General features: G+C 46.8%; 2 protein-coding genes across 3 annotated transcripts in view; one reads left to right on the forward strand and one right to left on the reverse strand.

Moving 5' to 3' along the window:
* Window positions 1-6,353: 6,353 nt before the first annotated feature.
* On the forward strand, window positions 6,354-32,710 carry LOC119373783 (uncharacterized). Its single transcript, XM_037643839.2, has 5 exons — window positions 6,354-6,489; window positions 19,787-19,926; window positions 19,987-20,048; window positions 22,465-22,557; window positions 32,453-32,710. The coding sequence occupies exons 1-5, from the start codon at window positions 6,391-6,393 to the stop codon at window positions 32,644-32,646; spliced, it is 588 nt and encodes a 195-aa protein (XP_037499767.1). The 5' UTR covers window positions 6,354-6,390; the 3' UTR covers window positions 32,647-32,710.
* Window positions 32,711-56,232: 23,522 nt separating this feature from the next.
* LOC119373745 (uncharacterized) overlaps window positions 56,233-72,089 on the reverse strand; it is a 16,968-nt gene continuing 1,111 nt past the window's right edge. The window contains exons 2-5 of one of the 2 annotated variants that reach the window (XM_037643811.1): window positions 64,356-64,495; window positions 64,233-64,294; window positions 58,394-58,486; window positions 56,233-56,466 (exon numbers count right to left, since the gene is read on the reverse strand). In XM_037643811.1, coding sequence (XP_037499739.1) covers window positions 56,249-56,466; window positions 58,394-58,486; window positions 64,233-64,294; window positions 64,356-64,495 — 513 coding nt within the window. In that variant the 3' untranslated portion in view covers window positions 56,233-56,248. Of the gene's footprint in view, window positions 56,467-58,393; window positions 58,487-64,232; window positions 64,295-64,350; window positions 64,496-72,089 lie in introns of both variants that reach the window. The other variant, XM_037643813.1, reaches the window with a different exon arrangement.

The following is a 72,089-nucleotide window of genomic DNA, read 5'->3' on the forward strand; positions in this document are numbered from 1 at the left end:
GAATATGCGATCGTTTTTTGGCTCCCTCTTGTAAAGAGCGAAGGCGTCACGTTTGCCCTCGGTCACCGCAACTGTGACGTTCTATAAGCAGCCATGTACTTGAATTAATGCTTTGCGCCAGCGCGTTTGTTCCGAGAAGCACCTGTCATGTGACGCCTTCCGCAACGGTCCGCATTTCATAGCGTACGTATATAGACGGTGTGATAAAAAAGTCACAGTTTCTCCGCAAGGGCAAAGCAATGAATGCGATAGCAAGAAACTAATGCTATACGAAGTGAGGCTCGCCAATGGATACCCTCAGTTTGAACAGCGCTCCTGTTGCAAAGGCGGCCGAAGCAGCGAAGGAAACTAGCGTGCTTCAAGTGTCGAGCTGTGACACTTGATAGTTCGCGCTCATCTTCTGCTTGTTCGTTTAGCGGCGTCCCTTGAGCTCGAGTGACTTTCGTACGCTCCGTAACATGGGCGCGGACATCACGGTGAGAGCTTGAAACACCCCTCTTTCCCTCAGCACGAGAGAACCGCGCGAGCAAACAGCGGAAGGGCAAGGTTCTCCCTGCGCAAATAGAAGAAGCGACCGAGCTCGCCGACGACTTTAAAATGCGCCCGTCGCGCTCCTAGCGCCATCTCGCTGGTAATGAAGAAACGCTTATAAGCGCCTGCCGTCTCTGAGTCCGTCCAGCGGTAAAGGGTGTGTATATAACGCTCGCCGTTAGCTACGTAGCGGATCTGCGTTTCGTGGCGTAGTGGATAGCGCCACTTGCTGCGGAGCAAGATGTCCCTGGTTCGATTCCGCGCTTCGGTAGCACTTTTCTGAATTATTGCTTGGGGGACCTTTTTTTATATATATACATACTTATACATGTGCGGTGCATGACGGCGACGGCAAAATCCAGCCGAAACTGTCCATGTAATTGCTATAGCAATAAAACGCACAAGGAAGCGCGACAAAAACACGAGCCACGCGCAGCCATGATGTGCGAAAGAATGGAAAGCCATGCTTGATGCTTGTGTTGCTGCGGCACACCTGGCTGATCAAAGCATGCGACGAGCGTAACCTCCTGGAATGCGTCGAACAAAGAAGAGCGGAGGAAAGAAGAGGCGCAGAGCGGTGGCCGCATAATATCTCCTGCAAGTCGCTTTGTGTAAACAGTATGCTCGATACTGTGCACGGGTACTAAGGTTATTTCCGTAACTTCTATTTTAAAACTAATTTGTGCATTTTTAATAAAGGTTAATGTTGTAAAGGTTACTTCATAACTTCTATTTTATAGGTGCATAAGTTTGTGAAAATGTGCACTTTTACTACAGGTCATCGCGCCGAGTGACATGCACCCAATTCACACGTGATCGTGGGAGGCGCGACTCGCTGCCAACTGGCGACGCTACACTCTGAGCACGTAACGTTTACTGAATCTGGCCCTCTTTGGCCATCAAATGGCTCTTGCGCCAATAAACACCACATATCATCAATGTTTACTGCAGGTGCACATTTTGACAAATTTGTGCATCTATAAAATAAGGGTTATCGAGTGATCTTTGCATGATTAACCGTTATTAAAAATGCACGAGCTTATATTTAAAATAGAAGTTACGGGAATAACCTTTAGAACCGGTTCACAATACCGAGCGCTCTCACGTATACACTAGGTTACATTGTACAGTGCATGGTATAGCGTTTAGAGAAAACGGCTTGCAGGATATTTTAAACGGCCACCGCTCTGCGCCTCTTCTTTCCTTCGCTCTTCTTTCTTCGAAGCATTCCAGGAGGTTACGCTCGTCGCATGCTTTGATCAGCCAGGTGTGCCCTAGCAACAGAAGCATGGCTTTCCATTGTTTCCCACTTCCCGGCTGCGTGTGGCTCGTGTTTTTGTCGCGCTTCCTTGTGCGGTTTTATTACATCGTCTATATTCGTACGCTAAGAAATGCAAACCTTTGCGAAAGACGTGCCATGGAAGGTGCTTCACGGAACAAGCGCGCTGGCGCATTGTATTAATTCATTACATGGCTTTTTATAGATTGTGACAATTGCGGTGGCCGAGGCCAAAACTTTGCCTGCGATCAATAAAAGAGGGAGCTAAAAAAACAATTGCATATTCCAGGCGACTTGGAGTTAGCATGCACTGCAGTAATGATGCCTGAACCGCGATTATTATTAAAATGCGGTCGACCCGTCAGTATCAATAAAGACCTGAAATTTTATAACAGTATTATGATATAAGTGTCAGGCTATTCTCTATTGGTCTAACTTCTATGCAGTCTAAGCATTAGGTCGGCGTGATTATAACACTTTAATTATTTTCCTCCTGCTCGTGTACTTTCATTGACTGTGTGATTCGTGCTTGTCAAACTATGTGTTATGTGACAGTAAATTCCAGTCATCTATTTGTTACACGGCTATTTGCCATTTTGTTCACCTAAAATAATGGGATCGGCAAGGGAAACGTCGATACTGACAAAACGTGAAGCTGCCAAAGCAGGGAAGCTGCTAAATGCGGTAAAGTTGTGTGCGGAGAATTAACATTGCTCCTCGCGGCGACGAGTAGTCAAAATAGTCAAAAGTAGTCAAAACCGCTCGCCATACGCCGTATTATGTCAGTTTTACGTACTGATATTGTAGATAATGTAGATATATGCATGCGTACACATAGAATTTTACCCACAGCGCCTATCAAGAGCCGGAACACTGCTTTTTGAGATACGCAAATTGTATTGCCAAACACCCGCGTAATTGGATCAAGAGAGGATACTTCTCTGACGCAAATGGCACAACTCATAATTAAGAATATCAGTCAATCACCTTCTCTTCTTAATTATCGTTTTCACCACTTCCAGTCATGAGGACAATAGAAACACGCCGGCAATTTTATCGCCTACAGACGCAACACAAATACCACCCATTGGCTCTGGAGTTATTGCGAAGCTATACAAGCAATGTTCATGAAGAAATACAAAATAATCTCTACATACTACCAAGGAACAAATTTCCGAGCTATGAAGTTGACTATCCTCCGTGGCTTCTTACAATACCAAGCATCGAATTCTAAGTAGATGGTATCATCAGGAAAAGATATATGTTCATACGAGCTGCTCAACAACTAGCGCTTAAATAAATATATATGCGGTATCCGGCATTCATATATGTCGACCCAGATGACTCCTATATTAAAACCTTCTACACATCAGCGTTTATTATGCACATGTTAATATTAAAGAATCATGTATCTCGCGCGACGTCAACTACAACAGCTGAGCAATTTTCCATTATGTATGCCATAAAATTTATAAATTCTGCAGCACACGCGAAAAAAAAAAAACGGCCAGTTTTAGCGATTCGCAGGCAGCATTAATATCACACTCAAGCACAAACACGACGGTAATCAGAGATAGTATAACATAAGAAACACTTAAGGAGCTCGCCAAAGCCAGCAAGGCAAAACATGAGATAAAATTCCCGTAGATACATGGACAATGTAACATTCCTGGTGCCGATGAATCTGCACGACAAGCACATTGTAAAGTTACCATGGTTTCTCTACCAATCTCGAAAATTGAATTTCGCGGTATTATAACGGCATCATCATTACGAATGTGTAAAAACACTTGCTTTGACCAAAGTTGAAAGAGCTGTGATTTATGCCTTAATCATCCGTTCATTGAATTAAAAACTGCGCTAACATTAGATACAACTATGGAAACGCTGATACACCGGTTAAGGCTAATCACCGCATGCACACAAGATTTTCACACAGAATTGTTTGAACTGAAACTCCCGAATACGAAAGAGGATTCGTATATGAAAATGTACTTCACCTTCCTCTGGACTGGCTACGTCACAGCGCCACGAGACCCCGTATTAAATCGGAACTAATCGCATTAGACTGCAGACCGTTCATTGATGAAGAAACTACTGGGTCCATGGCCAACCAGAGCTTTAGATACGTGCAGCTTAAATGTGTTAAATCGATTTATTGAAGAGCACGGCATTATTGGCAAATTTTAAGGAAATTGTGTTCATATTACATCACGACAACGTAAATCTGGGCGAGTTTGTAAGATTTCATCATAGAGCAGGTAGCGCAAGAAATACGGGGACACAAGAAAGCAACATGAACACCTGAAGAGCGCTCGTTTGGTGTTTATGTTGGTTTCTTGTGTCTCCGTATTTTTCGCGCTGCCTGCTCTATGATGAACATCTTACATTAGGCACCTTTAGCTGAAAGTTTACCAGCCGCTCCGGTCAGACCTTGGTATGCTAGCGAGTTACAAGCCAACGCGTGGAAGGAACTGTAGCAGCGGAACGTAGAACATAATCCATCGCACCGTTTATGAAGTCAACCGAGCAGAGAGTGAAGGTGCGTCCACTCGTTTTCGCCGTCGTCTTCCAGAGCTGAGCGCGTCTTGGCAAGACGCACTCGTCAAAAACGCGAAATCTATGCAGTTCCCTGCACTCTCTCGGGACGCTACATATGCACGGGGCTGAGCGTAAGCGACGCTTAGCTAAAAGCATATATTATGTCGTTTGTCATAGGTATGTCCTACTTATTATGTGTATTATTATATGATATGTACTATATGTGATGAAGTCTATTATGTCTTGACTGTCATGTTGCCCACATATGCGGACTCATCCCCATAATGACGAGGCATGTTGACTGTTATGTTTCTCTTATGTGCGGGTTCGATTCAATGATGACAAGAGACATTATCACATACATTATTAAGTTTCGGGCATAATATTTTACGTTACGATGGTGCTGTTTGATATATGTGTGTGTTTACATGTGCTGCTCGTGTGTTTATCTTCCATGTAAAACGGTTTGTGTGTTTATTTCTTGTGGTTTATGCTCGACCCGCTCAAAAGCTAAGGAGTAACCGGCCCCCTATTTGTGCGCCGACATCTTTTTTTACATCATGTAAACAAAAAATACATCGCGAGCTAAGCACATAAATGTTCAATATGAACGCTGGTAAACGCGATGCATATTCCTACTTATGAGTCACGTTCTCGAAAGAGGCAGGAATATTGTGTTCGTTTTGCATTTTAAAACAGTTCTGCTCAGAAAGTCTATTGTGTCCATCCATATGTTTCAATCCTTTACAAAGCGTACTGAAAATTCTAGACGTTGAAAAACAACACTTCGGAAGACAACGGTGAACAATATAGCCATATACCGGGTGTTCAATGTTTAACTTTATGGTTTTTTTAAAGTTCAGCACTGAGAAGAACGTGAAAACTACCTTTGCAGATAGGTTATGTAGTCAGGGGGCACAAGGTGACACAATAATTATCATGTCAGCCGCCAATTAACTAAAACAGAATAATTATATTTTTAATACAAAAAATTAATGTAACGTTACAAAAAAGTAACGTAAAACGTGAAATCTCGTTTCCAGTCCCCTATTCACGAAAATCTCGGAGGCCATACATTACGTTTTTGTTCAATCCCGGGCAGTAGTGCTGGAACTAACTGCGCTCGTTGTCAGATTTCTTCTATTTTACTTCACATTTTCCGTTACTTTTTGAACCAACACGTAGCAACTGAAGCTATTTTTAAGAAACAAATGAAAACCAATACAGTGTAAAAGGTGGCACTAAGAATAAAAACCCACCACTTACAGCTGCGATTCGAACCCAGGCCTTTTGAGTGGTAAGCGGGCATTCTACCACTGCACCACTTCGGCGGAGCCGCGCGCAACTCTTAAACGACGACACATTTCAGACTACCGATCGCAGCGCTGCAAGCGGATTGATACTGCTTGGGACTCACTTTTCGAATTGCTCGTTCCGAGCACTCCCCTGATCTAGTAAACTCTAGTACTGTTGCCTGAAGTCAAGCTAGTGTCGATGTCGGTAGGTGCGTCATGGAAAAAATTACTTCAATATCAAAGTAAAATACCTTATCAGCATTCGCTGAGCTTCACACTTGCTAAGAGCCAGCTCTGCGTAGAGGAGATTTGTATGACAGAGTAGGCTCGCCTTCGAAAAATGGTGTTAGTACCCCTTTAACACGCTGAGCCTTAAATCGCACCGCAAATTACGTCATGCATGCTGTGCGAGAGGCTCCCTCGCACGTATAGGCGAATAAATCCAGCGCACCTACAATGTCACAATAACACAACAGGCAAGCGCCTCCTCATTCTGCGCAGTACCGATTCCTAGAAGAGAGGGATAAACAAGTGGAGTGAAGGACGGCACAGAAAATATTGTTGCTGAAATGTTGTGGCTGTTCCTCGATCTGATGTATAAATTCTCTCATAGGTGAACAAAGACTCAAGTGAAAACGCGCGGCGCTGTGTCGCAACAACCATTTGAAATATATATAAAGATGTTCTCATGTTGTTTCCACATGTTCATTTCGTGTGTTTAAAGGCTGCTTCAAGAGTAGAATAATGAGAACGCAGAGCGTCCTCTTTGTACTTCTGTTTACCATATGCTATATGTTGGGAACTAGCCAGTCAGTCTTTTTCGGGGACTTCAATCTTCAAGGGGTGAGATGTAAATTTTGTTGCCTATACCTCGTTTCGCTTGATCATCAAGCGTTGTGATTACGTTGGCGGAAATTATACCGCCTTATCTGTTCAGTTAACGGAACCTAAACCTGTGTGCCAGCAATAGTACAATCGTACAGGCGCCGATTAACGCCGTCCTTTTTATCACACAGTTTGAAACATGATAAATGATTGCAGTTGCACTTCAGGCTCGTCGGTCCTTTCAGTTCAGACGGCGCCCAATGTTATGACTTGCGTATCGACAGTTTCGCATCTGCATGTAGAGGTGTGCTAGTGATAGCCGCCCTAACTTTGGTGCTTGAAATTCTGCCAGGCAGTGTCATAGGGGCATTAGAGGATGCGCGGCACGCATTCGCAATGAGTCTGCTCGTTTCGTTATTTTTTTCGCTGAAATAGTGAGTGATGTCCTGGCGTATACAAGGTTTAGAAGAGACGGAATAGTTTTCTGAAAGGCTCTCCCGTAAGGGATATACAGAGGGAAAATTAAGAGCCTAGGAAGAGTCAGCTTGCAAAAACATTTTATGCCCTACTTAGTTGTTACGGCGTTGTGCTTGGTAAATTGCTGTCAATAATTTCGAGCAGAGAACTATTTGTTACAATATTCTCAGTAATCGTGTGTACATGTTTTGTGCAGTTAACTCGCCGTCAACACGTAGAGCGTAGTTCACAGAATAAATTCTTAAAAAGAGAAGAAACTATTAGCATACCATGTACTCGAATATAGCGCGCTTTTCGTCTGCGAACAACCTTTTCGGTCATAATCATCATGGTTTTCGTCCCCGTCTTTCTTCTGAAACCATACTCGCCCTCTTTCTAATGCTAATGCTGTTGAATCTATCCAGAATCACACAAAAGGTTCATTACCTGAATTACTCGACTAAGATAGGTATTACTACAGTAAAAACTTAGGTTCTTGTTCCGCATCTTGCCCCTAGCCATAAAATTTCACGTTTGTGTATTTATTAGGAGTTCTTCTATTCCTCGCCATAAGAAAATACATTGATCAGTCCAGTCCATTCGATATCGCTTCATTGTCGTTCGAAAGCCATATATCCGGTAATCACTCGTACAAAAACCTCCTAGCAGTTCTTTCTTTCTACAAATGCCACAAGTCTGGAAAGACCTCGTACATATCGCGGTGGTAACGAATTTCGCTGAATTTAAAGCGGTCGTAATGAGGCATCATATAGTTATTAGAGGAACTCAGAACGGCAGATTTTTTTCCTCTACTCCCGCCCCTCCACATCTCACGTATTACCCTGTGGTACGCCTGACATGCAAACAAAAAAATGAAGTGATGTCTTTTCTTCATATAATGATATGTACCTGGATGCAGCAGCTCTTTACTGCAAACGATATGCTCATACTTGTAAGCTCTACGGGTAGCTAGTCGCAAATTGTTTCCATAAGTGTGAGCGTTCTTGTAAGGCCGTCATTAAGGAAATATTAAGTTTTCTTAGTTCCAAATACAAATCAGTCAACGTTACGTCGCATTTCTCTGGAAGATATATGCAGTATTTATTATATTGCTGCGGACAGCCATCAAAAGACTATTAGGCTGAAGACGACGACGACGATTTGGAGATTGGTTTAAATTTAACTGCAGAAAATGTTCTAAATTTCGGTGCCTCTGTTTTGGGACATTGTCATAGAGAAATTTTTGATGCTGTGTGTAATTTCATCTTAGCAACTAAACGTATTCCAACATAAGGTCTAAGAAATACTGGAAAAATTCTCGCGACATAATTATGAAATGTCATTAAAAGTAAGTCATAGACCCAAATTTGGTCGAGTCAGGTAAACACAGCTGTCTGGTCGGCTCAAAATTGTAATTATTATAATTATCCTTCATAGGCTATATTACCTTTTTGTAATTAGATTGCTCTGTATCTTCGCGTTTTTTTGTACTCTAGTAATAGGGAGGTTAAAAAAATTACTGTAATTATCATCCATGGCTACAATAATTTTTCTTGGCCAATCCCCCAGAGTGGGTATGTGCCAGAATTAGTAGGCTCCAACCAACCAACCAACCGACTGTTTTGTGCCGCTGCCTTGTCCAAGTACTCTCTTGTAAAAACAATTGTTTACAGCCTCTAGTCTTCGTCTCTTCACGTAACATTTTGGTGGACGTGCTGAGTACTTCCCTTCGTCACGAAGCTTCGCAGTGGACGCCACCTTGAGCCTTCGAACATGGCTCTGGAAAATGCGCCGACCACGCCGGCTCCAACACCTGCCGCCAACGCGACGTACATCAACGTCACCGCTCCTCGTGACCCTGGTGTTTTCTCTGGAGCCAATGGGCAAGACGTCGACAAGTGGCTCAGCCTTTACGAACGCGTCAGCACAGGTAACCGGTGGGACCCTACTCTCATGCTTGCCAATGTGCTATTCTACCTCGACGGCACCCCGCGAGTGTGGTAATAGACGCATGGTACTGAGCTGACAAGTTGGGATCTATTCAAAGAGAAGATACGAGAGTTGTTCGGCAACCCTGACGGTCGCCAGCTCGCTGCGAAGAAGGCGCTGTCGACCCCTACGCGCAGACGTCAACAGAGCCGTACGTCATGTACATCCAAGACGTCTTGGCTCTATGCCGTGCAGTTGACCCGCACATGACGGAACAGGACAAGATTGCTCACATTCTCAAGGGTATCGCTGATGATGCGTTCAACCTGCTCGTATTCAATAACGTGTGCACTGTTGATGCGGTCATCAAAGAATGCCGGCGCCTGGAACTCGCTAAAAGCAAGCTCATTCTTCCGCAGTTTGCTCGCTTGCCTAACACCGCGCCGACGTCGTCCTGCGCCGATGTTCCCCGTTCTACAAGCAACGACGCCAACGTTACCCGAATTGTGCGACGAGAAATTGAAGCTGCTTATCCGGCTACCTGCGAGCCCAGCACTTGCTCTCCTCCTGCAGCTCTGGTTTCGATGATTCAGGCAGTTTTCCGTCAGGAGATTGCAAGCATGGGACTCCACTCTGTCTGCTCGGTAAATCACGTGGACTCTCGGCCGTATCCTCCGACTGCACCCCCTTCACCAACCCAGTTCCAACCATGTTTCCGCAACGCTGAATGGCGCTCTGCTGACGACAGGCCCATCTGTTTCATCTGCCACCGGATGGGACACATCTCTCGGCATTGTCGCAATCGCTGGAACTCTCCTGCACAGCACACGTACACTGCTACAACCGCGCCTATGGCTCTTACCGTCCCTCTACAGCACGTAGAGATCACACTGCCACTGAATCTATTGCTCATAGCCGCCCGTACTCACGCTCACCTCCGCCCCTACGCCGGTAGTCCCGCTCACCCCAGCCCCGTCGCTCCAATTCGCCAAGCTTCAACGCTCGCTCTCAACCGGAAAACTAGATGATGCAGCGCCCGGACGTGCCGCTGCATTGCTCCCTACGCTGCCAAATCCTCTACTGACCCTTTCGCCCAATATGAACCTCATTGAAGTACACATCGATGGTGTTCCTGTTCGTGCTCTAGCCGACACGGGAGCCCATTTATCTGTGATGAGTGCTAATCTTCGGACTCGCCTGAAGAAAGTTCTAACACCAGCCGCGAAGCCAGTTGTCCGTGTCGCCGACGGCGGAACAGCTTGTGCAATTGGCATGTGTACAGCTCGAGTCGACATCGCCGATCGCTCTACCATCGTTGTTTTCACCGTACTCGCCCACTGCCCCCACGACGTCATTCTAGGCTTGGACTTCCTTTCTGCTCATTCGCCGCTCATAGACTGCTCTACCAGTACTCTCCGCCTTGACCTTCCTTTTCGAGATCACCCTGTGCAACCTCCCATTCGCCTAACCGCCGCAGACTTCGCTCGCTTACCACCCACAGCTCTGACCTACGTTGACTTGGTACCATCCTCACAAGTGCCCGACGGGGAGTACATTGCGACTCCTGTCAAGAATGTTCTTCTCTACCAAGGTATTACAGTGCCTCGTTGTGTATTATCTATTACATCCAATCGCACATGTTTGCCGGTGATCAACTTTGGCTTGCCCCGCCACGGTGGTCTAGTGGTTATGGCGCTCGACTGCTGACCCGAAGGTCGCGGGATCGAATCCCGGCCGCGGCGGCTGCATTTTCGATGGAGGCGAAAATGTTTGAGGCCCGTGTACTTAGATTTAGGTGCACGTTAAAGAACCCCAGGTGGTCGAAATTTCCGGAGCCCTCCACTACGGCGTCTCTCATAATCATATCGTGGTTTTGGGACGTTAAACCCCAGATATTATTATTATCAACTTTGGCTTGACAATGCAAGTGCTGCCACGAGGGATATCCTTGGCACATATCAGCGCCTTCGGCGATCCCTCCATAGCATCATACGTTGGAGGATGGTACTACCGAGCACACCGACAACTCACAGTCCGCCGCATCTGTTCTCGACGACCTGAAGAAAATGATTGCGCCAGATCTACCCCCAAAGAGTGCTGACGACCTCTACTGGGTTCTCTTTTCGTATCGCGATATTTTTGATCTTCACGACCGTCCTTTGGCACCAACTACGACCGTGAAACATCGCATAAATACTGGCGATGCCGCTCCTGTTCATAGGCGTCCGTATAGAGTGTCACACGCAGAGCGTCAAGTGATTCAAGCAGAAGTCAAAAACATGCTCACCAAGAACATCATCGAGCCATCATGCAGCCCATGGGCGTCATCCGTTGTCTTAGTGAAAAAGAAAGACGGCTCGTGGCGATTCTGCGTGGACTACCGGCATCTCAACAAAGTAACAAAAAAGGACGTTTACCCCTTACCTCGTATTGACGACGCCCTTGACTGCCTACATGGTGCTCGCTACTTTTCGTCTATTGACCTACGCTCTGGCTATTGGCAGATCGCTGTGGATGATATGGACCACGAGAAAACCACTTTTATCACACCTGATGGTCTTGTAGCGAGAGAGGTAGACGTGACGGCGGCCAACGTGGCCGTGTCGTTGTCTCGCTACTTTATTAGAAGGCCCTGGTAGAAGCAGAGCGGCAGCGGCTGCCGGCGTGCAGTCCCCAGGAGCGTGAGCACGTTCTACTACTCGCGCCTCGAGCTCTCCGAGCATTAGCTGCGCGAGAGGCGCGGCGCGTAAGTGGTAAAATGGTGATGATGATCGTGAGCGGTGATGAAGATGCCGCTACAGATTACTCCCCCCCCCGCAGAAATAAAGCCGAAATGAAAAACTATGGGGGCGTATATACAAGGCTGGTGACGCGAGACAGAATGTCCGTGGGCAGTCCAGGTCGTCAACGGTGAAGGACTATCGGGAACCCTTGTGTCTCTGGCGGGCGGTTCTGGGAGAAGCGCAGCGGCCGGAGAACTGGGCGAAAGTACGCTGGGGTCGTGCCCAGGCGGGTCCCACGACGACTTGATGGTGCCTTTCGGTAGCGAACCGGGTGGCGCGAGTCAGCGCGGCTGGCAGAGGTGCCTGCAGATGGAGTTGAGGGCGGGTGCACAGGGGCCGGTGCGGGCGATGTGCGCGAAACAATGCGAAATGGCACAGTGAAGCCTTGACGAACAACCATCGACGAGTAGCTGCTGCGATGGGTTTTTCCTATGCGGGCACAGCGCTGGCGCGGATGTCGGTACGTGGACATTGTGACCTGAGCGATGTCCAACTGGTCGACTTGGCCGCTTACGTGGGTAGTGGGGGGGTAGTGATGAAGACGTCGGTGGCGGCGCAATGCCGACCTCACGTTTGCATTGCGGCGGACGTGCTGGCACGAGTATACAAGTCGACGGACGCGGGAACGTCGTGGTTGCAGAACCATGCCACGCGCAATGCGAGTAGTGATTAGGTGTACGGCACGGGGTAGGTAAGCGCGTCGGGCAGCGGTAGAAGACGCTTTCGCCGTGTCGAATGTCATGCCTGCATTCAAGGTACACCGCTGCTGGTTCGCGACCCCCGTTAAGAACTCCGGAGGAGGGATGTCATGGAACACCGCAGGCGGAGGCTCTGCTAGAGGTTCCGACAGCGCGCGTGTGCCCGCGCCTGTGCCCGGCACACGTGGGCTGGTGCGTAGGTCGGCGTGTTGGATGTCTGCCTTTGCGGCAGGCGTGGCATGTGCGGGCTGCTCTGCCATCGGCGAACCAGGCAATTCGTCCTCAGGCGCTTCCGTCATAGTAGCAGCGTCCTGCAGGTCCGACCGGAGTTGATAAGGGGCACGCACTTCTGCTGCGGTAGACGTCGATGGCGACGCTGATCGCTGCTGGCAAGAGGCGCAGAGCTTGGAAGTCGGTGCAAGATCGTGCTCGGGTACCGTCGACGGCGAAACCACCGCGAGCGAGGGGCGAACAGCGGGCCAGACGTTGTCCGTGTCAGCTTCCAGGTCGTGCGGCAAGGTAGCCAGTGTGGAAGCTGAGGTCAGGGACGTATCGAGAGCCGGCGAGGACAGGGACGACGGGCGGATGGCTGGCATGCCTGATGGACCGTCGGCCGAGGGCGTCGAAGAAACGCGGCTTGTGGCGGTCTGGTCGGTGGCAGCAGCAACGTCGTCGGGCGCGGAAATCTCGGGCGTGGGATCCTGAACATCGTCGGGCGGGTCGTCCGGCGCGGGAACCACTGCGCTGGTGGCCGGACGAGAGGTGGATAGAGACGTAGCCGGGGAAGGTAGGTCGCGGTCATGCGAGGGCTGCGGGCCGGATGGTACCGCTCGCGTTGGCGGAGGGGAAACCCGGAACTCACGGGTCCCTGGTAGCGGGCGGTACGTCTCGCCATAGCGAGCCAGCACCGCAGCGCAGAGGTCGTCGTATGGCTGCGGGCTGGATGACGACGCGGCGGACAGATGACGCAGCTCAGCTTGGAGGGCGTCAAGCAGGATATCGTGCATCAGTGGCTGTGCGGTGACGCCGTTCACCGCGAGGCAGGCGTCGAGCTGCCAGAACCACGCTCGTGGGTAGGCCGGGTGAAACGGCTGAACTGGAGGGCAGAGTCGCGGTAGCATGGCACGGGGCCGCTCGGCGAAGGGCGTGTTCTCCGGGTCACCAATTGTAGCGAGAGAGGTAGACGTGACGGCGGCCAACGTGGCCGTGTCGTTGTCTCGCTACTTTATTAGAAGGCCCTGGTAGAAGTACAGCGGCAGCGGCTGCCGGCGTGCAGTCCCCAGGAGCGTGAGCACGTTGTACTACTCGCGCCTCGAGCTCTCCGAGCATTAGCTGCGCGAGAGGCGCGGCGCGTAAGTGGTAAAATGGTGATGATGATCGTGAGCGGTGATGAAGATGCCGCTACAGTCTTTATCAATTCAAGGTGATGCCATTCGGACTATGTAACGCCCCGGCCACATTTGAATCCATGATGGACTCCCTCCTTCAAGGATTCAAGTGGTCCACATGTCTGTGCTACTTGGACGACGTTATAATGTTCTCCCCCACTTTCGCGAGTCATCTAGAACGCCTATCTGCAATCCTTCAAGTTTTTCGCCGAGCCGGTTTGGAACTTAACGCATCGAAGTGCCACTTTGGTCGTCGCCAGATTACAGTGCTTGGCCACCTCGTGGATGCCAATGGAGTACAGCCGGACCCAGCCAAAATCCGCGCTGTTACGAATTTCCCGATTCCCAAGTGTGCTAAAGATGTACGCAGCTTCATTGGTTTATGCTCGTACTTCCGCCGCTTTGTAAAAATTTCGCGGACATAGCACGACCACTTACTGACCTTTTGAAAAAAGAGGTGCCATTTATAAGGGGCGACGCCGAAGCTTCCGTGTTCGCTCATTTGATCCGGCTGCTTACAACGCCGCCCGTTCTGGTCCACTTTGATCCTTCTGCGCCGACTGAAGTTCGTACCGACGCCAGTGGGCACGGCATAGGCGCAGTACTAGCCCAACGACAACACAGTACTGATCGCGTCATCGCCTACGCCAGCAGGCTCCTCACAGCTTCGGAGCGCAACTACTCTATCACGGAGCGCGAGTGTCCGGCCCTAGTTTGGGCGGTTGCGAAATTCCGCCCATACTTATACGGCCGACCCTTTTCAGTCGTAACGGACCACCACGCGCTCTGCTGGTTGTCTTCACTGAAGGACCCTACCGAACGACTTGGTCGCTGGGCGTTACGCCTTCAAGAATATTTTTGTACTGTCATCTACAAGTCTGGTCGCCTGCACATGGACGCCGATTGCTTGTCCCGTTATCCGGTAGACGAGGCCGAAGACACCGACCACGACGCACCCAATGGCATCTTTTCTCTATCTCCTTTCGAGAACATCGCAGACGAGCAGCAACGCGACCTTTCGCTGCGAGAACTCATCCACCATCTGCAGACATCGCCCAATGACGCTTCAGTGCGCGACTTCGTCCTCCAGAATGGTGTCCTATACCGTCGTAACTTCCATCCAGACGGGCCGGAACTTCTTCTAGTCATACCGAGACAATTACGTCGAACTGTTCTTTTTGAACTTCATGACGCTCCAACTGCAGGACACCTAGGTGTATCGCGCACGTACGACCGCATCCGCCGTCGCTTCTATTGGCACGGTCTCCTCCGTTCTGTTCGACGCTACGTTTCTGCCTGTGATTCCTGTCAACGTCGCAAAACGCCCCAGATATACCATGCTGGTCATCTCCAACCAATCGACGTTCCCGTGGAGCCATTCTTTTGTGTTGGACTTGATCTTCTCGGCCACTTTCCTACGTCATCTACCGGGAACAAATGGGTAGCCGTGGCGACTGATTACGCTACCCGATATGCCATAACACGAGCTCTCGCCACCAGCTGCGCCACCGACGTCGCGGACTTTCTCTTACATGACATCATCTTGCTCCATGGCGCTCCACGACAGCTACTCACTGACCGTGGCCGTAACTTTCTCTCTAAAGTTATCGCCGACGTTCTGCGTTCCTCCGCCACTCAGCACAAATTGACAACCTCATACCATCCGCAAACGAACGGTCTCACCGAGCGGTTCAACAGAACCCTCACGGATATGCTGTCGATGTACGTGTCGAATGACCACCATGACTGGGACATTGCTCTCCCTTACGTCACGTTCGCATACAATTCTTCTCGACACGCCACTGCCGGATTTTCGCCGTTTTATCTACTGTACGGTCGTGAACCCACCCCGCCATTTGATACTGTTATTTCTTTGGCTGCCACCCCAGCTACCGAGTACGCACGTGATGCCATAGCACTTGCCAATCATGCGCGCCAACTTGCCCGTACTCGGCTGACTGCCTCGCAAGACACACATCGACATTACTACGATGCCCGCCACCGCGACGCACGGTTGTCGCCTGGCGCGCGCTCGTGCTGCTCTGGTCTCCTTCCCGTCATGTTTGACTTTCGGAGAAGCTCCTGTCTAGATACACAGGACCCTACCGCGTCATCCGCCAAGTAACACCCGTAACCTACGAGATTACTCTGGTCAGTCCTCCTTCACCTTCTGCCGCGGTGTCAAGTGACATCGTGCACGTCAGTCGACTTAAGGCCTACTCCAGTGTATCTGACCCTTAACTTTAAAAGCTCCGGGACGGCGCTTTTACCGCCGGGGGTCATGCTACGGACAGACATCAAAAGACGATTAGGCTGAAGACGACGACGACGACTTGGAGACTGTTGTGTGCCGCTGCCTTGCCCGAGTACTCTCCTGTAAATACACTTGTTTGCAGACTCTAGTCTTCGTCTCTTCACGTAACAATATTATCAAAATACGTCAGAAAACATTTCCTGCTTTTTCTGTGCAGTTTTTTTCCGCATCATTTGCGCCACTCTAAAAAGCAAAATATAACTTCATAAGTTACATGCATATAGCATTCAGCTAAACTTTTACGATAAATCACTAAACACTATTACCCACCATGCGAAGGTAACAAGAACATTACGGCAGATCCCACGCATCGTGGGAGTCTAGTTTCTCTTAAGCGGTGAGCGAGTAGCCTACGCCGCATTTTCTTGTTTTGAGTCAAGCGTTAGGAGGCGAATCTGCCTCTTCGTGTTTTTTAAAGAATTACGCGCATGTTGTGGGCACAGATGGCACATCGACTTCACTCACGCATGAAGAATAGCTTGTTGTCCGACGTAGCTGGAGCGCTCAGGTTGAAGCACAGGTGTCAATTTTATCGAAACGAAAGGCACGGTACAATGCAATGATGAGCATATTAAAAGTTGTGGTCGCCAGAACATTCCTCTGATATCGAGCACCCCTTGTCAATACATAGCTTGCTGAGTCATAGGAGTACATATATTATGTTTATTAGATTGTTACAATAGCGAATAGACAACACTGTAATCACAAATGACGTTGGGCCGACATCACACCTCTACAGGGTCTTGTTTTGAAAGCAGTTTCAATCAATGGCTTTGTCATAGAATATACCCGACTGTCACACGGAATTCGTGGGTGCGATTCGAGCTCGAACCGAGATTTTTCTTCGACAGGGGCTCCTTAAGGTTCTCGCGCAAACGCAGTGGCGTAGCCAGGGGGGGTGGGGGCACACTGGGCCCGTGCCTCCCCTTGCCCGCGAAAAAATTTTCCCCTGGGATACAGGGCACAAAAGGACACTGGACCTCACTTATCTGCCCAGAACCAATGTCGGATCAAGGAGGTGCCCATACTCAAAGGGCACCTCATCGAGCCGTCCAAGAGTCCGTGGGAGTCACCCGTGGTGTTAGTGAAGAAGAAGGACGGGACACTGCGCTTCTGCGTTGATTATCGGCGCCTGAACAAAATCACGAGGAAGGACGTGTACCCCCTCCCACGGATAGACGACACCCCGGATCGACTTCACAACGCGACGTACTTTTCGTCGATGGACCTCAAGACCAGCTATTGGCAGATCGAAGTATACGAAAGAGACCGAGAAAAGACCACTTTTATAACAGCCGACGGCCTCTTTGAGTTCAAGGTCATGCCTTTCGGTCTTTGCTCGGCACCTGCGACGTTCCCGCGCGTCATGGACACCGTGCTGGCCGGATTGAAGTGGCAGACGTGTCTTGTGTATTTGGACGACGTGTTTTCCTGGACCTCCGACGAGCACCTCCGGCGGCTTGAGGCAGTACTTCAAGCAGTTAAGACCTCTGGACGGACCCTGAAGCTTGAAAAGTGCCGATTCGCGTACGACGAGCTCTTGTTTCTGGGTCATGTGATCAGCAATCTGGAGTGCACCCAGACCCGCTGAAAACAGCTGCCATCGCCGACTTCGCGCCACCCACCGACAAGAAGGCCGTGCGCCGATTTCTCGGCTTAGGCGCCTGTTACAGACGCTTGGTCAAAAGCTTTTCACGCATCGCCGAACCCCTGACGCTTTTCACGAAGACTAACGTGGAATTCAGGTGAGAAACGGTGCAAGTGCAAGCATTTCAAGAAATTAAACGACGCCTGTGGACACCACCCGTACTTGCGCATTTCAATGATTGCGCCAATACGAAAGTACTGTCGGCCGCAAAAGTTTGCGGGATCTGCAGCGCGTGGCCGAGCGACGGAAAACTGCATTGCTGCGTCACCTACCGTGATGCGGCGGGTGTTGAGGCTATCGGCCGCAGCCTCCGCGATTACATCCGGCAACGGCACGTTGTCTAAACGCGCCGTCGCTAATCGCCGAGGCCGATCGCCTCAACACCCGCCGCATTACGGTAGGTGACGCAGCAATGCAGTTTCCTGTCGCTCCGCCACGCGCTGCAGATCCCGCAAACTTTTGCGGCCGACAGTACACACCGACGCAGGCAGCGTAGGACTCGGTGCCGCCCTTGTGCAAAAGACTGACGGGCTTGAAAGGGTTATCAGTTACGCAAGCCGGTCACTATCCAAGGCACAAGCCAACTATTCCACAACAGAAAAGTAATGCCTACTTACGATATGTTCAGCAAACTAATGCCTAGCCATCATCTGGGCTACGTCAACGTTTCGCCCCAACCTCTATGGCAGGCCCTTCAGTGTTGTCAGTGACCAAGACGCCTTATGTTGGCTAGCTAACTTGAAGGACCCTTCAAGTCGCCCGCAGCACACCGACAGCCGTCGCTACAATCTTCGACGACGCTTCGTGGAGTACCAGCCCGGCGACCGTGTCTGGGTGTGGACGCCAATACGAGAACGCGGACTTGGCGAGAAGCTGCTGCGACGATAGTTTGGACCGTACTGGGTACTTCGACGCCTCGGCTAACTCGACTACGCGGTTGTCCCCGACGGCATCACGAACTCTCAGAGGCGCCGAGCTCGACCTGAGTTCGTGCATGTGGTGCGCCTTAAACCGTACTATGCCCGTTAACGCACCTGATGACTTTGCTTGCTTGCTTTATTAGTTTTCTTTAGTATTGCATGTATTCATGTTCTGTTTTTAAGTATCGGGACGATGCTTTTTCAGAGGGGGGGCATTGCCGCGTGTCTTATTTTTCATGAGTTGAAGCTTCACGCACAAAGACTGTGGGCAACGCGCAGCGCAGGCCGCGCCGCGATGTGTAAGAAGCTTCGCAGTTGCTTTAGAACGTCCCGTTTAGATTGCGCGCCGCACGCGAATGTTCCAGCTTTGTCGAGAGATAACGCCGCCACCAGCGATATCGCTGGAAAGTTCGATAGCACCTGTATAAAAGCCGACGCGCTTGACCGCTTGTCAGTTGATCGACGGTCGACGCTCTGGCCGCAGCTATCAGTGCATACCATGTGTGTTGCTGTGAGTTAATTTTCTGTTTCCTGGCCAGAAGTTCGGTCAAATAAACAGTTTCATCTTTAAAACACTGACTGCTGTCTTCGTCGACGTCACGACCACGTGACATGTTTAATGCTATATTACCAGGCAGCCGCAGCACGGCTTTTCAACAGAGGCTGCTGCTGCGGTTGTTCTCTCAAAGAAAAGCACTTGCCTAGAGGCCTTTGGAAACAAAAGACTTGAGGAGGCACAAGTGCTATTCACTCCGAGCGTCATCGATGTAAATAATTTGAGTCTATATATAAACATATACCTTTTCGCACATATCATGTCACTTCAGTGATTTTAATATATATATATATAAATATATATATATATATATATTATATATATAACTATATATAAATAAATATATATATATATATATAACTATATATAAATAAATAAATAAATATATATATATATATATATATATATATATATATATATATATATATATATATATATATATATATATATATATATATATATATATATATATATATATATATATATATATATATATATATGTTTTACGCGCCTTTAGCGCGTGGAATTTTAAGGCCCTTTTACAGCCACTTACCATAATCATTGTTCACCTCTTTGTCCCACGACCTGGCACTTTCTGGCCACTAATTTTCTTTTTCTTACAGTTCCTAAAGACTCGAGAACCGATATGGACGTTCAACACCACCAGCGTCAGCAAACGGCTTTGTGTAGTAACAATACCGGAAAAGGAAAGCGAGGAAAGGATCGCATACAAATTTATGTACTACGATCAGTCCGCACATAAGTACTGTCAAATTGCACAATAACTGGAACAGCACTGCTAACATTATCTTTTGATTTGCAGAGTTTCCTTGGAAATGGAGGGTAAATTTCGAAAGAGTTCTGGCATGTACGCCGGTCCAAGAGGTATTGGTACAACTTGAAATATCTTCTTCATATAGCAGCAAATGCAGTCTTGTATTATATTGCACTCAGTTCTGAAAAACGCGTTTGTTCCAGAAAAAGTCGTGCCTTCTTGTTGTGCATATTTAGCAGAACCGTCTTAAGGCTCCTACCAAAATTACTATATTCCTTGTGTTTCCTTTCTCACGATAATCACAAAATTATTTAATGTTGTGGAGTATCAGGTATAAGTTGAATGCATTTTGCGCAATTTAGTGCTCATACATTCTGAAGACATTTTATTTCCACTGTTTTGACAATAATATAGTGCTTTATGATATCAGAAGTCACGAGGTAAAACAATTGTGTCCGTCAAGAGCATCTGGTATGCGAGCGCGCGTAGGCAAATATGTCGGTCAGATTGTATTGGGGTTTCTGACATTTTCCCTGGCAGGTGGCGAGCACCCAGGAGCACACACGGCGCTAAGGTTGCAGGCTACGCCATATGGCAGAACACACGAGCAGCCATTTTATGGCGATAGCAATTTTATAGACACTCTCAGTGGGTGTTTGCAGTCACTCTCGCTGTATGTTTAATGTGGCGCCCAAATCGATTACTTCGCCCCGCGCATCGACTGTACTACGCGGGAGTAAAAAACTCGCAGGGTCCATTGTGCATTGGCTTAGGACGAGTCGAAGACGACAGCCACGTTCTTTTTTCTTCGCAGTCGATTTATTGAACACCCCCAACCGCCCCCCCCCCCCACAACCTCCGAACGCTTTCTGCACCTAAAGCAGAAAGTTTCGCCCCACCTGGCTTGACGTCATGAGATCATGAGATAATCTCATGACGTCGAGAGATGTCACGAGTTCTAGTAATACGCGACCTTATGATGACGTGATATTGTGACGCCATCGCGTCATGATGATTTTTCGCATCACCTTTGTTGACGCCGCCGACAGTCCACTTTCTCGTTTCGTGGGGCATCTAAGGCTTTCGCCTTAAAATCACGAAAAAGCTGGGACACACCCGGCTGAAGCACAAATCAGACGAGCCGGCCAGCTCCGTCGCGCGGAGGGTGCATGCAATAATATCAGCCAGGGTGCAAGGCCTACAGTCCATAGCTCATCAAGCAGGGAGAAAACGTCCCGGCCGTCTTTCTCCAGGCGAAAGAGCGTCGGTAGGGGCAGGGGGCTGCGTCGCTCGAGAAGGAACTTGTACTTTGCTAATAGCGCCGCAGTCGCGAGCGCTGGGGCGCGCACGTTGTCTGGACAGGCATCAGGAGACAACTCGTAAACTTGACGCGCTCTCAACGCTTAGCGTTGAGAGCACACAAAGTATATGAGCCGTTCTCTCAACGCCTCGCGTTCAGAAGACTGACAGCACGAAAATCGTTTCAGTCGCGGGAGCGGCCGTGTTCCCTTAGAACCGCGCTTTGTTGAGTGACGTGAGGTTGGACTAAAAATGTTAGCTGATAGCCTTACGTCATATATTATTTCAATTCATTGCTATCCCCCTCATTCGTTAGCCCTCCCGGTAAACCACATTTTTTGTTATCAAGTCCGACGTTCACAACTAGACGGGGACGGAGCCGTCGCTGCTTTGAATATGGCTAATATTATTCGCTTCCTGCCACATGAGCACAGGAAAATATATAACAGAACTCGACAACATTGGGAAAGCGGCAACTACACCATGTGCATGCATAATTATTGTCCAATAGTACGAAATGCGCCAAGAAAATTTGGGTTATGTTCCATCGCACTTGCGCGCAGGAGTGCCTTTCATTCACTATCACTATCGCTAATGATTACTACCAGTAATGCTGCTAGTGGCAGAAGTGATCATGATACTACTAGTAATACCTAGTGATCGCTATAAAAAATATCACTGGTGATGATGTTATACCTCCGAACGATTGTCATTTACCTTTATGCAAGCAGGTGCCTGAGCACTCTTGATGAGAATAGCCTTCCAATTTCTAATAAGTATGCGTAGTCGCATTTTGCTTACCAGCAGTTCTTCCATGCACTCGACAAAGCTATGTTTCAAATATGGTAGAATGTGTCCTATATTAATTGCGTCGTGTTTGTTTCAGCCACGAATACATATTCCTTGCCAGGTCAACATTTTCCATTTTCTACCAATATCGCACGATAGAGTAACCAATGTGATTTGACAGGTCCTTTGTTGCGCGAACTATAGCCGGATACAACTCGAGAAGTCTGCGGCATTTTCTCCTCGAAGGCGCATGCACCTAAGTCTGCACGGCGCGCGCTTCAGAGTGACGTCATGAGCCGGATAGCAGTGACTCGGCCTCCGGAGAACATTGCCGAAAGCAAGAGCCTCTCCGGTATTCTAAAATTGCATCCGACTATGTTCGATATCGACAGTTTTTAAAATACAATTATTAAGGTAAATTGTTCGCTCTCATTTCAGGTAAACCGAAGGTATATGTGTACAAAGTTGCTTATTATGACAAACTCTTTCAATGTGCTGTCATCAAGATATCCCCAGTTTCTACCACCTACGGTGAGTGTTCAAGAATTGATTTGTTTTGTAAGAACTGTATCAGTGAACTTAGCAGGAACACTGCCTGAAAAAGATCTCGCAGAGTGAATTATGCAATAACCGAATTATGCAATCGCCCTCAAAGCCGAATGGCATCCGGTGTCGCCATTCTACTCTGCAATTCGTATCAGCATCCAAGTGAACTAATTAACTATCACTAATGAACCTAATACTCACTCGGTTTCTTTATCTCCACATAACTTTCAATTTCATCTCTCACTAAATATTGCACTACTCAATCATTTTGCTTTGGTTATCAACATATATATGCGCAGTCTTGCTTTCGCTCGCTTTTATATAGCTTCCGCTCCACAAGACGTCAGTAATCGCAGTAATGAGAACCCTGCTTTCTTTATACTATGCTAGAGGCCGCCACTCAGCGGTATGTTTCCGTGAGGCCTGCTCCGCAGGCGCATCATGTTCATTACCGTCTCGAATATACGCTTTCGCAAAGAAGAAGCGAGAACAGTGCGGAGTCGCATTTTAGAGCTCAGCTCTTACCACGGCCTTCCACTACCCGCCTCGGCGCCGACGGCAACTGAGGCGGACCCCCCCCCCCCTTCGGGGGTTGTCTGAGCGGGGTTCTCCAAAACCAAATAAAGTTCATTTGACCTTCAGCTTACGCGCCCGTTCCTGCGTTGAGCGGCGTCACCGTCGGCGTCTGGGGCGTAACCGAGGGACCGCTTACGTGCCGCAGGAATTAGGCGAGGCGACTACAGTGTACAGCAGGTGCGAGTGTCAAGAGAAAACGAATACGTGAAAATGAGAGGGAGAAATACAGAGAGAAAGAAAGAAATAGAAAATAGAGATAAACTAACAATGACAGAGTAAGAAAGCAATAGAAAGAAATAGAAAGATACAATACACAGAAATAAAGAGAATAAATACAAATATATAGCAATAAAACCGTAGAAAGAGATAGAAAAAAAAACACACAGGAAAATAGATAAAGACGACAGAGAGCAAAACAGAGAAAGAGCAAAAAAAGAGCAAGAGAAAAATAGGCACAAAGGAAGGGAATAAAGACATAAAAATATCGAGACAGAAAAATACACAGAAAGAGAAAGTAAACTATAGAAAGAAATATATAGGAAGAAATATACACGAAAAAGAGATAGAAAAACAAAGAGCAGGACCGAAACAGAAATAAAAAAGAGAAATAAACAAAAACAAAGAAAGAGAAAAATTAGCAGAGAGAGAGAAAAAAAATAAAGGGAAGAAACGGGGACGAAAAAATTGGCCGCGTATCTGCGTGCTTCGCTGCAAATGTCGTCTAAAGACGATAGAAGATGCGCTGCGTGAGATATGAACGCCATCTGGCAATATGTCGGGAAACGTGAATGCTGCGTTGCGGGCTGGTAGTCCCGGCGCAGCAGCAGGCAAGACCGGCAGTGACCAACGCGACCGGCGGGGACGCCAGCCAGCCCGAACACGCGCTTTGGCGCGAAGCGCCGAAGGAGAAGAAACGTCCGCACTCAACGAGTACTCTCCACACCTTCTTTTATATTCACGTCGCCTGCGTAAAGCAGGAATGCCAGAGCGGCGCCCCATGGCACTCGTACAGTGCAATACCCAACTGAAACCGAAACACAACAATGAGCTCGCGCAGAGGGCACGGAGGAATCCAAGTTTCGGCGCAGTCGCATTTTCAGCGCAGCTTAAGAAACTAGGGTCTCTAGACTTACGTATCTACGTATTTTCCATTAAAGGAACACACCACCTAATACTTACCTAGTGATGTTGCGCATCAGATATGCGTAATGTTTGCTTTTTGATCAACCATGTACACAAGTATGAACCTAGTGAGCCGTTCACGATGGCTGGCCCTTGTGCAAGTGGTTCAAGTTTGGCCGAGTGGCTGAATCGAGGGACGTGCCGACAAACAGAAAGACAGACAGACCAAAATTTCTGCGTTTAAGTTCCCCAAGAAAGACTATCGTCTTTAAAAGAGCGAACGCGGAGTATGTCGGTATTACGAGCCACTGGCCTCTAACCTCGCTTTCTTCCTCCGTCACGCGCGCTGCCCCTCGATCGGAGCTCGTGCGCATGCAGAGCTGGCACGTGCACAGCGGCTGGCTTCACTTATAGTAATAGGGCTCCCAGCGTTTCGCTTGGTTCGCGACATCTGCAATGCACAGAATGTTGTGCCATGGCTGCTATGTAGCGGCCGTGGTTGCGTGTAGCATTCGAACGCTGGCAGTATAGTGTACTAGAACAATTTCCTAGTGACGCGTCCATGAAGGAGCGCGCGTGTCCGTTTATGTAGACGGCACCAGGTGCCGCCGCTGCGCCTTTTTCTACTAGACCCGGTGCGTTTGACGTTGTCTGAGTTTGTAGGCGTTCCTTATGCAACGGATTCTTTTATTACAGCACAAAAAAACTGTATTTACTGTAGTATAGTGTAAAGAAAGTTTCTGAAAACCACGTCAACACACTAGTATCGACAACGTCGTCTGCTAGCGAAAAGGCTACAGACCGGTGGATTCATTGCAGTTCAAGACATCGCCTCAGCAGTATGTATTCGAAACATTTATCATACATTGCACAAACCCAGCATGTATGGACCTGTTTTAGGGGCGAAGCTCCTTAAGGTGGCACCCGTTCGTCCCTCGTAGTCGTAGTCGTAGTCCGTAACCAGTCTTACGCTTTGACCTCCAAGGTGGTGCCGGTGGGAGATTTTTCCTGTGCGTTGTTGAACAATAAAAAATTCGCAGCGGTAGCTAAAAGCCGACTTCTTCTGTCTCTCATTCCCATTAGCAGCCATTCTTTACCTCCAAGGTAGTGCCTGGTGAGATTTCTCCTGTGCGTGATTAAACAATAAAAATTTTGTTCAAAACGCCGTTGATTGATGAAATAAACCAACGAAAGACGCCAGATGTTTTGTAAAAGCAAAACGAAAGAACGCCAGATGTTTCTAAAGCAAAACGAAAAGACGCCAGCTGCTTAACGAAAGGCGCCAGATGTTTTCTAAAGCAATGGTTTTCTAAACAATGAAAATTCACAGCGTACATGTAAAATTAAAGTGAGCTGCAAGTCGTCATAACTCATCGAACCTTCTGTATAAACGCGCCCGATCTCACGTCGGTTGGGCAGAATTCACGGAAGATTCACGGTTTACCGATGAACCTCCGCAGCTTCGCCCACTCATCATCATTCACTCCGTGGATATGCTGTGATTTTTTTTTCTTCTATGGCGCAATATCTGTCACATTTAAATCGCGTGCTGGACACAAACTACATAAAAGTGCACAGCAACGTCTGCGCTGCGTTCCTATGCCAGAAGGCGTGCAAATAAATAAAGGCCTCGACAGACGCACATTGATTGTGATAAAATTTTTGTACTTTGTTATCGGTTACAGAACCGCATCTAAACAAAATTTTTCCGGCGTTTCCTTACACCATTTCACGGCGTACAACGAGACTCTCTTTTTCTTTTTAGCATCGTACATAGGAGCGTCCGAGAAAAAAAAATCACAGCATATCCACGGAGTGAATGATGATGAGTGGGCGAAGCTGCGGAGGTTCATCGGTAAACCGTGAATCTTCCGTGAATTCTGCCCAACCGACGTGAGATCGGGCGCGTTTATACAGAAGGTTCGATGAGTTATGACGACTTGCAGCTCACTTTAATTTTACATGTACGCTGTGAATTTTCATTGTTTAGAAAACCATTGCTTTAGAAAACATCTGGCGCCTTTCGTTAAGCAGCTGGCGTCTTTTCGTTTTGCTTTAGAAACATCTGGCGTTCTTTCGTTTTGCTTTTACAAAACATCTGGCGTCTTTCGTTGGTTTATTTCATCAATCAACGGCGTTTTGAACAAAATTTTTATTGTTTAATCACGCACAGGAGAAATCTCACCAGGCACTACCTTGGAGGTAAACAATGGCTGCTAATGGGAATGAGAGACAGAAGAAGTCGGCTTTTAGCTAACACTTACACTTCTACTTCTACTAACGTTTCCTACTGAACATGCCAATGGCTACTAATGGGGTATGAGAGACAGAAGAATTCGGCTTTTAGTTAACGCGCACGCTGCGAATTTTTTATTGTTACACAATGCACAGGAAAAATCTCCCACCTGCACCACCTTGGAGGTCAAAGCGTAAGACTTGTTACGGACTACGCCTACTACTACTGCTACTACTACGACGACTGCGAGGGACGAACGGGTGCCACCTTAAGGAGCTTCGCCCCTAAAAGAAAACGAAAACAAGTCCTCCACCGTTTTTTTCACAAGTGCTATACTCACGGACCACTTTTCTTGGCAATGAAGGGAAAGCTACGGGGGTGGAGCGTCTGCACATGTACTGCTACGCGAAGTAGTCCGGTTTGGCGCACGTCTCGTAACGCCGTGGAAATTGATGGGTGCACGCAATCAGCGTTGCATTTCGACGCAAACACTGCTTAGCGTCTAAGGTACGGGTAAAAGGCGCGACTTTTTCATGCATGCAAAAACGCAAAGTGACAGCGTATAATGTAAAATAAATACGAATATCTCGCTTGTGTGCGCTGCGCTCCGTCTCAAAGAGCTACATGTAGAGAATGAAGGAGTATTTTATTTATCTCACGCAGGAAATACGGGCGCAGTTGTGGGACTACATTCCTTAGCGGTAGGATACGTGCATTGTGGCTCTGTAGTCTTCGCTTCATTGCCAAGAAAAGTTGTCCGCGAGTATACCACGTTTAAAGTATAGCGTCGCACTACAGACGAACGAAGTAAAGCGCGTCCGAACCGGCCCAAACCAGCCCGAACCGGCTCGGCGGCACTAGAAAAAGGCGCAGCAACGCCACCAGTGGCGTCTACTGGCGTTTGCTTCAACCGGCCTATTGTCCCTCCCTCGTGGACGCGCCACTAGGAGAATATTCTAGTACACTATAGCTGGCAGTATATGTGGTAATGCGTAACGTATGTTATATCGCTACAACCGCGGATAGCCAAACCTTCAAACACTGCTGGCGTCGCCCCAAAACGAAGCTGCGCTCAGAATTCGCATTAGGGAGTATCATAATCATCGGTGAATATTTTTAAATGCGAATGCATTTCTTAGTCGGGCTATGTGAAACATCCGGCGTTGTCCACGCGCCTCTCCGCTCTCACTCCCTCTCCCATAGCAACAGCTGCGGGCGCGCGCGCTCCTTCTCTCGCCGTTCGCTCTCTCGCTTCGCTCGCCGTACTCTCTGCGCCACCGCCCCAATGCAGTGCGTTTGAAACGCGTTTGTAGCGTTTGTGCTGCCTTGGCACTGCCTGAAAACAGCGCGCTCTAAACGCGTTTGTGCTGCATTGAAGTCGGTGGCAACATCCCTGAGGTGATTGCGAATGCACCTAGGAAGCATTCGTTGAAAGAGGCGCCCAAAAGGGAGACACTTGAGCGCGTCGATGTGTCCAGCTTTACGCCATTAAAATTACTACGCCCTGTACTCTCGGCGCAAGAAATGCATTCGCATTTCCTCACCATTTCCTTCGCGGAGGTGGGGGTATTTTTTAGAATTTTTCGATTGCGCGAACGCCGCAAGGACGACGTGAAGGCGCAGCTCGAGTGCCTCGATCGATGAAGCGAACGGATGGTAATTGGCATTGTGGCCGCTTAGCATGAGGACTGCTTTTCATTTAACCACACGGATGCCGTGCAGACGGAGTGACCGCGTTGCCCACGCGTGTCAAGCCACGATGTGCACGCTTGGTTTCTAGTGACTCATGTGCATATTGTACTGCACACCACATTTTCGCCACTTGACCCTTCTCATAATGCACATAAGGATTTCCCGTTAATATCATTTACGGTACTTCGCCCACGAAAGCCAAGCTTTGATTATGAGGCATGAGGATTGTGCCCGATTCGGCTGGTTCGTGCACCGAATATAAAGAATAAAACAGCGCTTAAGACGGGACGAGATGAAGACACACACACGGCTCTGTGCATTTGTCTGAATATGCATTTTTGGTTATGTCTCCTAGATCTGCGCAGATACCTGCTTCCTCTGTACTGCAGTTGGTTTGCAAGAAACATTGGTTGTTAGTGCAGTGCCTGTGTCTTCATCCCGCCCCGTCTTACGTGCTGTTTCATTATTCTTCTGCGAGGCATGAGGGCGCCTCCCTTATGTGGTAATGCAGCTTCCTGAATTTACAGCACGTAGAGTTTTCAGCGAGTACCTAACTGTAAGTGAAAGATTATTAGGAGGGAATGCGCGCAAAAACACTTCGACAAAAGGAGAATGGAACAACACAAGGGCATACTAGTAACTGAGATTTTTTTTGAAAACACGAGAAACATATAGGGCAGAAAAAAACACGTGTGCGTGTATAAACAAAAGGACCAAAGGGATAATGAAATACCAACTCGCCCAACAGTCTATTCTTCTAAATGTAAGCGAAAGGGTGTACATCCATTTCTACTGTACGAAAACGTGGCATCCGTGGCCCATAAACGGACCCGCGCCATGTTGCGTAGTAGCGTGCCACATTACCATCTTAGCTACTTCAGTTTCCCAAAGGTGCGTATTGATAATACTTTGTTACATTAATGCTAATGCAATGCACTTGCAAAATCATTATATAGCACATGGGAGGCGTCAGATCTAGAGGCCTTTTACAACTATACCAAAGCGTGGTCGTTAAAACGTAAGATACATATAAGGAGTGCCACTTTGTTTAGATTTTGGTTTGTACCTTCACAGCTAACACAAGGGGATGTGGAGTGAAATTGTTTCTCGTTAACGACCAAGTGCTTAGGCGATGTGCATCTCTCGACGCTGGTGTCGAGATCACCGTATTTACTGACCGCCAGCTTCCAAAACAAAATACCCACGTTATCTTTCCTAAGTCATTCGCCAATGTTACACCTTGTGCGCACATATTGTAGCCAACAATGTATATTGTTTAGTCTCGTTCAGAAGGAAGTGTTTTTGCACGGGGCCGCCTTGCGCGCAGTAACAAATTACAACGTCATGAACCTTTCTGTTTTGTTATTTTAATGATCGCCTGCGAACGCTTTGCCAAAACTGTTAGTCGCACTCGGGTTTTTCTTCAGACATCTGACTAAATTGAGGGACCACATTCCTTTACCTGCCCGAAAGTGACGGTGCAACACGTACGCGTGAGCTTCAGCGAAGGAGCATACAGGGACCATTTAACAGGCAGTGGCGCTTACAATTTGCAGACGAGACCTTCTGCTGAGGTTAGGCTACTACAGCATGACGATTCTGTGAATACAAGTGCGTCTTCTCACCTCATAGACATTAGTCCTGAGCAAGTGTGGATGCCTCCGTACGAGAACGCTTCCGAAAATCCGTGAATTCATGATTATGGAACGCGTGGAGTAATACGAGCTTTTAAGATTATGAAACATTGGTAGGCGTATATGCATCCAGGTCTAGTGCCATTAATGAAATAAATTGCTTTTCTGGATCGCTGATTAAGCTGTTAATTTCATTATCCATGCCGCACCAATAGCTACACTTGTGTAATGCAATATGTTTCTTGTGCCCTCCCCAATCCCACCCGCCTGAAGAAAAAAAGAATTATGTTTAATGACCAGGCTTTCTTTTCCTGAGGCTTCTGGACTACGTAATATTGCGTTTTCGTCGCAGTATGCGCTTCGCGACTATCGGTTTCCGGCGCCTCACAGCTCTCGCGGCTATTTACACTTCCGTTTCCATTTCGCAGGGAATGGCTCTCTGTATTCACATATCTACATATCTACGTAACTACATATTTACATGTCTACATAGCTACATATCTCTTCTGCACGCTTTTTGTGCTTCTTCCCGTGTTCGGTTGATTCTTGGTGATCTTTTTTCACAACCTCATCTCGCTTTTCTTGAGTGTTCAGTGGCATCTTGAACGTGCACATTTCCTTCAGACATAAGCTTCTCGCACTATCAAAGTCGCCCCCTCAATCCACGTTTGTGCTAACAGGAACGTTTGTGCTACCAAGAATCGCAACCCACAGGCTATACAATAGGACTGTGCTTCCAACCCATCTTATTGCGAGAGCAATTATATGGACACTACAGGCGGTTTTTATCCGTAGGCGTCGGTACCGCGGTGAGGTCTCATATAAAGTCCAAGGGAAATAGCATCGCACCGCGCGTTGAGTGTTCTACGGGCGAACGAAAGCATGCGAAGACCGCGGTGTCTCGTGGCTCGAGCGGATACGAAACGCGCCGGACGCATTTCGCCCCTGCCTTCCGATGCGTGAAAGGCCTGTGGGCAATTCAGGAGGGCGGAGTACGTGGCTTCTGTGGGAACTGCATACTCTGAGCGCTCGGACACGTTTGCGTGCACCCTATTTGAAAGCGATTAGCAGGCGGCGCATGCCTTTGTACACACTGTTTTCTCCCCGCTCAATTAGCGCTGAAGTCACAGACAACAGGAAGGTCGATTCGCTCGCTGAATTGACCGAGTTTACTGACCCCAGCATTTTGTTGTGTTACCCTAAGTCTATTACTAAAGAAGTTAGCTGTTAGCCTTATATCCTAAAACATTCAAGTTCGTGTCATTCGCATTCATTTCTCCGCGGTTGCGACGAAGCTACGACTACTTTTTTAAAGCCAAGCTGCTTAGCAAATTGTTCCTTGTGAGTCGATCACAGAAAACTATCATCTTAAAGGGTATGTGCCAGAGAATTTGGCCAGACCCCACTACTCACCGCAACTGCGTGGCCTGTAACAACCCTCAGAACGAGCACAGAGAGAGAGAGAGAGAGAGTGAGAGAGAGAGAGAAAGAAAGAGAGAAAAAAACAGACACACGAAAACATATAAGAAAATTCTTGACGAAAAAAATTCTTCACGAGGTGGGATTCGAACCCGCGTACCGTCGATGCAAAGGCGAGCGCCCTAACCACTCAAGCTAGCCGAGTATAGCGTAGCCTTGTATAGTGTAGCAAGGGGGTGGGAAAGGGAAGTGTGCTTGAGGCCGACGGACAGCAGGAGGGGAGAAAGTAGAGCGTAGCACAGAGAGTCTGACAAATTGAGAAATAGAAAGACATGCAGCAAAAAAGAAAGAGACAGAGAGAACATCTACGAAACAGAGCGAAAAAAATAGAAAGAAAGAGGAAGCACGCATCACGCCTACTAGCGAGCAGATACCGCACCACCTGACCAAGTCGCGCATGCGCGATAGCTGAGCCACGCCACCGACGGAGACATCGCGTACAACCTCCGATCTATAGTGCATAGCCTGCGTGCGTACTCCCGAGTAGGAAGAGGTGCGTCTCGAATGTTGACGTGTCGGCCGACGGGGAGTACAAGCGGCTACGGGCCCATGCTTCGCTGTGCTTAGCTTTGTGTGACTTGGTGCAAGCTACCCACAATCATTTAACTCCCACGCTGCGGAAAAAAAGACAGGACCATCTGGCAATGAATATACCGGAAGCTAGAGATTGTGCCCAGCGTTAATTAGTTCAAGAGCGGGCTAAAATACAATATTTTGTTACAAAATGTTCTGCTGTGAACCAGACAACGGCAAAAAAAAATGAAGGCTACAACGCTTTCGCAACTCTTGTCAAGAATACAGAATAATATTTCACGCACACTCAGAAGACACATGTGTACTCAAAACATGTTGAATGAAACCTGTTTACATTTTGATGCAGTGCGGCTCCTGCGCAGATAACTCTCAGGTGAAGGCTTCGTTCCAGCTGAAACCCGTATCAAAACTCCTCAGCCTTACCTGAGATAGGGACAGGAGCGCCGGTTCTAGTATCGGAGTCAGCGGCCCACGAATATAATCACAATTTTTTGCTGATCATTTTACGCTTAGTAATATGACATTTAATATGAATAACCTTGTAGACATTTCCTGTCGAAGTATGTTTCTGTATTCGCCATTGACAATATTTTACTTTTTTTCACAGGCAAGCCCTGGTATGAATTGCAGGTTTGGGACATGTATCTTGAGCGCCGCGAACCATCGATGAGTTGTCGAGAACATTTCCACAAGGTCGCACGTCATGGCCACGCTATCTACAATCCTACATGTCATAACATTCTTCCGAAAATGTCTCCACCAGCACAGAAAGCCCTAAAGAGGCGCAATTCATTGCACTAGCTTTCGAGGTTGCTAGATGGCAAATACTTTGTACAAGACATAAAGCACATAAACATCTTGTTTACAATTACCATAGGCTGAGATTTTTTTTTAATCTTGTGAGGAGCGCTGGGTCTCTTTTCATTCACAGTGCTCAAAGTGTACATTAGGGACAGTGCGAAGCGATGGGTCACGTTACAAAGGCGAAAGCCTTGAATGCCTCATGAGACGCTGGCCTTGAAGAACTTGGCGTGTGGTACAAAGCGCATGTAACCTAATGTATTCACATAAAATTAGCGTTCGAGCCAGAATCGAACGCTGGTGTTCTGCGTGGCACTGAAGAATTTTAGCGCAGCGCCCCGCAGTGCGGTTCCCTGCCCACATGGGCAAAGACTTCCACTCCCAACAACCAAACCTCAACGAAACGGCTCATGACCGAGCGCGAGAGCTCACCCGCCGCGACGATCAATCAGCCACCGAAGAGCTGGGCCCAGACATACAGTTTAACGACCCCTTACTAACCTTCCACGAAATCACCTCTCACTACCGCAACAACAGAAGCCAATACCCATTACCACACACAAAGCTCGAACGTGCGCAAGCGGTAGCCTTTCGCATGCTACAAACGAGATCGTACCTATCACGGGGCTGACTGAGGCATTGACATAGACATCACTCCCCAATGCCCAGATTGAACTCTGTTGTTCACTCTCGCACATGCTACGGCAATGTCCCGCGTTCCCTCAGGGACCTCTCACCAGTGAGTCCGACTGGGAAGAGGCGCTCAGGAGCTCAGAGCTCCATCAACAAGTAAAGGCAGTCCAGAGGGCCCAAGAAGTGGCAGAACGCCATCACGTTCCCGCCCGGCTCGGGCGTAGCCTACGGTAGCGGCTGCTACGGTGTCTCCCCTGGATCCCCCGGCGGCCTAAACTCCTCAGGACCGATGAATAAAAGTTATTGACTGACTGACTGAGTGCCCCGCAGTGCTTGAAACCTACTTACAAGAAAGACCGTATACAGGCGTCATATTGGACAAGGAATCAATAACAGATGGGCATTCCACGCCGAACATCCTAGTTATTTTAGCGACCATCTGAAACGTTTTCGGTAAATACCGTGCTGATTATTTACACTGAGAACAGTGAATGCCTAGAATATTTCACACAGAAAAATAAACTGTCATGTGGGAGGCTTTTGAATTTCGCAGGATATCATCTTAGTGGCGATCACCAGAAAAATTGGGGAACCCTTAAGCTTCGCCTGAGTTGAACGCCATAGCGAAATCCGGCCCCTAGTGCGCACTTCAACCACAAAGTGCATACTTATTAATGAGTGATCTCACACACACAGGCACAAAGACACGCACAAGCGCGTGCGCGATGTATCTACAGGGTGTCCCAGCTATCACGCAGCACGATTGAAAAAAAGAGGACCGGCGTTACGCGAAGCAAACCTACTGAATATTGTTCCTAGTACACTGGGGTAGCCACTGCTATTTTTTTCGTTAATGATGTTTAATTAATTAGTAGTAATTATATTTGTAACTCGACAAGTACTCACCTAATTGTCAAAATGTCAATGAGACGTGTGTAGACATGTTCAAATGGCATCTAACTGCGCTACTTTCAACAACGTGCTATTTGCGCGCTCATTTTTTCCGCTTGATCAAGAAAGCCCGCGAAATATGAAGAGTGACACGTGACTAGACTGTTGCGCGCGTGAGCGCGCGTCGGGAACCAGCGCCCTCAAACAGGCTCCCTATGAAGTAGACAGTATCAAGGAAAAAATGCAGAAAGAAAAAAACAACGCATCGCCCTATCTGCCACTCCCGAGCCTAAGAAACGCACCGCTTGGTTTTACAGAGTAAGGCCTTAATCAGAACATATGCCGCGTTATCAATAAGAACAGTCGGCCGTGAGATATGGATGATTGCGGCGTACTGTCGAACGGAATGAATCCCAGAGAAATAGCACGCATATCGCTGGCGCCCGACCTGTACCCTAGCCAAAATGCGGAACGCTGTCTCTTGCAACGGACAACAGGCAAAGCGGTTGTTTGCAGTAAGCCTATTTGAGGGCGCTGGTTTCCTTTGCGGGTGGGAGCGTAGTCACGTGTTATTTTTCATATTTCGCGGGCTTTCTTTATCAGCCGGTAAAAATGAGCACGTAATTAGTACGTTGTTAAAAATTGCGCAGTTAGATGTCATTTGAACATGCCTACCCAGGCAGCACACAAGCTCGGGCCGATATTGGTTTTACGGCGGCTGTGCGCGGCCCCACCTCGGGCCAGCATTGCCAGCCTGGCGCCGACATCGGCGGGGCCGGTGACTTCTGCCGGCAAAATTGGCCCGATTTTGCCGCCTTTCAGCCGATGTTGGTCTTTCACCGGCAACATTGGGCCGAGTTATCCGGCCTTCTGCCGTCTTCCCGCCGATATCGGCTTAGCCGATTTCTTTCAGCGGCAACATTGGGCCGAGTTTGCCGGCGTTTTGCTGTTCTTCCGCCGATATCGGCTTAGCCGATGGCTTTAACCGGCAACATTGGGCCGTGTTAGCCGCCGTTTTGCCGTACTTTCGCCGATATCGGCTTAGCCGATGGCTTTCACCGGCAACATTGGGCCGAGCATGCCGTCATTCTGCCGTGCTTCAGCTGACATCGGCGGAGCCGATGGGTTATCGAAGATGTTGGAACTTTCTTGTCTCCCTTCAGACAGTTATACATGCCCTGTTGAGAACGTCCTCCTGCGTCGCGGCGCTCCAAAAGTCCTCGTCACCGACAGAGGTACGGCTTTTACGGCAGAGCTAACGCAAACCATCTTCAAAATAGAGCCACACAAGTCACCGACCGACATCACCCGAAGGCGAATGGCCTCACCGAGCGGCTAAATGAAGCCCTCGCCGACATGCTGGCAATGTACTGCACGTACGTCGAACACATGACATGGGACGCCATAATATCTTCCGCACATAACCTGAAGTTAACACGGCAGTGTAAGAAATGGCGCACATATGACGCCGTTCAATCTAGTTGACGGAAGCCCCTCAACGATGCTGGACGCCGTGTTGCCGGCCGTCAGTGACGAGAATAACGTCGACGTTGCGCTCTACCTTCAGCCCGCCGAAGAAACACGGCATCTCGCCCGCCTAGGATACAATCGTAATGCAATAGAGCATTAGGCGCTTGAATATTTGTAGCTTAAGCTGTAGAATACCGCTACATGGATTGCTGTACTAGCACAAATAACAAAGTTCAAATATTGTACCGTGCTAATGCCGCACGTACGACTCGGGGCGCGAAGTATCGCCGACTGAACAGCTTGCATTCTCTTATTAGTTTCTGCTATGACAATGACTAACAACTATCACTAGCACAGTTACTTTTCTACCAAAAAAGATGGTCTTTAGAAGAAAAACTGACAGAAAATAAATGGCCACTTCGTTGACCAGTTGTTCAACGCTATCAAAAATGTTGAAACGTTATAACACATACCATTAACTTCATGGGCCAATTTCGAAGTACTTCTGTTTTGTAAATGTTTTTGCCACTGGTCGGCCGACTTCACTGATGTATCCAGCATCAAAATTCACCCAAACATTCCCGCACGAATGCTTTTAGCGGAAGAAGTTTTATGTGAATACTAATTCTGTGCATAAATCGAGCCTGTCATCATATTTATAGCGCTATATCCTTTCAGCCGCTGAATGTCTGGCGCGAGCGCTCATATACTACACGGACAGTTTCCGATCTCTGTGTTTACACGTATTTACTCACGTGCGTGTCTGGGTCAAGCGTAACAAGCGCATTTGCTTCAGTGATGTCACATAATTTTACTTTATGAAAATAGTAAAAAGCTCAGCAAGGCGTGTTGCTGAGCTAGTTGGTTCATTACTTGAGAAAAATAGGTATGGTGCAAAAAAGACCGGGCGAAGTGAAGACACGTTTTTTTGGCGTTTGAATGTTTACAAATCAACTAGCCCGCTGACCATCTTTAACGAACTGACAAACAAGTGTTTGCCACGTGTTTGTCAGTTCGCATTTGCACTTCGTTGCCGTCCATTTTGTGACATACATATCTTTTTCAAGTAAAAATCTCGCTCAACGATTGCTTCCCACGTGCTTTCAGAAACAGTCGTATAAAATTATTATGGCACGTGAAATACGATGAGAAATGCGGCTCCAACGTGGTGTACGCAAAGTTTTCATGTAGCGACATGTGGCAACAAGTGATGCATTGAAAATTCGACGAACGCCTTTCTCAAACGGCATGCCCATAGACATGCTGGGGGGATCGCACACCATTGTGGTAGGCTGAGCCATGCTTTCAAGAAGGGAGAATTCGCATTTTTTTTCGTCTCCTTCAACCTCTACCCCCACCATTCCCTCCCTTCCCCTCGTTCAGCGTCATTGTCGCGAAACTCGCTTGACCAGGCAGGGTAGGGTAGCCGTCCAGACGGAGGGACAATCGTAGCTGCGGGAGCAGGTTTTTTTCACTCCGACCAGCAGAATTCTTCAAGAAGTGCGGTGTGTGGACATGTGTGGTGGAAAGTCAAAATCGTGCACGAGACGGATACGCGGCAGGATTCCGGCATTGTTTTCGGCAGAGATCACCGCAGCGAGAAACCAGTGGCCCCCTGCGTCCATGTTGAACTCGCTCACCTCATATAAGGCCACCACGCGTTTACTACTGTTACGTGTCATCAGATTTTTGTTCTCTTGTTCTCGCGTATTCTCTATTGACCATCGTGTTTTGTGTATTCTGATATGGTGCGCTTGCATTTTTTATTCGCTCGTGTTTTAGCGATCCAACGGGCACACGTGAGTGGTTTTTATGCACGATTCCTCTCTGTTACAATCTTACCTTTAGATTAGGAATGCGTGCGTGTCTATCTTGTTTAGATGTAGAGTTCATGGGATCTTGTGGTACCGTTCGCAATGTTTCTCGCGTCGTGTGCAGCAGTTTATCCATCTTTTTGGCCCTAAAGTTATCACTGAAAAATTGCAGTTCCCGCTTAAAGGATAACGCTAATTTAATTGCCAGTCATGTGTTGCGAATGCCTACCGTTCCTTGGTGAACTTAATAAACGTGGGGGGGGGGGGTGCTCCTCTGCTCGTAATTAGCTCACGCGTGTACACAATCTTCTAGTCTAGTTCTCGCTTTTTCGGCAAGCCGCCTAACATTATCTTTATTTTCTTCGGGTCCGTGTTTAATCCTACTTTAATGCTGCCTTCGTTTACATCTCCAGAATTTTTTTCGTGATTCAGCACCTTCGTTACTGAAAAGCGCGATATCGTCCGCAAAACGCAAGTAGCTAAGGTATTCTTCGTTAATCCTTATTCCTATTTTTGCCCGTTTTAGTTCTTTCAATATTTATAGTGAATGTGCCGCGCATAACGTTGAAGAGATTGTAACTCTTCGCATAGGCGTGCGCACAGTGGGGCAGGGGGGCGGCCGGCCCACGTAGTCACCTAAGACGAGGTGGGCGCAAGGTCTGCCAAACACATTGACTTAATAGGGAGGGGGGGGGGCGATGAACCTTCGCCCCCCCACCCCCTCTGAAGGGGAACACTGCTCACGCCTATGATTTGGGCCTGATCCCATTCTCGATTAGGATTGTCCTGCTTTTTTTTAGGAATACGGTGGCTGTGGGGTTGTTTTAGATGTTGGCTACGGTATCTATAGATGTTTAGATATTCCTTTATGGCATAATTATTCCGGAACTGCTGGCGTGTGTTGATATCTGTGAATAAATTTGTGTTTATCACCTTGCAAATGTGTTGCTCCTTAATTTCTCAGACAGTTGGTGCAGCAGGCCTTTCATCAATTTAGTTTTGTTAGAGACAATATTGACTTTCGTTCTCGGCCTTGCACGATTCGACAGAATTGTGGGTCTTAATCGCACACTAAGACATCAGTGGAGCAGTCGTTCTAATTAGGAAGCATTTTTCGAATATGGCACCAATGGTAGTCGATGAATGTCGTTGGGCCGCGAATAGTCTATTTTAGCGCTGCTGACTTACAGTACAGTAACCACAGTAATACCGAACTGCCGTGGTCGGCACGCAGCCATGTTAGTTTATAACACATGTATCAGCCTGCCTGATCAAGTTACTTTACGCATCGAGCAACTACCGCCGGTGTCTCCATATAAACTAGCTATGTGCCGACCACGACGGTACAGTACTACTGTACTTAACGCACGGTAAGCCAGTACTGCTAAAACATAATAACGGGTGTAAACGGTCACGCCGGCGGCTACCCGACGTCGGCGGGGCCGACGCCGCGCCAGCATCGGCTAGCATACATAGGCCCAATGACGGCTTGCCATCATCGGCTGAATAACGGCAGGCCCGTCTCGGACCGACGCTGGCTAGCCCACGTCGGCCCGAAGCCGGCAAGCCCGCATCGGCCCAAAGGCCGATGCGGGCTTGCCGTGATTTGCCGACGTGGGGCCAATATTGCTGCCGTCATTGGCCGACGTTGGGCCGAGATCGGTCCAATGGCGGCGTGCTGCCTGGGTACATACGACTCATTGACATTTTGACAATTAGGTGAGTACTTGTCGAGTTACAAATATAGTTATGAGTAATTATTTAAACCTCATTAACGAAAAAAAAATAGCAGAGGCTACTCCACTGTACTAGGAGCAATATGCTGTACATTTGCTTCGCGTAACGCCGTTCCTCTTTTTTCAAATCATGCTGCGTGGTAGCTGGGACACCCTGTATAGTAATTGTACAGGATTTCGATCTAAAGCACTTCCCTGGTGCTAGAGTGGAGAAATGTTTTTCACAATACCACACAGATGGCAGCACATTATCCAATGTTTGCTTGATCTTTTTTCCGCTAGATGTCTATTGTTGTCCAGTTTTGGAGCTGTTTGCAAGTTTGTGTGTGTTTTTAGCAGCGATGGGTGCACTATCCAGGCTTTTTTCGAAGCATGGCGTCGCGCAAAAAACGTAGTCTTATGGCTTCGCAAATGCGCCTACGAATCGCCGAATGGGCTCATTTTCGTCGTGACACCTGCCGAACAAAATGCGTTAAGGAGACTCCTTCCCCTACATGACATTTATGTAGTGCTTTTGTCCGAAGCAGTCGCAAGTAACATCGTGGCTTTGTGGTAGGACACGTGATTGCCACGCGAACGGCCCTGGTTCGATCCTCAATGGGACCGAATGTTCTTACTGTTAATTTTATTTGCATCTTTCTCTATTTATCGGTCACGGACGATTTTTCGCTCAGAAGCGACGCCGACACCGACGGCGGAATTTCCGCGAAACGAGCTCTCTAACGCTATCGCGTTAAAATTTATTCTGAAAGTATCTTTTCTCTCTTGAATACCGAGTTTGCGTTGCCTATTAAGCAAATGCGATTGTGTAAGGTGTTCGAAGATAAATAATATTGCCGTATTTTTTGCTACAGGCGCCTCCCGAGATTTGAACGGAATTTTGTGAGAAAAATATTTTCGGAGCGTGAAGTTTACACACAGTTTCCAACAAAAAACCACCAATTAGAAAAAAATCATCATTTTGCGAAACATTCAGAACGCAATTTACACCAATTGGTGGTGCTCCAATTAAAAATCTCCTGTATATTTCAAGCAAATCATAATAAAATTACTAGGTCTCGTATGACAGGTTTTAGAACCAGTTTTCTTTTTATGGCGGAAAGAAAAAAAATTTTAAAGGGGCCCATTTGCGGCTACCTACACATTTGTTCATACGGCAGCTTCATCTTTGAAGTTCCCCATTGCAGGCAATGGGTAACTTCCAAAACGAATTCTGAACTCTCTGATATAGAAATCGGTATAACAAGAAAGTGAAACGTGTCGTCACAGAACTATAGTGGGTGACAGCCTTAGGATAAACTCCGCCCACGAGGCTGCATAGCTAATATTTTACATGCCTCCGCTCTACAAACGAAGTAGTTCCTAAAGACCCACAGCAAATTTCACGCATATGAACATTGTTTTGCAATGCTGCATTAATATTAAAGTACAGAAAGCAAGGTTAGATAAAAAAAGGTTGTGAAGGCACGGAGTTCAGCGTCAGCTTAAATTATATCTGTTGTTGAAATCGTACCCCCGCCACGGTCATCTCGGAGTCTACGAAGGAGTAATGTACATCTCAAAGGTGATGTTTCTGCGCAGTACCTATTATGATATTGTCACGTGGTCGTGACGTCGACGAAGACAGCAGTCAGCACGTCCGAGATGAAACTGTTCATTTGGCCGAACTTGTGGCCGGGAAACCGAAAGTCAAACTTCAGCAATACACTGACAGCGGCGAACAGAGCGTCGACCGTCGATCAACTGCTCATGGCTGGGATGCACCGTCTTTTATACATCACGCATCGAACTTTCCAGTCTTATCGCTGGCTGTCGCGTAAGCACTGGAATAATCTAGACTATTCGCGTCCTGGCGTCGAGCGTTGATAACCGCCCTTGCTGGTCAAACCCGAATACATCAAAATAAAAGAATAAGCGGGCGTGGCAGTATTAAAACAAAGAATGCTAGATTTACCGTAAAATTTAAAATAAAGGAATTGTTTTTTTTACGGTTTCAGAAAAAAAACAGCGACATTAATGATATGTAATAAAGTCGTTTGTAATCTTTTTTAATGAAAGCTTCGCCGCCCGTTCTCTTATCTATTTGCTGTAACCACGACAACTGTGACTCAACGCGAAGTATCGCGAATTGGTATGAGATTGATTTCGTGAATTTCGACTGTTGTGTGGCTGTAAAAGTACCGAATTTGCGTCTCTAGTCGCCATGCTTGTCACCGTGTTTGAGGTAAACGCCAAGGCCTCATTTGACGTCTTGTTTCAACCTTAAAAAGTCGCATCGCACACATGGTGTTTACCTGGGGGGGTCATGACATACGCTGCCGTTATGTTCACGCCAAGGTGATGTACGCAGCTAAAGTAGCCGCGACTAAAAGCTTTACGTGGGATTTTTTCTCGCTTTGACAACTTTCCTTGACGCTGCCACGACCCCTAGAGCCCTTGAGCATTCATCTTTTTATTTATTTAATATTTATTTATTACATACAGGACTGGGCAAAGATACTTTGAAATTGTATCGCGATACGATACAAGATGCTCAGGCAAGAAGTATTCGTGATACAGATACAAGATACTACCGTAATAATTGTATCCGATACGACACTTGCCAAATGTATCTTAAGATACTTCGATACATTAGCAAAGTTGTTATTATAGACCCCCATAATGTAGTAGCGAACGCCAATGCACAAAAAGGTTTGCTTGATAATTTCTTTAATGTGACCAATTTTGTTTCATTTTAATGAAATGCCTGTTAGTATCTCAAAAGATTTGTCCTTCTTGCTGAAAGTGCATTAGCTTACTTCCTACATAACTTATTAGTGTTTTTTTGGCTGCTTAACTGGACAGCTCTTCATTGACAGCGGCTCTTGCTTGTCAATTTGTAATTGATGAGAGTCGCTGCTCAGCTTGCCGACCAGCTAGTAACAAGAACTTCAATAAGAAGCCTTCACACGATGACGCAAATACCGGTGTGGAGTTTTACCTTGTCTGTAAAAGACCGTTTATGCAATACCGAATCACCAGTGTACAGCAGCAGCAACGCTGTTAGCGACATTTTTCGTGATGCATTGTGTATAGACGGTTTCAAGACTGTGATAGTAGCAGCACGTGATGTACCCCAAGAAACTTCCGGTTCTTCATTTAAACACCGAAGCGGAAAGCGTGTTTTTAAGGACTAACTCTTATAATGTTGGGTATTGATTAGAAGCATAATTATTTGAAATATTTGGCTAGGCACACGGTAAGAAGGGTTGAAAATCTGCGGCCAACCCACCAAAGCTTTTGTTCTCCGCCAATGCTACGTCAGTGCATGAAACCGGAAGCCGTCCAGGGTCTGTGTTTGTTAACAGCGAAACCGTATATACGTATGGAGCTCACAAAACTGCAATGACTTTTCATGTTCTACTTATCTGCTGCCGTAAAACGTTCGTTATTAATATGCTCACTAACGTGCAATCTTAATTTTTCTTGAACGAGAGAACATGTGTACCCCAGAAATGCCTAATACCTATTGTATTATGACGTGGTGGTGACGATGAAGAAGGCGGCATGCCACTCTGGTAGAGACGAAACTGCTCATTGGGCAAACTTGTGCCCAGAAAAATGAGTAACTCCATGTACAAGCAAAATAACGCAAAAGAAGTCGACCGCTTACCTCGGAGGCCTTGCAGGCGCTGGCGGCACTCATCAAGGACCGCCCGCAAAGTCACAGATGCGGCTCGCCGCTGCACAATATTGAGAACAGATGCAGAATATAACAGGACTTTTGGGGGGACTAGTTGGTGCATACTGACAAAAATTACCTAGTTTTTGTTCCTTGTGTACCTTCCTTATGTGCCGTGTTTGTATTGCATCAGGCAATTCTGTTTGCCAGGATGCAGGATAGGCGGAATGAGGGAGTACATCAAACATTTCCTTCATCAATGGAGCCATTATATATAACATGCACACATACATACACCTGCACACGTATACACATTTGTTCGTCACACATACGTTACACCTACATATATACATGTATATACATATGTATAATCACGCACATACATACATATAGACACACGTACGCATAGAAAACAACAACCGATGTTCATGCGACCGCCAAAGGGTTACAAGGTTACACCATCTCTACACGGAGGAAGGAGCACGCACGCCGATTCACAAAGGAATGATAATGAAATGACGAAAATAATATTAATGATAGAAATATGTTACCTTCTACACTTATATCCGTAATCCCGTACACTACAGAAATGAAAGGGATATGCATTCTTCAAATTCTGCATTCCGAACATACACATGAGCTTTTCGGCATCGGTCACTTAGTTGCCTGCGGAATTGGATTTTTCAGGTCTTAAAGCAAATAGGCGCACTATGGGAACAAGGACAAAAGGGAGGAACCGACGACACAAAGCGCACACTCGCTACTGAAGTTTTATTGAAAGAGTGCACATAAATACGTTACAAAAAAAAAGGGGCACGTGGTGCAATTTCCCTCGCCGAAACAAAACAAAACGAGATGGGTATCCCCTTAAGAGATCATGAAGGCGCATGTGTCTATACACAAAGGAAGTTCGAAGAAAGCCGGACTAAAGAAAATTCAAACTGCGTGGAGGGGAGGGAGGGAAGAGAGGAGGGCAGACAAGTTTAATGCAGTGTGTTGATCAAATATGAATATTCTATCTCTGTTATGGCGATAGAAGGGTGGCTGACGCACGATCGAGGGACTTACAACAAGTCTTGATTTTCTAAACAAGACTGTTCAATCCCTCAGATCTGAAAAAGAAGAAATAACGGCCATGAACAAATCCCTCATTGCTCGTAACGAATCTTCGGAAAGGCGAATTAGGGACTTGGAACAGTACTCGCGAAAAAACAACTTGGAAATCAAAGGCGTTCCGTTTACCCAGGGTGAAAACTGCATGACTATTCTTCAAACTATCGCCTCGAAAATAGATTGCCCGATTTCTGCCGCTGATGTTGAAGTTGTACATCGTGTTCCGTCTGCGTCCGATACAAAGCACTTGCTAGTGCGTTTTCACTCTCGAGCCTTGAAAACTGACTTCATAGGCAAAGCCCGAAAGGCGCGCCTAAACACTAGCGATCTTGGTTTCAGCAAAGCACGAGGCAAACCTGTTTTCGTCAATGACCACCTCACTCCTCAAAACAAGCAATTATTCAGCAAATCTTTGCAACTCAAAAAAGAAAAAAAGTGGCTTTTCTTGTGGACCGATGACTGCGTCATCAAGGCGAGACAGTCAACAGATAGCAGGGTCTTTCGTATCAGTTGTGAATCTGACTTGGCAATTTTCACTTAAACCTAATTAGGCTTTCTCGTTTGTCTTTTACTGCCCCCCTTACCTGATGTCGTATATTTCCATAAGTGAAATTCAATCCTGCTTTTCGAACAATCACCATTCAGCGATTCATTTCAACTCGCGTAGTCTTCGCAAGCATTTTCATGGTCACCAAATTTTATTGTCCTCCTGTCTTCATTCTTTTTCAATTATATGTGTTTCTCTAAACAGGGCTGAGCGACTCAGATAAAAATCTATATGGTTTTCCGTCTTACAGTTCCGAATATTGTAATCGCACTTCATCACAACATGGTGGTTCAGCCATGTTTATTCGTTCCGACATTCGATACAAGCGTAGGCTTGATCTGCACTTAAATATTTCCGATTGTGAGTCTGTGTGGATAGAAGTAGATCACTCCGTATTAGGTGCTGATAACAACAATGTAGTCTTTGGTACCATTTATCGATCCCCGCATACATCAGTTCCTGCTTTTTGTGAAGCCCTTGACCCTATTCTTGACACCCTTTCAAAGGAAAAAAAATCCGTCATCATCATGGGTGACAATAACATTAATTTACTTGATGCTTCTTCTACATATGTAGCACAGTTTGTTAGTTGTTTCCAGGGTTATGGTCTTGAATCTTTGATTTCCCTTCCCACCCGCTGCACTAATAATGGCTTGGGAACACTTATTGATCATGCTCTTTCGGACCTTCTTCATCCTCCCTCCGCATTCATTATACAGAGTAATATAACGGATCATTTCGCAGTTGCACTTCGCTTTGAGAATAGTCCTCGCATTAATAACGTGAGTCTCGTTACCAATAAGTTTGACCGCAAAAAATTTGTTGAAGCGGTATCGAATTCTGGTTGGTCTTGTGTCACTTCATTGAACAATGCTGAGACAGCATATACCACGTTCATCTCCATAATATCCAACTGCATATCCTCATCGACATCAAGTGTTGAATGCCATAAACGTTATGCCTCACCTAAGAATGCATGGTTAACGAAAGGCTTACTTAATAGCGTACGTAAAAAAGACAACTTATATAAAAAACAAAAAGACAACCATTTAATTTGCGCCTACTTGATCGTTACAAGCAATATTGTAACACATTGAATGCTGTATTGAAAGATGCAAAGAAATGCTATTATCAAAATGAAATCGATCGTACTGGATCGGACACAAAAAAACAATGGCAACTGATCAATTCGTTTCTTAATAAAACCACTAACCCACCTATAGCCAGCATCACCCATGAAGGTTCGGTGATGTCAAATCCAGTAGACATTGCCAATACATTCAGTGACTATTACTCCTCTCCTATTCCAGTGCCACCCAGTGTGCATGACGAGCTTGATCATTGTGGTCACTCATTTTTTCTTTTTCCTACCACCCCTGAGGAGGTAAGAAGTACCATTATTAGCATAAAGTCCTCCAGCGCAGGTATTGACAACATATCTGCTTACCATGTGAAAATGGTTGCTGATGTGATTGCAGATGTGCTCGCCTACATAATTAATCTAATTTTCGAGTCTGGCACATTTCATCGTGAGTTGAAAATAAGTAAGGTAATCCCAGTATTTAAAAAAGGTGACAGATGCTTAATATCCAACTACAGACCTATATCCATTCTCCCCTTTTTTAGCAAGGTAATTGAAAAGCTAATACATGTTCGACTGTCCAGCTACCTCACTAAATTTCACCTATTTCATCCGAATCAGTTTGGCTTAAGACAAGGATATTAGACTAATTTAGCGCTCATTTACTTTACGGAAAAATGCAAACTAGAAATTGACCGGGGTAACTTCATTGCTTCTGTTTTTTTTTTTAGATTTTACTAAAGCGTTTGATACACTAAATCATGACATTTTGTTCTCCAAACTTTCATCTTATGGCATTCCTGGCAACTCTCTCCGTCTTTTTCGCAGTTACCTATGTGATAGAGAGCAATTAGTATCCATCTCAGGCATCCATTCCACTAAAAAAATAATTAATGTTGGTGTTCCACAAGGCTCAATTCTGGGCCCATTGTTATTTCTACTCTACATTAACGATCTCCCGCAATGTCTAACCACGTCAACTGAATGCATTTTATATGCTGACGACACGACCCTCCTATTTCCATGTAATTCAATGAGCAACCTAATAACAACCCTTAATGTTGAGCTTCTTAACGTTAGTGCATGGTGTACTAAAAATAGACTTTTGATAAATCCCTCCAAAACTAAGTTTTTAATTTTTAATTCCAGGACAATAAATAACGCCGAAGTTCCTCCGCTTTTTATCGACTCTTATCCCATCCACCTATCAGATCATTGTTCTTTCCTTGGAATTAAACTCGATTCCCGGTTAAAATTCAACTTACATATTCAAGAACTGCAGCGGAAAACATCTTATGGTATTAGGGTATTACTAAAAGCTAGATGTTATTTTGATTTGACTGCTTTGATCACTTTATATTATGCACTCATTTACAGTCATCTTAACTATTGCATTGCTTCATGAAGTCAAACTTATAACTGTCATCTATCTTCACTCCAACATGTACAAAATCAAGCCATTCGCATTCTCACCTGGAGCAGCCGACGCTCCAATGTTACTAATTTGTACCATGAACTAAACCTACTTAATATTGGCAACCTGAACAATTTTAATGTATACATGTTTGCTTTTAGAGTAGTTAAGGACCACAGCCCTCTAAAATTTATTCTCATCCAAAACCTTTCTAATTCGAACATTACCCGTTTTTCCTCAAATAGCAACTTTTTACTTCCTAAGGTACGAACTAACTATGGTTCTCAAAGACTAGCTTTTGTTCTAATCAAGCTTTGGAATTCTTTGCCGTATAATATTAAGTGTGTTTATTCCGTTTCGTCATTCAAACATCAGCTTCGCAAATTCATATTTAATCAATACTGAATGTTCTTCAAACTACTTCAATTCTGTCGTTATAATTGTGTTTGCTTCTTATTATGTTACAGTTCGCTAAGCTTATACTTTTATGTTTTACATTATATTCCTGTTTTTTTTAGTTTAGTGTTTGCTTTTTCATTATGTTATAGTTTCCTATCCGTTTTCTTACATTATATTCCTGTTCGCATTGCCGTTTTGATACTTAATACTATGTATGTTCTACCATTTTCATTTCTGCTGTTAAGTAGTGTTCTTTTGTTCTACCATTATAATAAGGTCCCCCTACAGTGTTTACACTATGGGACCTTTTTCTGTACTAAAATCTTTATATTCTGTATATGTACTAAATATTGAATAAACTTCAAACTTGAAACTTCAAACAAGAAAGGCGTTGCTCGCAACGAAGCTTCATTCGGAAAGTTTCCTTAGATACATACAAAGCAGAGTTGCACGCGGAGGCGCACTGCACGTACGTTATAGTCACAAATACAGTTGTTATGCTTATAGTTGTCCGTTATGACGGAGAACGCATGCACGTTTCACGAACCCGTGTGTATGTGTAGAAGGGATTCTTGACAGTTGTTGAACGAGGTCACCATCACCGTGATCAGTAAGCACCAGCAGCTGGGCCGGACTTCTTAACCGGATCCGTTCGTGATCGCGGCTATGAGAAGTCTAAGTGTAGTGAAGTGCGAGGTATAGTAAAGCTGGTGGAAATCTTGGATGCCTCTTACGATGAAATGATCTATGATGCCTAACGTCGTGGACGTGGCAGCGAGGTCTTTGATGCCCTGTCCACATCCAAGCCGTCTTTCACGCAATATAAAGACCAAGCGAAGTTGGGTCTTGATAAATCAATGTTGAAGTCACAGGTAATGATGACAGGTCTGGTTCTCTCAGCAGATTTATTGCAGGAAGCATAGATCCCGGTTTATGCGTAATACACGTGGTCCACGTTGCGGACCATGTGGACGAGTGAATGGTAGTTGAGCGTCTTCCAAGGGTGTTCTGTCTCCAGCTTCCTCACTTTCCCTGCGTCCGCCGCGGTAGTATAGCGGTTACAGTGCTCGGCTGCTGACCCAAAGGTCCCGGGTTCGATCCCGGTCGCGGCGGTCGCATTTCAATGGCGGCAAAATGCTAGATGCTCGTGTACTGTACGACGTCGGTACATGTTAAAGAATACCCGATGGTGAAAATATCCGGAGCCCTTCGCTACGGCATCTCATCATTATATCGTGGTTTTGGGACATAAAATCTCTACGATTATTATTATCACTTTCCTTGCTTGTCAATATGTGTGGTCGCGGTTACTGTGTTAGTTGAAACTTTGTATCACCTGTGGCACATACCCGCATAACATGAACTCTGGTTTACGGGTATGTGCCACATGTGACTGAGAGAAAGGGTTTCATGACGTAAGCGACAGGTATTTTGCGTTATTCATGTCACGACCAGTGAATCGTGTTCGTCATACACTGATCCCCTGCTATGCCAATTTTGGTATAATACAAGTTATGGAGACGACCAGGAGAGCGTCCAGACGGAGGCGGCTAGATAGATAGATAGATAGATAGATAGATAGATAGATACGTAGAGAGAAACGGCCAAAGTGCCTGAGGTTCGCTAAGAAATGCTTCGCATTTAAAATTGAGATTCTAATGCGCCCATAAAAATATTGGCATATTTGGGGCGTATTTTTGTTCCCATTGAGGTTCCATTAATTTGTACATAGTGCGTGTTATTAAACTCAAAGTTGTTAATCTCCAGAACGATCTTCAGAAGTGTACCGAGAGTTTTACCGTCAATGGAACTGCTCTGGGGGGAATCTTCGTATGCCTGAATAACAGATTTGATGCCGTCCGAATGAGGAATATTTGTGTAGAGAGAGGCGACGTCAAGCGTAACCAGCAGTCTATCTTGAGGTATAATTAGATCCATAATGTCAGCCAGAAAATGGTTGGTGTCTTTGACATAGGAAGGTAATGTTGGGGGAATGTCTTTGATTAGGCTATCAAACTGGATATTGGGTCAGTTACCGTTCCTATGCCGGACATGATGGGTCCTCCTGGATTGCCTGCTTTTGGTATTTTGGGCAACGTAAAATTTTCCAGGAACTGGACTTAAAGCTAGAAGTGACGCTGCTGTTTTTTCGGTAATCCTTTCGCAAGTGTCGCCAATATCTGACGGACTTCGTTCTTGAAATGAGAAGAATATATATATATATATATATATATATATATATATATATATATATATATATATATATATATATTGTCGCGGTGCACCGTAAACGGACAACCAAGACGTTTTGCAGAAGAGCAAGCAGCCCGTTTTATGCAGCAGCATAGACAAGACCATAGACACAAAAACACGTCTTCTTCTTCGGTCAGAGTCCCGTTCCGCGAGACTCTCCGAGCCCACATCATCTTCTTCGTTGTCTGCATTAGAGCGGGCGCGGCATTTGCCTCCCTCTAAAAGAGCATCGCCTCGATGCTATAGTCGGGTCAGTTGTACATAAAGGCGCTTTGTACAAGTGACAGTCGCTCGCAATGTCACTCGCTTACGTACGGCTTCATGCGCACTACGTGCACAAGTTCAGGTCGGTGCTGGCGACGCCTTGTACAGTGGGGGATATCCGGGACGACCTCATAGGTGACGTCACTTAGTCGTCGCAGCACTCGATAAGGCCCGAAGTATCTTCTAAGCAGCTTTTCGGATAGCCCCCGTCTTCGTACAGGTGTCCACACCCATACCCTGTCGCCGGTTTCGTAGGTTACAGGCCTATGATGCAGATTATAGCGACCCGCGTCGTACTCTTGCTGTTGGTGTATTCGCACACGTGCGAGCTGTCTGGCTTCCTCCGCGCGTTGAGTAAATACTTCGGCACTCGTTTCAACGTCGTCGCATTCGTGTGGCAGCATCGCATCCAACATTGTCCTTACTTCTCGTCCATGAACAAGACGGAATGGGGTCATCCGTGTCGTTTCTTGCTTAGCCGTGTTGTAAGCAAATGTTATATAAGGTAAAATCTCGTCCCAATTTTTGTGCTCGATGTCCACATACATTGAAAGCATGTCTTCCAGGGTTTTGTTCAGCCGCTCGGTTAGTCCGTTGGTTTTTGGATGGTAGGCTGTCGACTTACGATGAATCGTACCACTGAGCACCAACACATGATCTAAAAGCGCTGCTGTGAATGCGGTTCCGCGATCTGTTATAACGATCGATGGTGCGCCGTGTCTCAACACAATATTCTCGATGAAAAAGCGGGCCACCTCCTCTGCTGTGCCTCTCTGGATGGCTTTTGTCTCGGCGTAGCGAGTAAGGTAGTCGGTCGCCACAATAACCCAGCGGTTACCAGCACTAGAAGTAGGAAGTGGACCCAAAAGATCCATTCCGATCTGGCCAAACGGCGTTGGCGGGACCTGGACTGGTTGTAACAAACCGGCTGGTTTCGTCGGAGGTGACTTGCGCCGCTGGCAATCGAGGCAGGTCCGAACGTGATGTTTCACGGCAGCGGCGAGTCCTGGCCAGTAGTACTTCTCCCGCACTCTGCTTAGTGTGCGCGTGTAGCCTAAATGCCCAGAGGTGACCTCGTTGTGGCACGCTTGCAATACTTCACAACGAAGGGCGGTAGGGACAACCAGCAGGTAAGTGGATCCGTCTGACGAGAAGTTCATTTTGTAAAGGACTTGGTTTCGTAGACAAAATGACGATAAGCCTCTTGCAAAGACTTTGGGCGCTTTCTGAGTTCGTCCTTCTAAATAATTTATTAGACCAAGCAGCTCAGGATCGTCATGTTGTTGGTCTGCAATAGCCGACGTGTCGAGAATCCCGAGGAATGCTGTGTCTTCGTCGAGAGTAGCAGCTGACTCTATCGGTGACCGAGACAGGCAGTCAGCGTCTGTGTGTCGTTTCCCCGACTTGTGCACAATCGTCATATCGAACTCTTGTAGTCTAAGGCTCCAGCGTGCCAATCGCCCGGAAGGATCTTTAAGATTTGTCAGCCAACACAGAGAATGGTGGTCACTGATCACCTTGAAAGAGCGGCCGTACAAATATGGGCGAAATTTCATAACCGCCCATACCACGGCGAGGCATTCTTTTTCAGTGGTTGAGTAGTTTGCCTCTGTGCGTGAAAGAGTTCTGCTTGCGTAGGCGATCACTCTTTCCGTGTCTTCCTGGCACTGCACAAGCACGGCTCCAAGGCCAACATTGCTGGCGTCAGTATGCAGCATTGTAGGGGCTGTCTCGTCGAAGTGGGCAAGCACTGGAGGCGTGTGCAGACGTTGCCGCAAGTCACTGAAAGCAGTTTCCTGTTCGTCTCCCCAAACAAAGGCGACGTCATCCCTCGTGAGGCGAGTTAACGGCGACGCAATGCGTGCAAAATCTGGTATAAACCGCCGATAATATGCGCAGAGGCCCAGAAAACGCCTGACAGCCTTTTTATCTGATGGTATAGGGAACTGGGCGACGGCGGCAACTTTCTCAGGATCCGGACGAACTCCTGCGTAACTGACAACATGGCCAAGAAACTGTAGTTCTTCAAAGCAAAAGTGGCACTTCTCCGGCTTCAGCGTCAGGCCGGCGGACCGTATGGCCTGCAGAACCACCTGCAGCCGTTGAAGGTGTTCGTCAAACGTTGCGGAAAACACAATGACGTCGTCAAGGTAGACTAGGCAGGTCTTCCACTTCAGCCCTGACAGCACGGTATCCATGAGGCGCTGAAACGTTGCAGGCGCGGAGCATAAGCCGAATGGTAAGACCTTAAATTCGTACAGCCCGTCTGGCGTCACAAACGCTGTTTTTTCGCGATCGCTGGGGTCTACTTCAATTTGCCAATATCCACTTTTTAAGTCCATCGAAGAGAAGTAACGTGCGTTTCGAAGCCTGTCGAGCGAATCATCTATACGGGGAAGCGGATATACGTCTTTCTTTGTCACCTGATTTAGCTTTCGATAGTCCACACAGAAACGCAGGCTGCCGTCCTTCTTCTTGACTAGAACAACAGGTGACGCCCAGGGACTCTTTGACGGTTGAATCACATCGTCTTCAAGCATTTTGGCTACCTGTTGTTCTATCGCTTCTCGTTCTTTTGAAGCCACACGATACGGATTTTGATGGATTGGTCTCGCTGTGTCCTCTGTGATGATTCGATGCTTGGTCAGGGGTGTCCGGCCGACTTTTGAGGTCGACGCAAAGCAGTCGTGGAACTCGGCTAGCAGCGCTAGAAGGCGTTCTCGCTCCTGCTGAGGTAAAATAGGACTGACGTCAAGGATAGGTGCTAGGTCTTGGAGATTTGGTGCAGTCGTTGCTTCGAGTGCTGAAAAACAGTCGCGGACATCTACTACCTCATCGAAATAGGCCAAAGCTGTGCCCTTTGGAAGGTGCCGGCGCTCTGTGCTGAAATTGGTCAACAGCAAGTCCGTGCGCCCTTCGTTGACATGGACTATTCCTCGTGCGACGGAAATGCCGTGAGTGAAAAGCAGCGAGGTTATTCGGTCTGCCACTCCTTCACCGTCAAACGGTACGTCACAAACCACTGAAACAAGGACACACGATCGAGGCGGGACAGCTATGTCGTCGTCATTGAGGCGAAAGGAGATGTGTTGCGGCAATAAAGAATCAGTCAGACCAGGACTCTTGCAGAACGAAACCAGGCGGTCCGGGAAGTTGATTACAGCGCCGTGCTCCCTGAGAAAGTCCATTCCTATAATTAAATCTTTGCAGCACGCTGGGAGAACGATGAAAGTCGCGACGAAAGAAGTACCTCCTATGCCGATTCTTGCTGTGCATCGTCCAGTAGGCTGCAGTAATTGACCGCCCGCAGTTCTTATATGCTGTCCCGTCCACGGCGTTTTCACTTTCCTGAGACGAGCGGCGAGGTCTTGACTTATTATGGAAAAGTCGGCACCTGTATCGACTAAGGCCGTCACTTGCTGTCCATCAACAAACACATCAAGGTCGGCGCTCACAATTTCGTCGCTGTTAAAGTTCGTCGGCGTCACGTCGTGCTGTAGCGGCAGTACTGGGGGCTTTTTATCCTCGTGTTGTCGGCCTGCGACCTTACCCCGTGAGGTCGCCGCCTTTAGTTTCCCCGGCGTGGGCTGGGCGACCTCCTCCCACGAAGGTCAGCAAAGGTACGCCGATTCGGTGATGCCGACTGTGCAGGGGATGGAGAGCGTGACCGGTGGCCGAAGTCGGGCTGGTGATGGGGCAGCCACTCGTTATAGGAAGACCGCGTCATTGGAGGGCCTTGGAAATTAGCGTCGTCACGGCGAGCCATGTAGTCGGCGTTGGCGCGCCGACCGTCATACCACGGCCGAGGAGGGCGAAACGCTGTGTCACGGTGCCAGCAATAGCGAGCTATATGGCCTGCACCACCGCAGTTGAAGCAGAGGGGCCGGCGATCGACAGTGCGCCAAGCGTCCGTTTTCCGAAATTGCGGGCGTCCCATGGTGTTCTCTTGTGATGGTGATCGAGGCGCGACAAATGATGGCTGGCGGCATGATGGCATCGGAGTCATGGGCAGACGTCTCAAGGCCTCTTGCTGAGGGTGTGACGAAGGTGCGGCTGTAGGCGGCTGGTAGTACGACGCGATAGCTGTGACGGGTGGTGGACGTCGGACAGCATCGGCATAAGTCATCTGACACTGGTCGTAACCAGGATCAGCAGCGGAGAAAGCATGCCTAGGTTCGTCACGAACGACTTCGGCAACGGCCGCCACGGGTGTATCCGTTGTGGGAGTCCAAAGCTTCTGAAGTTCTTCTCGAACAATCTCCCTGATCAGGTCACGCAGGGAGCTCTGATTGTCCAGAGTCATGGAGGCGGCGTTGATTGGGGTGCTAGTGCACAGGCGATCGTACTGCCTGGATCTTTGGTGCAGAGCTCGCTCAATGGCAGTTGCTTCCCTTATAAAATCAGCCACAGTACTTGGGGCATTGCGCACAAGTCCGGCGAACAGTTGTTCTTTCACGCCGCGCATAAGGTAGCGTAACTTCTTATCCTCGGACATGTGGGGATCAGCCCTACGACACAGGCGTGTCATGTCCTCGGCAAACATTGCTACAGTTTCGTTAGGTTTCTGAATTCTTAAATCTAGTAACTGTTGAGCACGCTCTCGACGATCGACGCTAGCAAAGGTGTCAATGAGCTGCTGTCGAAAATCATTCCATGTCAAGATACGGCCTTCTCGATTTTCAAGCCACGTGTGAGCGCTGTCATCGAGAGTGAAATATGCGCGGGCAAGCTTTTGTTGAGCATTCCACTGATTGATGTCGGCAACGCGTTCATAGTGGTCAAGCCAATCTTCAACATCTTCATGTGGGGCACCACTGAAGCGATCAGGTACAAGTGGCTGAAGAAGAGTTACCTGTGGTGGATTGGGAGAAGAGGTGCCATGTGCAACCTGTGGCGGGCTGGTGTTGGCCATTGGCAGATGTACGAAAGGCCTGGTAGTCAATTCCTCGAAGGCGGTCAGCTCAGGAGAGAGGCCTAGCAACCGCCGACTGAAGCGGTGGACGGGAGTTGTAACTGGTGACGGCGCGTCAGGACTCGATGAACGGCTCCCAGATTGAGTGTGGAGCATCAGGCAGGGTTGCGGTCCAGCACCTCCACCAGTGTCGCGGTGCACCGTAAACGGACAACCAAGACGTTTTGCAGAAGAGCAAGCAGCCCGTTTTATGCAGCAGCATAGACAAGACCATAGACACAAAAACACGTCTTCTTCTTCGGTCAGAGTCCCGTTCCGCGAGACTCTCCGAGCCCACATCATCTTCTTCGTTGTCTGCATTAGAGCGGGCGCGGCATTTCGATGAGGTAGTAGATGTCCGCGACTATATATATATATATATATATATATATATATATATATATATGTATAGTTATTTCTCTATAATATTCTCTATCTCTGTGTACAGGGAAACCGCGGGGATACGATCACAGCTCTTACGAATTTCGTGGTGATACAAATGTTTAGTTGGTCCCGGCCAATTGGCCCATTGGCCTGGAATGTAATGCAGTACGGTTGTTGCGAATCGATATTCGCCCGGCGACGTTTGATGCGAGCGTACGCTACCGCCCAGACACGGAGAGGTGCTATCCGCACTGTCGCAGAAGACGCGCCAAGCACGTGTGAGCACGGGAAAGCAAGCGTGGGCATGTGCGCCGCACCGCCAAATCGTCAGAATCACGGTGTAAGAAACAGTTTCTTTACAGTAAGAATAAACCTTCAGAGACGCGTCACGGCCTCCGAGAGTGTGTGCGCTAATCTTTAATCCTCTGACGTGCCTCCATGTACCTTCGCGTTTAGATTACAGAGGGCATTAGCGCCATGGTTTTTTTTTCTAACACGTAGACGCGGGCTGCTGTCGTTGTACTGTGTTCACACGTGCCTGCCTCGTGCATCAGACATCCTATGAAAGGTGGACGAACACCGAAAGAAGGCGAGACGGTCTTGGCGAAGGCGAAGTATTACAGTACTAATCAAGATAATGATAATTAGAATAATGTTAACACCGCGTTAGTTGAAATCATAGCAATTATGACAGCTCTATTCAATATCATGTTCATTAAGGCCTGACTATTTAGGACCAAGGTAAATAATGCCCTCAAAATTGAGACCGAGCTGACGCGGTCTTCCCTACGAAGCAGACCGAAGAGACAAGCAGACCGAGTAGACGTTCAGCCACGTAAAAAAGCTGGAAGAAACTAGTTGATCACATGCTGCACTGATGGCTCCAGCTTTGCACCACTAGTGTAAGCTGGAATACCGAACTGTAATTCTATTCACGTCATCACATATGTGTAGAACCTATATGATGTGGTTGCCATTTTGCATATCTTTATTAGGCTTCGTTGTGACAAACAGTGTCGTGGGGTGATTTCCTTCCTTCAATGTCCAGGTCCTGCGAAGCTCGCGATTTTTCAAACATCTTCTGGCACATGTTTTTGTAAATGATGTGCCCTCCGCGGGTTTGCTTCTTGAATGATAGAAGACAAGGTCGGGCTGAGACAGCTACATCGGACGTGTTCCAGACTCGCAGGTCCACTTTGTTGACATGACCTGGCACAGAAAAAAAATGCGATAGGCAGTTACATGTGACAATTCTATTTTGAAAGTGTTTGCTAGCACAAAGAACAATAGTGATGTAACCAATATAGAGACCACAAGGCAAATTTTTGTCAATTTTATGCTTGCGTCGTGCGCCCTCCACTTTCCTATATAATAAAATTAGAAAGGCCTGGGCATGCAGGGTCACTGGTAGTGTTGCGTAGGGTTTGGTTTAAGGCAGCGCCTTTGATTTCTCCTGCCGTTTTGTTAGCTGGGAAAAAGCTCAATCCTAGTTTTAGAGCATCAACATAACCAAAGCTTGCGCACTTCGGCATAGCCGCGACAAAATTACGCTCATGCAAGAAAACCTTTAATGACATCCGTCACTAACGCTTTTTAATCAAGATTTCGCGACGAAGGTAACACTCTCTTCATATGGAAACTACTTCAGAAGTGTCACTGAAGTACCTGTATGATGGCTGTCGCAATTCTTATTTATCGAATTCCTTAATTATCGAATTCGTCAAATTAAACATGGCTGCAAGGCAGTTTGGCTCCACACTTATTTGTTGCATATCGCATGATCACTTAAATGAGATACGGAGAAATTGAGGTAAGCAATGTCACATCTTTAGCCTGGCGTAACCCTGCCCAACAATTTAACCTCGATGCGATAATGGCAGGAGCTTCTCAAGATTCAGATAATTAAATTTAAGCATAGATAAAATACCGCATGTTTAGTAATAGTTTACATTTAGTTATTATAATGCTTCTCCCGGGCCCCACACAATTTTTTACAATGAAATATCTAAATAAAAATACCTATAGTAGATATTCATGCCCAAAACGATTTGATCGGCTGCCCATAAAACACACTAAAGTTTGTCGGTATGCTTGCATGGCACGGTTCTTTACTCATATTGGATCTCTTGTCGAGACGTGTTTCTCAAGCGTGATTAGCGAAGTTTAAGACGCACGGTCCTACGACTTGCATTAATCACAGCAAACTCTCTTGGGCAACGGCGAAGCCAACCCGCTGAATCGAACTGAGCAGTGAAGGCTATAGAAAGGGAAGCTTCGCGGGACTTTGTGGTCCTGCACTTCAATTTTTTCTTCACGCTTACAACAGAAATTAGCCCGTTAAAACTTGCCGTACAAACGGCCAGTAACGCGTGCTAGATAAGCCTGTATAGCCTGCATATCTTTACATGGACCACTTCAATGCGAAAACGAAGCCGCAATATGGGTGAAACGCTGACTGTATTAGTGACTGTATTAATGATACATCGACTGTATTAGTGATACATATGTTGTATTGCGCAGCAAAAAAAGCTGTTTTTTCAAAAGATTGTTACAATCTGTATATCTAGAACATGCCTTACGGCTGAAATGAACAGTGCACCAGCGCATACTTGCGTTGCTTTGCATATATGAAGCTGAGTAACTCACAATCGAACATATTTCCAGTAGCGGTTGCCTTGTGGCTCAGTGTCCCTTTTTTTCATGTTTTAAACCTGCTCCATCTATAATATATAATTATTCCGTTAATACTTCCCAGTTTAGAGGAAGCGACGCAAGGCTCAACGGATATCCCAAGGATTCAGCGTTCCGCGAAGCATGAAGTAAATGACAGTGAGTGGTGCTGGAGACCACTTGAATATATCTGAGAAGCGGGTGAGAAATAACATTCAATACTTTGGCAATCTGCATATCAGAATTCAGTACATTAAGGTGTAAAGTAAATTGATTACGTTCTCTGTGAGCAATTGTAAATGTCATTTGCGGATGCCAAATGAGTTACACGCATTTGAGGGGTTAAATACGAAATATAACGACACGTGCGTTGACAGCAAGAACGAGTTAATCAGTCCATTTCAGGGAGAAAAGTGAAAACCAAAATGGGGTCCAAGTTTCGCGAAAAAAGAACAATAACACTAACCTACAAAGGAAGACATCGATAAGACTCTGAACACAGCACACTTGGCTTGTTTATCGAAAAACGTAATTTCGTGCTTCACTTTATATGTAGAACCTGAAAGGGAAGACAGAAATATGTGTTGGTAAGTGCGCTCTTACTCATCCTGGCATAACTTGCAACATTAACTCATCTTTATGACTTTTGGTGCCGAATTAGCGCTTTTAGACTTAGAAAAACTTAGATTAAATAACTGTGTGATCGGCCCATTGAGTGCATAACTTGTCGAAACTGAGATAAGGACTTGTCATGAGGACAACACTGAGTGCTATTGTTGCAAGATTTCTCTGTAGTTACTACAGATTCCGGATGAGGCGACAGACTAGTCCGTTATTAAACAGACATATTCTGTCGTTATAACAGAAGGCAATCCTATAGTGTATGCCTAGTTACAACAGACAGTCTATATCAAATATTTGTGGTACTGTAGAAATATCTGCTATCACATAAGGCACCGAAATATCAAAACAGAAATGTCCACGAAACAATGCGGAAAGTTTGTTGTAACACTACAGAAACCTATGGCCACAAGAGGCCTCCAACGGAGGTCCGCGACGGATGACGGGGAAACAACAGCATGGCATATCCAAAATCTCATATGATATCAGAGTTTTCTGTTATCGCATTCTCTTGTACTCTAATACTGTGTAGATTTACATGTCGCGGGTTTGGACACGGACTGTAATTTCTTACAATGCCCTGCAGTGTCTCGAAGCCTAGCCAGTGAGCAAAATTAGATTTTGTTTTGAAGATATGGTTCACTGGATGTAATAAGTGAAGCCAACGCCTCCTCTAGAAAGATGCCTGCGGCTATCCTTTGCTGGCTATCCCATTGCTGGCTATCCCATTGTAGCCGTCCTGCCTTGAGTTGTGGTCGCTTGTCGAGAGATGGCGCCACGTACTGCCCTATTGTTTTCAATGGGGCTAGCGTGGTGTGACATCGGGGGTGGTAATATGCGCATGCGCATATGTGTTGCAAGCGGCCACTGCAAGGCTCCCCAGCTACTGCCTCTATTAGAAATGAGGAAGGAGGTAAAGGGTAGGACAGGAGGTTTTAGGGGCGAAGCTCCTCTTAGTATAACCTTGTCACGCGTCTGGCGTAAGGCGTAAACGGCAATATACTACGACCCATCACCGATCCTTTGCAAACTGCCCACTACTTCGTCTTTGCAAACATCCCACTGCGATCCATCACTGATCCATTACTTCACCGACCATAAAGCCGTTTTAACGAAGGGGGAAAGGAAGCCACCTTTGCAACCTGCCCACTACTTTGTCTTTGCAAACATCCCACTACGACCCATCACCGATCCATCACTTCACCGACCATAAAGCCGCTAGATTGGAGGGCGAACGGAAGCCACGTCTAGCTACCATTTCCGATTATTAAAATTTCTTTTACAAATATATAGAGTGTTTGTCACGTCTTTGATGATGTACTGGGCTATCGCTTTGATTACTGCTGGGTGAAACCACTGAAGATTTCACGGTGTAACCATGATTGCTTCAGGAGCTTCGCCCAAGCTCTTCATCATTCACCCGTGGATATGCTGTGAATTTCTTGGCTCACATGGCACGCATCTTTCTAGAAGAGGCGTTGGTGAAGCAAACAGAAAACGTTGGTCTTTACGATAAACAGTTAGTGAGAAAACATTAGCTGTTGCCGCTGCGGTCGAAAGTGGTTTTAGTCTGTACAAATGTACTACCCAGGCGACGAAACCATAAATACTTGTCCAGCATTGTACATTCGGTGAATGCGTGTGCACGACCTACTACACCGCGGTTTCCTTACTTCATAGATAATTGACTTTAGGTTGTAGTTCAATATTGTTTGGTGGCTTTTGTTGTTCCCCATGAGTGTTTTTGAACGGAGGGGTAGGGGAGGGTGATATTATACTTACGTTTCATTCGGGGCCTTTCCACATCCGCATTATTGCTCATATGGGTTCGTTTACTAATAATAAACAGTGCATAGTGAGCTCTGTTTATGACGTGTGGCCGTGAGTGTGTGTGAATGAAGGAGTGCGATGTTGAGCCTAATTTTTAGGAAGAAAGCAGGAGGTGCGCAAGGAATGATGTAGGGTCGTACGTCATGGTAGAAGGCTTTTTTTGTAGGCGGTGTAGTTAGCTCAGGGAATTTTGATGGTAATACCACGAAGAGCCCGTGGGAGACACCAGAGCGAGGGAGCTAAATCTGAGGCTTCGGCGCAGAAATGCTTTGCACAGACATAACTTGATCGCTTACAAGATGCGTTACACTTTGAAGTCGGCAAGGAGACTATGGTTGGTGAGAGAATGATCACCGATAATTTTAGAACGTACGTCAGTAAGCATGAACAGCCTTCCTGGACGCTTTCCGTTGTGTAATAAAGAAGAGTAGCCTGCGCCTCTGCATTTAAGGCGGAAAGTTGGGCTAGTTGGTAACGTGAGTAATAGGACATGTTTACTAGCGAAAAAGACGTGGACGAGAAGAAGGAATACAGAAGAAGGAATAGCGTTGTCCTGTATTCCTTCTCGTCCACGGCTTTTCGCTTTTAAATATGTCCTATTATTCTGTGCCTCTGCAGTATCGACAATAGAATGAGCCTGTCGTTTGACCTTGACCGAGCGCTTGTAATCGATGCTCGTTCGCAGCCGTCTCCTGCTAGTAAATTTATCACAAAGTGGTAGAGTTTAAGTGTTTGCCCCAGCCTGGAACTTCTGACCCGCACTCTACCGCGCGTCTTCTGTTACGACGCAAGCGGCACTCTTTCAAGTCCTCCAAAGCGGGGCCCATCCTAATTTGAGCCGGTGCCTTTTTTCGGCGAGATCCTTCCATATACTTAGGGACACACGATAAAGATGTTGAAAAATACATGCATCTCCTCGTACGAGCGAGTGCATGTCTATAACTAGTAGAATGACGATATGAAGTGTAACCTCGCATCATTTCGTATTACGGGCAGTGTTACGGGCAGAAGTGTTACGGGCAGAAGTGTTACGGGCAGAACAACGCTTGCTTTATTGATCCTAAGTTTAGAGAGAATTTTTGAAGCCATACTGAAGACATCGGTTGCCTTTTCAAGCGTGTGTACTCGTCATTATCAGAGGAGAGGAAGGTAAAGCATATAATAGAGTGCACTGAGGGCAAAATTTACCAAACGTTAATATTCAGCAATCTTAGCACTTTCGTCGAAGCAGTAGAATTGTCAGAAATACGACGAGTCGCGCTGGCAACGTTTTCTCCTTCGAGGTCCCACTGCGTCTGACGACTATATATACAGCCTTAGCATCGGAGAAGACGACGGTCTTCTGGTATGAAAGATGCAGCAGCTTGCTCGCGCAGAGGTCTGTTGGCCAACTACCTTTGATGCTTGCGTACTGGGATAAATATTCATTTTTCCTTTGGCACCTACGATCCACGACTCCATCGAAGACCAAGTCGCCCAAACTATTCCCCGAGTCCCTGAATCAACGCCAGTTACATAACCTCTCTCGTAGGCAAAGTCAGTTGGCAGACAACGTCCACAGGCGTTCTCACTGTTCCTCGTCCAACTGCCACCGACATTTTCTCGGCTTCCTATGCCTCTGCCTGGCCGGCAGCATTTTAGGACATCACAGCCACGAGTCAGATTATTCCAAGCAATGGCTCTCCTACTATCACCGTGCAATGTTTTCCTTGTGGCACTGCTGGTCACATAGCGTCACTGCCGTCATCACACGCTCCCTGTCACGAACGCGCGTTACACCAATCATTCGCTGCAGCCTTCAAACGGCAGCACGAAATCATGGCGCCCACGGTTACCTTTGCGAGATCAAGCGAGGCAAAAAAAGAAAAGGAAACAACGATCAGATGGCGCCTGATGCGCGACCCCTTACCCCATCGACGGAGCAGACGGACGCTGAGACACTCAGCTGGCACGCAAGGTCTGGAAACATCCTGACATCAACGGTGCTACAAAGGGCGCATCCAACGCGGATAGACGAATATGCCAAAAAAAACTCCCTCCTTCCCCAACCTTCACCGTGCTAGGCACAGATGTGAAATGACGAAACATCTCGAACCCTGACACGAATAAAGGTCAGTTTCTTTCCCTAACATTCGGCGAGAGCTTTCCTTTCGTGCTCAGTTTCCCTTTGCGGTAGAGAATTCTTTCGGATCCAACCAAGTTTCGCGCAGTTGCCGACTTAAACTAACATCGAAGTTTTCTTGAATTGTACTTTAGACGTTCTTTTTTTGAAGGTTTGTGTTGATAAGTGCATCCCTGACGGATGTTAAAGGCGAAACCAAACTTTTAACTAGGTCACAAGCCGCCAACTAAGTCTTCAGAAATTTACGCCGCCTGCTTGTTTCGCCGGTCATTTATCCGCCACTTCGACGCTACAGCCCAGACGAAGATCCACACCACTGTCAACGGCACCGAATTCACGCCGTACTCGCTAAGTGCAAAGTGGGTTCGATGAATATGTCGTCGCCTGCACGTGTCGCACTTCGACAACACCTGAGCAATATTGATTGGATATAGACAAAGAGTTGTAGGCTGTCTTTTGGGCCCATAGAAAATGACCCGTTATTTGAATGACCACCCTTTTGGTCACAAGCCGCCAACTATGTCTTCAGAAATTTACGCCGCCTGCTTGCTTCGCCGGTCATTTATCCGCCACTTCGATGCTACAGCCCAGACGAAGATCCACACCACTGTCAACGGCACCGAATTCACGCCGTACTCGCTAAATGCAAAGTGGGTTCGATGAATATGTCGTCGCCTGCACGTGTCGCACTTCGACAACACCTGAGCAATATTGATTGGATATAGACAAAGAGTGGTAGGCTGTCTTTTGGGCCCATAGAAAATGACCCGCTATATGAATGACCACCCTTTTGTAGTCATCACGGAGCTACCCTCCTTCTGTTGATTGTGCAGCCGTAAGTATCTATCCGGCGGAAGTGTTCACGGGACACTTAAGCTTTAGGAGAACGGCATCTGCATTATTCTGTCGATTCACTCACGCGTTTCCTAACAATGCAACTGTCGTGACGTTCATTCAACTTCATGGCTGACATTGCTAACAGTGTGAGTATCAGTGCTATTTTGCAGGAAAGCTTAGAAATCATAGAAGTGGTCCTTGTTTAGGTGTGTAGCTGCCCGAGCGAATCCTGCTTTATCTGTGCTTTGGCACGCAGTCAGCGATGTGGTATCCGTTTTGTTGCTTACCCTTACGTTTGTAGAGTGTCATGATACAACTGGGTACGTCTCTGTAGACACCTTCATTGGTGTTTGCCGCCAGTCTGTTGGCTTCTTCATTTGTGGTGGACCAGTAGTGAGTAGTGGGATCTGCCCAATTTCCGAGGCACATACCCGTTCATGATGATAATAGCTCGGGGTCTTCTCGCAGCCACCGTTCCCTTTTCCGTTCCCTAGCAGTCTCTTGTACGTACCGCTGAATCCCTCCATACAGTAGCTTCAGCGAAGCTGAAGCCGGCCACTGTTTATTGCTTTTCTCAATTGCTGGTCACGTCTGTCTAGAAATCATAATTGGTGATTGCCGCCCGTCTGTTGCCTTTGTCATTTTCAGTGGATTAGCAGTGACTAGTGCCATTTGTCCAATTTCTGTGGCACAAACCCGTTCATGATGATGACTGTTTTTTTAACACACTTCTACAAACCATCATTTTTGCGGCCCGCTTCACGAATTTCGCTGTTAAATTTTACACCGTATCCCGAACACATAATGTACGTACATCTTGCACTGTAGTTACATAGTGCGCGCATATATAATGGACTTAGCGTTAAACCGGGAGTATAATAAATTTTTCACTTACCATAAGGATGGACATACATTATGTTTTTTTTATCAAATACTCCAACTAATCGGGTGTGCCGCCTGCAAATTAAGAAAAAAGACATCAACATGGCGCTTAAAAGTTCAGACAACCTTACAGTACTTCATTTCTGCTTTGTTGAGGAAGTAATGAGTGTAAATAACTTCTTTTTCCTGTATCACTTGATTGACGTCTGCTTGACACCAGCAGTTGCCCGTTCCTGTAGTAGCATATGTCCATATAGGTTTCGGTGTCCACAAAAACTGAAAGAAAAGGAAAGACATACGCAACAGCTAAAGAGATGTGCCTCACTTATCTTGAAAGCTGCATTGATGAAATGCATGTGAGGAGTTTACGTATCAGCATACACGGCAAGATCGACCCTGACACGTGGCTTCCAATGGCATGCGCCTAGGTACGCTACCATAGAGGAAGGAAGTGGTAAAACAGTTTTCGAAGTAGCAGGGTTTGAATGCTTTCCTGAGTTCCGTTGTAAGCAATATTGGCCGCGCTTTCAGACAATCTCCCACGTTTAAATGCACATTTACACCCCTATGAAGTGGACGGGAGGATGACCGCCGGTGCATCTCAATTGGTAGAGCAACGGACGCGTTATTCGAAGGTTGCAGTTGGGGCCTCTGCCGCCTGTATGCTATCGTTTTGTCCACTTTAATTTATTCACGTTTGTATAATAGTTACTACAAATAACATCCCCTATACCTTCTTTTGCTTGATTGTACGTTCGTGGTCATTATTATTGTGAAACAAATAAAAACAAGCCTTTATTATTCCCCTTCTTTCGCTTTCGTGTAGAGGTAACGTTCGTACTGTATAGAATATAGGCAGGTGGAAATTTCGTCAGAACGACTGGAATTTGGGTAAGGGCACAAACCAACTAAATTAAAAAAAGAGCACAGTGCATAGGATCAGTTGTAGCTGTGTTGGTTAGCGATTCCTTAGGCGAGCGAGCATTAAAAATATTTCTGAAAACGAAGATCTACTATAAACGGAAGTAAAGTAGTCAACTTCAGAAAATCATTGAACTAACAAACACCGAAAAATAATGTGGAATTTTACAGTCATTTATCATTTTACAGCCTTGTTTAGAGATCAGTTGACAAAATATAAGCGGCCATTTCCAACTCGAAGAATTATGCGCAACTACTGCAAGCACTGCAGATGCAACTTCCATTGGAATATTCAAAACGCTTTAAATGCATAAGCGTTTCTAAACCGACTGAAAAAGAAGACTGTCTGTCCATGTGTCTCGCAAGACGACTATAGCCGTAAGGACATATAATGAATGAATGAATAAACTTTAATAGAAGTCCGGCAGTTTCCTTCGGGCGAGACAGGGGGAAGAGGGGATTAATCCCTGTCCGGTCTCACCCTCCGACGATGATGATGGCGTCCGGTGACGGCTCAAAATCCTTGTACCCGGGCGGCATGTTCGGCTTGTCGGACGGCCCAAAAGTTACAAATCAGTGTTTTCGGCGGGGGCTCGCTTTGAAAACTAGCCCACAAGAGGTGCTGGTGTAGCTTGTAATAGTCTCTGTTTACGGCCGGTTTTCATTTTACGCGAATGTAATGTGTCAGTGCTCTGCTAGGTGTGCGTTCGCCCCACATTTTTAGTTAGGGATTGAGGCCCGCCAGTCTTGGCGACGAACTGGGTGTGGGGTGCCTCACGAATAGTAAATCCCACCCTCTTGGGCGGCGACCACATGAGCGGCTTCGTTTCACCCGTCCGCGCCAGTGCGTCCCGGGGTCCACAAAATTTCTGCATTCATTCCACAGTCTTGCAAACTCTAACGTTTTGATAATGTCATTGGCCACCGCATCTTCACTCGTTGTTGCTGTCAGCTGGGCTTCATACGAATCTGTCAGTATGCAAAAGGTATTGCAGATCAGCTCTTCGGAATGCCGCAAGGTGGCGAAAGTGCTAAGAAAGGGAAAGTAGACAACCACATTGTAGCGCGAAGCCAGAAAGAAATCCATACGGATTTCTCAGAAATAAAGCCTCTTATAAGGGTACTTGTTTGGGCTAGTTCGTATCTATTCAATGTTAGGTTACTGCGCACCACTTAGAGGATGAAGACTGAACCACACGAACACATTGCGCTTGTGTTCGTGTGGTTCAATTTTCATCCTCGAAGTGGTGCGCAGTAACGTAACAAAGCCTCTTATTTGCCGAAAAATTCGTCCTGGTCCGGGGGCGAATTTTTCAAATGCAAAAGTTATTCAGATGACTCTTGTTTACCGTGTTTCCTGCGTCAGTCGGGATATTGTTGCTCGCTCCCGATATGACCGACAACTCTGCATGTAAGGGTGCACCACCGGGAAGCACGCAGCTATGATAGCCACTGTAATGGGGCGCAGATGGGCTAACCCAAGCCGTACTTGTTCTTGCGTGTATGATTATTGCGTCAGTATAGATGTCAATGGTGTTATCGCATTTGCTGAGCTGCTGCCTTTTCTCAAATAGTTTGGTTTCCGTGTTGTGCCTGGCAATCGGGCGTTTTGCCTTCGTGCGCTTAGCAGTGCTACCCATGGTGGTGCTGTGGTCGTTTCCTCGTGCGCCAACCTCCCGTGAACTCTGTTGTCCCACGCCAAGATTTGTTTCCTTTGTGTTGTGTTTTCAAGTCGGTATCGCATTAGAATTCGTGCTTTATTGAATATGTCTCTTATTGGTAGTATTGACACAAGATTTAGCAGCTCTTCTTTCCTTGTGTGCTTCAGGAGCACAATGATAGTAGGAAGGGTCGTGTGTAACTGTTCCATTTCACTGAGGTCTCGTTCGGAGAACTTATACGCAGGTATTCATACAGAATCTTTCCGACAGCGACTATTCTGGCCTCTTTGCTGTCTTGTTCCACCATGTTTATTTGACATACGGCGGAGCATGTGCAACATCGTTACAGTGCTCTTTTTTCGTGTCAACCTAATGTGATAAACGTGGCATCGCCAACTTCCCCAGCCGCTGGCTGACACAAACGCTGCGCCGGACTAGCCATGCCTCATGGTACGACATTTCGTGGTTTTCGTTATTTTGTATTTAATAAGGCGAAATGCTCATATGCCTCACAAAGTACGAACTTTGACCGTTGGCGTTGGTGTCTCGCCTCCTGCGGCGTCGGGGACGAGTGGTGCAAAAAGTTATCATAACGTGATGACGTCATCATATGGCGTCATCATGACGACACAAATTCTGGCGTTACGTCATGTGACTTATCGTCACATAATGCTGTTGTAGCGCCATCCTGTGGGCGGCGAACAAAACCGAAGTGCGTGCGACATTAGAACATGAAAATAAAGGCAGAGCTTCGCAGTGACACATGAAGCCATGGCTTCTGTTCCCTGCTGGCGTCAATTCTGGTTCAGTCGCCTTGTTCCTTTGCTCCTGCGGCATAAGCCCACACCGTCATCACATGACGTCGTAGCTTGGCCAAAGGTGGGCTTATCACGGAGGCAGCGCAAAACCAGGTAAGGTGACTCAGATCCTGGAGGCAGTGCGAAACCACGCTAGGTGCAAACAGCTTTCGGAGGCTGGCAGGGCAGGATAACCACATCTCGGGAGCCTAGATGACCGGCCGTTCATGTGGGCTCCCTAATACGTCGACTGAGAATAAAAACAAGATGGCTTTTGCCTTCGAGTCGTCTTGGGTGAATGCACAAAGGACACTGTGATTTTCCTTCCTTCGGCATTCTACATCACAAAACAGGACGGGCCATAAAATTTCATCCTTCCAGAATGTTTTTCGTCGCGAGCTGCATTAAAATCGGATACAATATAACAAAACAATAGCCCCATAAAAAAGATCAGTTCCAAAAGAATCACCCTGTATTTACTACACTGGTTCTTACTTTCATCTGGTGTGCTGCCGGGCAGTATGCTCAGTCGGTTAGTTTTTATTATTTATATTAACGACAATGCGAACAACATGTCTTCACAAGAACCAATCTTGGTTCGCAATTGTATAATTCACCCAGCGATTACTAATAATAATGAGCACGCAATTACACAAAACGATTTTGATTTCATTAGCGATTGGAGCAGCTCTTGGCTAATGTCGGTAAATGCAAATAAGTCTACTGTGAAGTAACACTCTTCTCTCCTAGATATACCAAAGTAGATTTTTCCTAATATGTGATTAATAAACTTGTGTTTAATGTTAATTATTTGGAATATGTATGCGTAAGCTTAACGTCAAACCTTTGTTAGGTAACTCATATAAGTAACATCTGTAACAACGCATCACGGTCCTGTGGCAAATGACGCAAGAACGTATGAAATACACGGACTAATATACGCCGTTTTCCTTATGCAACATATATTCGCCCTCAAATTGGATTTCCCACATCGGTATGGTCACCTCATTGCGGTTATTTATGTAAAATACCAGAATCTGTTGAAAACATGCCCGCTAGAATGCTCTTACACAGTGATATCCAAAACACAAGCAATAACACATTTGAAAAACAATTTATATTTCCCTCTCTAAGCAGGCGTCGGGGTATAGAGCCTCTATAATATTATGACAATACATACATGTACCAAGGTCATTATCGGAAAGAATGCAAGTCTATTCAATAACGTCAGGAATATTGCATTATCCTACTTACTTCGCACGCATCCGTGGTGAAACCAACACATTAAACTCATGTGCCGTTCCACATGTCACTCGCTTGAGTTCATGAACTTTGCGGTTGTCATGGTACATGAACGCCATATGAAAAAAAATTCGTCACTCTGCTAACACGCATTTTCGTACAACCTGTTGTCTTCGTTTATTTCTGGTAATTATTTAAAAATAACTCACTGTACTTTTTATTGCTTCATTTTAATAAAGTGATCATCTGTGTAAGTGCTATCGCACACTTCTTTTGAAGTGCGAAGCATTTCTTAGCGAACCAAGCGCACTTGGAATCTATCTATCTATCTATCTATCTATCTATCTATCTATCTATCTATCTATCTATCTATCTATCTATCTATCTATCTATCTATCTATCTATCTATCTATCTATCTATCTATCTATCTATCTATCTGTCTGTCTGTGTCTGTCTGTCTGTCTGTCTGTCTGTCTGTCTGTCTGTCTGTCTGTCTGTCTGTCTGTCTGTCTGTTTGTCTAACTTGGTAGATACCGAAATTGGCACAGCAGGATGTGAGTGCATGATGAGCACGATTCGCTGATCGTGACAGGAATAACGTGGCTTCAATGTCCCGTACATCATGAAATCCTTTGCAACAATCATGTGTGGCCCACACCAACATACCGCAGCGTGTGGTATGAGGGTATGCGCCACAGTGGATTTATCATCATCGGCAGGAGCATGAACGGCGTGAACATCTGCGTGGGTTCGATTGTTGCCTTACCGACGCGTAGTTGGCCCTTCGCTGATTCGCAAAACGAAGAAATACGGGGTAGTGGGCACTTAACAACTGCACTCGCAGTAGGTTTTAAACGGCCATTGTTACGCGCACAGACATTCCTGTCCTTGCGGCATGATTGAGGTGTCCGCCGAGAAGCGAAGCGAGGCCACCGATTGAGAATGCAATGCGAACGCAGCCCAATAACGCTATTGAGTTCTACTCCTGAGGCAAAGCTCAAGCGTCCTCCAAGTTTATGTACTCGTAATCCCTGGGAACATTAGGCAAACCCAATCGTAGCCAAGGCGGCGAGTGTGGAAAGCTCACTTTTGCCAGAGGGCTTCACGAGACATGTGATCGCATAAGGTGGCAAATAAAATACCCATTAAATCCTGGCATGCAATCATAGGACACTAAGTCTGCTGGGACGAGGTGGTTACAATGAATGAACGGAAGAAGGGGAATATTTTCAGAGCTTCTCGTTTATTTGTTAGACAGAAGCAAAGTAATCCAGCAAATAAATGGGCGAAGCAAAGCGTTGGGGACATGAAGTGTTGTATTTATTCGCAGTGTATTAAAAGTATGACGTGAACTGAAATGAAATCAAATGGACGAAAAATCACCCTTTCGGTCGGTGGGATCCGAACCGACCTTAGAATTACGCGTGCGATGTTCTACCAATCTGTGTGTTTCACGACGCCATGATGCATGCGCCCTTTCCATAGCGGCAAAGTCGCGAAATTTCTCGTGATTTCGCAGGGTTTTGTTGTCGTGACACCGGTTGTGCCGGCTCCTACCGAAACTCTGCCAAACAGCAGAGGGCAGGAGAGGAAAATCAGGGCAGGTGCTTCCGTATCCATTGCGGTGGCCATTTCTGCACGTGTAAGGGTGGGAATGCTAGCCAGCGCCACTCGTAGCCAAAGGCAGGGAGGGGGGTACGCTCTTTTTTTTTCTAGAGAGCGTCACGCCAATTGGCGGAATTTTCTTTGGACTCATTTGCTCGTGTGTGACATAAAGAGGAGCACATCAGAAAAAAATTTCCCGCATTACGTTTTTCATAACGGTCGATATACGCAGAGTGTGAACGGTGGGCATTATCAATTAGTAAACCAGTACATCGCTAATCGAACTGTCTTTTAATGCATTTGATCAGTAAGTATAAGATTGGCGACACATTCAGGCAATAGCTATGGGAAAACTGTGAGGTGCGCAAGCTACGCACAGTGCTCATGGAGTGCATGGCGAAATTTTAGGGCTAAGTAATGAACGTACTTGGCGCGTCATATGAACGTACAGGGCGCGTCATATCGGAGTAAGGGTGACTCAACACTTACATCGGAGCCTTGGTTAACTTTAGCGGCCACATTTGCAGTGAAATGGCGTGGTTATCACGAGCGAATGCTCATAGAAGTCGTTATACTCAATCATCATGCTCATAGAAGTCGTTTCAATCGTCATGCTCCTGGATGTGTCCCTTCGACTGCTGTTTTCGATATATATGTGCATTGGTCACAATTTTGGCAAGAGCTATTATTGTACACTCCTTCTGAATACACTTTAAGTGGGAAGCCTTTCACTCCCATTTCAACACTGTTCCTGCATGACCCCGCTGAAGTATCACTTTGGAGCTCAATGCCCCTTATGTGCGAGGCACATTGCTGAGGTAGTCGCGAGGGTGTTTAGGAATTCCAGGCTTAGGTAACGTACCTTGTATCTTAAAACACAAGTTGAGGGCTTGTACCCGTTATGAGCTCTTTTTCAGCAACAATCCTCATTTTCCTTTAACCTTAGTTTTGCGCTGATGTTTTAAAGCGAATGCCTACTAATCCAAGTCTCGCAGGGTAATTCATCGCGTCGCATTGACCTTCCGCCTACCGAGCGCAACCGCACGCGCAAGGTGCGTCCGGCCGGCCTTGGCAAAAGAAGAGCTCTCAGCTGCGGCGGCCGTATTTCGATAGAGACAGGATGATAGAGGTCCGTGCGATAGTTGAATAACCCCAGAGGGTCGAAAATGTGCACGTTGAATAACCCCAGAGGGTCGAAATTTCTGAAGCCCCCACTACGGCGCCTGGCGTAATCATATAGTGGTTTTAGGACATAGAACCCCAACAATTATCATTATTGACAAATGAAGAGCCGCATGACTCGAGGAGGCGCGATCCAAAGGAATAGGAGACTGCACTTGGCACTTGGCGAGCTTGGAAGCTACTGCCGCAGGTGCTGTTATTTTGTCCTTGCTTCTCACTCGCTCCAAGTTACACCACATGATCTGCTATGGAGAGGCGTCACAGCTGCGCTCGCTCGGATCCTTGCCGCGGCGGTAACGTCTGACCAGACGAATCTTTAGCGGCTGATTCGCCGGCGGTGAGTCGCTCAGTATAGCCATGGGTAGCGCGCTAGTTCGGCCGTCTGTACGCGCGCGAACGCTATAGACAGGCTAAACCTAATGATGCAGTAGATACAGCTAGGCGGCAGGCTGCGAAACCTC

Source organism: Rhipicephalus sanguineus, chromosome 11, assembly GCF_013339695.2.
Source record: "Rhipicephalus sanguineus isolate Rsan-2018 chromosome 11, BIME_Rsan_1.4, whole genome shotgun sequence".
In the NCBI taxonomy this organism is placed as follows: Eukaryota; Metazoa; Arthropoda; class Arachnida; order Ixodida; family Ixodidae; genus Rhipicephalus; species Rhipicephalus sanguineus.

What these genes read in the sequence shown, in the direction of transcription:
- LOC119373783 (XM_037643839.2), top strand. Translation starts at nt 6,391, where the DNA reads ATGAGAACGCAGAGCGTCCTCTTTGTACTTCTGTTTACCATATGCTAT. An exon ending in CATGTACGCCGGTCCAAGAG is followed by an intron (nt 20,049 to 22,464) that starts GTATTGGTACAA and finishes CTCTCATTTCAG; the next exon opens with GTAAACCGAAGGTATATGTG. An exon ending in CCCAGTTTCTACCACCTACG is followed by an intron (nt 22,558 to 32,452) that starts GTGAGTGTTCAA and finishes TTTTTTTCACAG; the next exon opens with GCAAGCCCTGGTATGAATTG.